This window comes from Gossypium hirsutum, chromosome A13 (assembly GCF_007990345.1).
Source record: "Gossypium hirsutum isolate 1008001.06 chromosome A13, Gossypium_hirsutum_v2.1, whole genome shotgun sequence".
Lineage (NCBI taxonomy): Eukaryota > Viridiplantae > Streptophyta > Magnoliopsida > Malvales > Malvaceae > Gossypium > Gossypium hirsutum.
Window position 1 is genome coordinate 11,807,801 of NC_053436.1, and position 72,089 is coordinate 11,879,889.

Sequence of the window (72,089 nt, forward strand, 5' to 3'; positions counted from 1 at the left end):
CCACCAAAATTTTTTAGCGGTAATTTTTAGCGCCAAATATATAATGATGTAAAACTATGATTTCTTTATTAAAAAGTTTCTTATAAAATATACCATTAATCATTAAACGTGATAATTATTTATTTTCATCACGTTTAATATATATTTTGTGACACTAATTTAAGTGCCACTTAATAAATTCATCATTACTTAATAAAATACATGATGAATAAATAACATTATTTATTTATATAAAATATTATTATATTTATTTATATAAAATATTATGATGTTACTCATAATGTTGTATAAAGTTAAAGTTTTAGTGATTTAAGAATGTGTCATTATATTTGCTTTATAGTAGTGACAAACCAAAAGTGTTATTTAAAAATTATTTACGAACCAAACATCAAGTAAAAATTTTCTATTATGATTCTTAAAATTGTCAACAAAATATAAAATAAAAAATAAAAAGTGACAAATCAACATGTTTATTATGTTAAACTTTTTTTCCTAAAAAAATATATGTCACCTTTTATGTATTACAAATATGATAAATCAAAATGTCATTACCAAAACCTATTAATAATAGTGATAAAAAAATAAACAATTTGGAAATAAATAATAATTTTTCACAAATAAGAATTCCAATTGGTGACGATGGGAAATCGTCTAAATTTTTTAGAAATGTCACAAAAACATTTCCTACCAAATCTTTTTTAGGTAAATTTGTCGCCAAACATATAGTGACATAAACTATGGAGATATGCCTCGCATTTTGGACAAAACAGTGTGTGAAGTCGCAACGAGAAAGTGTTCTTCATCCCGACAAGTAGTCATCATCACGACGAGAAGAAATCCCTCGTCCCGACAACGCGATCCTTTTTGTCCCGATGTCATGATGCCACGTGACAACGTGCAGTTCAAATTTTTTGGCTTTTCTTTTCCCAGATAAACTCTATTTCTAGTTTCCCACTCTGATTAATCAAGGGTTATTGTAGTCATATATGCTACGAATTCCAGCCTATAAATAGGCCTTAGTTGCTCTATGTTTTACACAACATAAATATTTAGATTGGGAGAATTTTGTTCTTTGTTCTAAAGGATTTTTCTTGTGGGGCTTTGGGTTTTCCTTAATTCTCTCCATCATTTATACTTTCCTTTATTATAGTGAAATCTCCTTTTGCTCCTAGTTTTTTTATCCTCTTTTGAGAAATTTTTCCATGTTAAATTTTGCATGTTCAATATTTTCAATTTTATTTTATTTACTTGTTCATGGTTAGTCTTGTTAACTTAGGTAGAGAATATTAGAGACCAAAGGAGGATGTCATGGATTACATTCAACATTTTAGAGTGAAAGTTTTAAATGTGCAAGAAAATCATGATGAAAAGCAATTAGTTAAAATATACATCCAAGGTATGTTTGATGAATTCCAACTTTCCTTGCAAAATTACTCACTACCTTCTTTTTCTAGCTTGGTAAAGGCTACGAGAAGAACTTGTAATACTATCATGGGAAATAAGTGACGAACATCAGTTTCATCATAAAGAAGGTGGCTTATTTGCTTCAAATTGAGAAAATTTATTTAAGAAACCTAAACTTAGTTTCCAACATCATTCTCACGCTCTACGGAAAAAGTACTTGAACTTTTGAATGGGTGAATGAAGGTAGTGTTTGTCTAACTAGTGTTGCATTCCAACCTACTAATGGAGAAAAATCTAGCTCTGTGTATTGTAATTTCCATAGGATTTTTGGACATCCTACACATGATTTTAATACTTAAAGAAAAAATTACCACAGAAAAATAATAAGCAACTAAGTGATGTTTAAAAGGTGTGTATTTCAATTTAACAGACCTTATTTATGGTTTTACATGTGTTTGAAATTTTTTTATTGATATCTAAGTACATACTTACAAGCTTGAAATGTCAACTTGATGTTCTGAATTTTCATGCTTGGCCAATTCAACTAATTATTCTACATAAGTATGTTTAATGGGAAGTCGACTATTGTGGTCAAAGTGCCACTTTCATTACTTTTCCAAATACAAATTCATTTAGTGGAGAAGTTGATCGTTTTGGTCAAGGTCAAGGCACCATTTTTGTTACTTTCTCGATTACAACTTCTTTTAGTAGAGAAGTCGATCATTTTGATACATGCATCACTCCCATCACTCTCTTAAAATAAAAGTGGAGAAGTTAACCATTATGGTTAAAACATCACTTCTATTACTCTCCCAAAATACAAGTTATCTTGGTAAAGAAGTTGATCATTGTGGTTAAAGTGCCAGTTTTGTCACTCTCTTGCGTGCAATTACATCTAATGGAGGAGAAGACTATAACGGTCAAAGCATCACTTCCGCCATTCTCAAAAAATATAAATTCTTCTATAAAAAAAAGCCATTCATTGTGGTTATGCGTCACTTTTTTTACACTCCTAGATACATTTTCTTAATGGATAAGTTGATCATTGTGGTCAAAATACCACTTCCATCACTCACCTAAAATACAAATACTCTTAGTAAAAAGTCGACCATTATGACCAAAGCACTACTTTTTTCACTTATATATATATATATATTCTACCAACAAAATAGTTAACATTATTCTTAAAAAATGCTTTCTATGGTAGATACGAAATTTTGCAAAACAACTAAAAGCTAAGTATACCTTCCAGTTTCACAATTTTAAAGACATTAAATTCTAAGTTATTACATAATTGAAAAGTAATTGTAGCACGGTAAATGCTTTAGTTCTTTAGATAGCAGCTAATGATCAATTTTAAAGTATATTTTCTCCTTATTATGACAACCTTAGGAGATATGATCACTATACCTCGCATGAATATGTTACTTCATGAGATTGTTCCCATAAACATTCATTCTACCTTGTGTGATTATTCCTCACTAGATGCTAAAATTCATATGCCTATCCAATAGATATACTTGATACTCTAAAAAATCATATGCCTAATATTAAGGCGTGATTAATATAATATATAATTATTTATGTAAAAAAATTCAAACTGGAAGTTTTTGATATAATAAATTGTAAGTATATATATTTATAATACATTTTATTGTTAATCAATTCTAGACTATTTTATATATGTTAGCAACAGTTTTGTGAAGTATGTCTCGCATTTCAAAGAAAACAATAAGTGACGTCTTAACAAGATAAAGCTCGGCATCGTAACGAGAAGCCACTGTCACAATGAGAATAAAGTTTTTATCTCGATGACGTGACACTTACTTATCACGACAACATGAATGCCACATCACGACATGGCGACATGTTCCTCAAGTTTCTCAGTTTTCTTCTCTCAGTGAAACTCTATTTTGGTTCCCCCACTTAAACTCTAATTAACCTATAGATATTCTAGTTATAAAAGCTATGAATTTCAACCTATAAATTGGCCTTAGTTACCTTAGGTTTAATATATAAAAATATAAAACAATTAAAAGAGAATTTTGTGTTTTGGTTTGAAAGGGTTTTTCTTTTAGGGTTTTAGGTTTTCTTTATTGTGACTCTCTTTATCTTGAACTTTTCTCTTATTAGAGAAATCTCCTTTTGCTCATGTTTTTTTATCCTCTTCGGAGTAGTTTTTCCATGTAAAATTTGTGTGTTCGATATTTTCAATTTCATCATTATTATTCTTGTCCGTTTCTTACACAGGTTTATCCGTGGTTCAATTTTTACATTCAACCCATCCTTGAGAAGCTCGATGGAATCACAAATTTTAATCTGTGGCAAGTTCATATAACAACAATACTGATCAAGAATAGACTAAAAAAAATCATTACAAGGAAGAAACTCGTGGATGCAAACTAGCCAGAATGGGAAGTGCTTGATGAAAAAGCTTTATCTGCAATTCAACTATGCCTTACAAACAATGTGTTACAGAAGGTATTGATAGAGAAAACAATATTTGTGTTATGGAGAAAACTGGAAGCGTTATACATAATGAAATCTCTAGCCAACAGGTTAGTGTTAAAATAACGTCTCTACACATTCAGGATGGCTGAAGGTGATTCCACTAAGGCTAACATAAGTGAGTTTGTTACACTTCTCAATGACCTAAAAAATCTTGATGCAAATGTCAACGACAAGGATCAGACTATGTTGTTGTTGTGTCATTTACCTCTTTCTTACAAAACTTTCAGTAAGACCCTGATTTATGGGAGAGATAATCTCTTGTTTAATGACGTGAAGGGAAATCTACTAAGCAAAGACAAAATCGATAAAGAGATAGCCCAAATAAAAGGTCAAATGGGCAAGCCTCAATTCTAGTTTCAGTAAGACCCTGATTTATGGGAGAGATAATCTCTTGTTTAATGACGTGAAGGGAAATCTACTAAGCAAAGACAAAATCGATAAAGAGATAGCCCAAATAAAAGGTCAAATGGGCAAGCCTCAATTCTAGTTGCAAGGGGCAGATGATAACTCTTGAAAAGAGTTATATTGCCTCTAAACTTGATTAATTATTTGTATTTAAGTGGTTATATTTACATTTTTAGGATATTTTTGCAACATTTCATCATGAAGCTTGGATTGTACTTTCAATGTTTCTATATGTTACTTTTGTTGGTGGAAGAAAATGAATTGTTTGTGTTTGTAGTAGGTGTAAAAAAGAAGAAAAGAAATGAATGAGTGAAGTTTTCTCATGGCCAAAGGTTGGACAGATTTCCAGTATAAATGCCATGGCAATTCCAGGAAGATGCTGACACAGCACTCAGTCCTTGTCACTCTCAGCTAGTTGGACGTGTACCGAAAAAATTCGCCTAAAAAAGAGGGAGAAAAATGTGTGTTGAGATGGGGGACCTACCTATAAAAGAGAAAAGAGAGGAGAATTCTACAGACAGAGGATTTATATAAGAATTGAGGAGCGGTTCTTCTTCTCCAAAAAAAACTCGTGTAAAAAACCTAGAGAAAAGAAGAGAGGGTAACAACTAAAGCACAGAATAAAGACGCAAGAAAGGGGACGAAGCATTCAACCCTAGGTCTTCCACTATATTGCAGCACTAGAGTTGGGAGCTGATTTAGCGAAAGCTTTCTGAAATTCTTCCTTTATTATCTTGATTATTTTTTGGGGATTTTTAACTGTTAAATGATGTTGTTGAATGATACCTTTATTTTGGATGTTGATTTTCAACCTATAAGCTAATTTCATCAGGTTAGAATTACTTGATGAATCTTTATTTCCATTAATGATCAGGCAATATTTTGACTAGATCTACTGTTTCATTCGATTTACATTATTTTGAATGCATGTCTCTAGAAAAAGATGGATGTATGGTATGTTCACAAACTTGATTTAATTCTAAAAAGGTTAGATTAGTTGGATTGTGATCGAATGATAAATGAGTGCTCGAAAGAATATTTGTAGCACTCTAGACATAGAATTGTGCTATGTATAGAGTAAGAAAAAAAATATTGGGTATCATCCTTGAAGCTTGTAGACATAAAAAGCCTTAGGATTGGTAGCTTGCAGTCTGGCTCTTAAAAGAAGCAAATTACTGTAGTTAGATTCTAAGCAGTAGACTGGTTAAAACTTTACCATGGCATTATTGTGTTATAAGGGTGTAATTTGAGTAATTCCAACCTTCACATTCAACAGTGTTTTCCTCTCAACTTTGTCTCATTACGTTGCCACAACATTTTAAGTTAGTTATCTTATTTTAATATTGCATAAGTGGTTATCCTTTACACATTTTGTTATTCTATTTTCTTTTGCCATAGCTTGATTCATATAATTCATAGTGATAACATAACCAAATAAATCATAACTGATCCCTGTGGAGACGATCTTACCTACTACTTTATTACTTGATTCGACGTGTATACTTGCACATTCGCATATTATTTCATAGGCAACAAGTTTTTGGTGCCATTGTCGGGATCGTCAATTTGGTGAACTTCGGTTTGTTATTATTAATTTAATTTTTTTAGTTTTAGCTTATTGAGTTGTTTTTTTTTTCTTTTTCAAGTTTGTTGCTAGTTTATGAGTAGAGATATTCCCAAGAACTAAGAATATTATTTTTATCCTGAAATTGAGAGAACCTTGATTAGAAGAAAAGTATTGCGAGAGATGGAAAGGATTGTAAATGATCTAGATAGAGAAGATCCATTACATCTGAATGGTAAGGATGCTGATATTCCTCGTGTGATAGGTGATAGAGATAGACCCATTAGAGAACATGTAGTGCCTATTTTGGATTACCTACTGAAGATCTACAGCTGCACTTAAGACGCTTTTTTGAGGTCTATAATTCATTCAGGCAACAGGGTGTTCCTAAATATGCCCTGAAACTCAAGTTATTTCCTTATTCATTGCGAGCTCGTGCCAGAGCATGGTTAAATGCTTTGCCATCAAGAGCAGTAGCATCTTGGAATGAACTTTGTCAAAGGTTTTTATTGTGATACAACTCTCCAAACATGAATGCCAAGTTAAGAAGTGAAATTACATCTTTTCAGCAATCCAAGGATAAGACGTTATATAAAGCTTGAGAGAGATTCAAAGAATTACTTAGAAAATGGCTGATACATGGTTTCCAAAATTGGACACAGACGAAAATGAATTACAACGGATTAAATGTACATACAAAGATGGTAGTTCATGCATCTACCAATGGCACTTTGCTAGATAAATCATACAATGAGGCATATGAAATTCTGGAAAAGATAGCTAACAATGATTATGAATATCCGACTACAAGAATGGGTTCACACAGAAAAGTTGTTGGAGCAATGGAGCTTGACATGATCACCTTATCAATAGACCAGGTATCATCTCTAGCCAATGTGATTAAAACATTAAAGAGACCAACTGCAATGCAGGAAATGAAAGTAGCCAACCTAACATGCATTTATTATAGGGAAGATCATGTTTTTTATGAATGCCCATCGAACCCAGCCTCAGTATATTACATGGAAAATTTCAATCAGAATAGTAATCCATATTCTAGTACATATAGTCTAGGGTGGAAACAACATCCCAACTTCAGTTGGAGTAATCAAGGATTGGGAAATTCCAGTAATGTTGCTCAATAGAATGTCATAAGTGCACCACTTAGATATAATCAAACCATGCCACAGCAAAATGTTAAACAAAGTTCAGCATCATCTTATTTATCGATGGAAGCCGTATTAAAGGAATATATGGCCAAGAAAGATGTTGTAATATAAAGTCAAGCTGCATCACTAAGAGCTTTTGGAAATCAAGTAGGCGTGATTACCAGTGCATTAAGTTCAAGACCCTAAGGAGCATTACCAAGTGATACTGAAAATTCAAGATCTCAATGGGAGGAGCATTGCAAGGCCATTACACTCAGAAGTGGTACTCAACTACCTGGAGTTATTAATGATCTTGTTGTTGAAGAGGATAGCTCGGATTTTACACATGTAACGAATTCAAAACCATTCATGGAACAGTCTGCAACTGAGAAGGTCAAACAAAACAATGTTGAAGTATAATCAACTCGTGTTGCCAATAAGAATGCCACGGTAAAACATCCGTAACAAGTTGAAGGAAGACCATCGCCACCTTTTCCTCAGCGATTTCAGAAGTCTAAGCAAGATTTTCAATTCAAAAAAATTTTGGATGTCTTGGAAAATCTTCATATCAACATATCGTTAGTGGAAGCATTGAAGAAAATGCCAAATTACGTTAAGTTCATGAAGGATATTTTGTCAAAGAAGCGATAATTAAGGGAATTTGAAACTGTTGCTCTCATTGAAGGGCGCACAGCAATGTTGATGAACAAATTACCTCCAAAGTTGAAGGACCCAAAGAGTTTTACTATCCCTTATTCAATTGAAAACCATTATGTTGGCAAGGCATTATGTGATCTAGATGCAAGTATAAATTTAATACATATGTCTGTTTTCAGGAAGTTAGAAATTGGGAAGGCAAGACCCACCACTGTCATGCTGCAGCTAGTAGATAACTCCTGTGTGCTGGTAAGAGTTGATAAATTTGTTTTTCCAGTAAATTTTATTATTCTATAGTGTGAAGTTGATAAAGAGGTACCAATTATTCTTGGTAGACCTTTTCTAGCAATAGGTAGAACTCTTATTAATGTGCAGAAAGGTGACTTAACAATTAGGGTCAATGATCAACAAATAACCTTTAATGTTTTTTATGCCATGAAGTGTGCAGATAAAAATAAAGAACTTCATGCAATTGGATTTCTTGACTTAGTAGTAGAGGGAGAATTTGCAAAGTTATGTCACAGCAATTCTGATGATGATGGAGACCTATTTGAACTAGCTAAAGAAGAACTGATTAGTGAACTTGGTGAACTTATGGAGACCAAGCAATTTAAGTGTCGAAAATAGAGGAGTTTCGAACCTTTAAATTTATCAAATCATTCTTTCAAACCTCCTAGACCTTCCATAGAAGATCCTCCTACTTTGGAGTTAAAGCATTTATCATTACACTTAAAGTATGCCTACTTGGGAGACAATAACACCTTTTTAGTAGTCATATCTGCAGAATTGAAACCTTATCAAGAGAAGAAATTATTAGAAGTTTTGAAGAAATTTAAGAATTGATATAAAGGGAACTAGTCTTGCTATTTGCATGCATAAAATTCTACTAGAGGATTGCCAAAGAAAGTATATTGAGCAACAGAGAAGATTGAACCCTATTATGAAGAAAGTCATTAAAAAAGAGATTATTAAATGGATTGATGCTGGAATAATATACCCTATTTCAGATAGTTCATGGGTGAGCCCTGTTCAATGTGTACCAAAGAAGGAGGTGTCACTATAGTTAGCAATGACAACAACAAACTCATCCCAACTCGTACTATCACAGAATGGAGAATATGCATGGACTATCATAAGCTTAACAAAGCAACTCGAAAGGACCATTTCTCTTTTTCGTTCATCGATCAAATGTTAGATAGACTAGCAAAGAAAGCCTTTTGTTACTTCTTGAATGAAAACCAGATTGTCATAGCTTCTACTGATCAAGAAATGACCACTTTCACATGTCCATACAGAACCTTTGCTTTCAGAAGAATTTCATTTGGGTTGTGCAATTCCCTAGCAACATTTAAGCATTGTATGATGGCAATATTTTCAGATATGGTGAAGAAATTCTTATAAGTTTTCATGGATGACTTCTCGATGTTTGGCAATACTTTTGAAGGTTTGAAGAACCTGAAGCTAGTTCTTTGTCATTGTAAAGAAACAAACCTTGTCCTGTATTGGGAGAAATGTCATTTCATGGTATGTGAAGGCATTATTCTGGGTCATAAAATTTCACTACAAGGGATTATCGTAGACAAAGCAAAGATTGTGGTTATTGAGAAATTACTATCACCTACCACGGTTAAAGGAATTTAAAGTTTCCTTAGCCATGCAGGATTTTATTAACGCTTTCAAGTTTGATGAGTCTTATTTACGAGCATTTGAAAAATTAGACAAGCAACTAGTGCAAGCACCAATTTTCATAACACCAAACTGGACACTACCTTTTGTACTCATGTGAGATGCCAGTGATTTTGCTATAGGAGCAGTGCTTGGGCAAAGAACGGATAAAGTATTTCATGCCATTTATTATGCAAGCAGAACCATGACAGATGCGCAGCTGAATTACACGACTACTGAGAAGGAGCTATTGGTTGTGGTATTTGCATTTGACAAATTCAGATCTTATTTAGTTGGTACCAAAGTTACAGTTTAGCTATTTGATCAAAATGGCCCAAAAAAATAAATAATTATATAAATGACCCAAGTTCAAAAACAATCACCCAAATAACTTGAAATGAATAGTAAATTAGGGTGGGGGGACTTAAATGGCCGGCACCACCTAGAGTATTGTGCCAATTATCACCTAATAATTTTTTCAAGTGTTAAAAAAATATTTTTTGAGGTTGGGGGACCAAAATGGTCGGCAGCCTCATACTTTTTTTCCACATGTATCATACTGGTATATTTTACACGAGTATTTGAAAAAAAAATTGGGTTAGGGGACCTTGATGGCCGACACCAAATTTACAGATTAAAAAATACTTTTTTGGGTGCTGACCAACTGATGGCCGGCACCCACTTTTTTAGAAAAAAATATTTTGGGGTTGGCAGTACTAGATGGCCGACTTCAGCTTTCCCGAAAACTGAATTTTTTTTCGTATGTTGGGACACTGATGGTCGGCATCTGTAACATCCTGATTTTCGGATTTATTCGCGGTTTTCAATATTTTGTAAAGATTTTAAAATTTTGTATTTGGATGTGAAATTAATATTTTGAGTAGGTAAATGGGCTTATAGAAGGCCCATGTGTTGGCCAAAACCCGGTTGAATTTTTGAATTTTTGGACTTAGGAGTTAGGGGTTCTGGCTAGATGGCCCTTGTATAGAGTTATAGGTAAATTGCATCACAAAAAGAGCCTTAGTAAAGTGGCAAGGGTGACGCCACTAGGCTCCTAAAAAGGTGGCGTGTGGAGCATTGGGAAAGGCATGGGATCGATTCCCTGTGTTGACAAATAGATGCATTTATTTTTAAGTGCAGGAGGGGTAGTGTTGGAGTCCAGGTGGAGTCTGCTAAAGGAGAGTTTGAATCTATCCAAACGCTTGGATTAAGGAGTGATAAGGGGAGAGATTTAAGAGATTTGGAGAGAGGCTAAGAGTTGGCCGAATTAGGGGAATTAGAAAGGGGATTTCGGCAGAGGGGTATTAGGTGAGTATTTCGGCACTTAGGGTATTGAGTGGTGCCGTTTTCTTCTGCTTAAACACCTTAGGGTTGTTCTTTTCTCTCTTTTTCCTCTCTATCCGAAACCACCATTCTCTCTATTCTTCTTTCTTTATTTTTCTTCTTCAAAACCGTTCATCAAACCTATTGTTCATCAACACTTGTGCCGAAACCACAAAAGCTGAAACCTCGAAAAATACATTAGTTGTGCCGATTTCTTCCAAGCCAAATCCTTCGATATTTTTGTGCCTAATAAATGACAATCATATTTTCTAAACCCTAGATACCTGTCGGCAATTCTACATCAAGGTTATAGCCCCACATTGTCATCTCCTTCATCACCCAAAAGCCGAAAAACCATAGATTTGGGGGCTTATAGCCGAAACTTCAAAACTCTGGGAGTCGAGTTCTACCATCGTTTGAAAGATAAATCTGCACCAGATTGCGTGGAGATTAAAAAGGAGTAAGGGGTAAGTGTTCATCATCTCAGATCTGGTCCTATTTTACAAAGTTAGGAAAAGCTGAAGTCCCTAAAATCTAGAGAGGCTGTCGATTTGGGCATGTGGCTCTAAGGGTTTTTAACTGACGTTTTCTATCAATGATTAGTGTCTTCTTAAGTGTTGGATTGAAGGTGTGGGTTGTTGGAGCAATCGGATTCGGAGCTAGCTATCGATTTTGGCAAAAAGGTAAGGTTTCAAAGGCTTTTAGGGACATGGCTCGGTCTTGGATGAGTAAGTTTTGGGGTTTAGTGATTGAGGGATTGTAAATAAGAACTGTGCTAATCAATTGTAGGACATCGGAAGAGATCTCAGTAGCAGTCGTCCCGAATTAAGTGTGTACCGAACACCCTTTCTTAGTTTAATTCGGCAAAAGCCGAAATGCCGAAATTTCTGACATTTCATGGGCTTGTGAGTATGTGAATGCTCTCAAGACGTAGAGTAAATGTTAGATCTAGCACCGCAAGGTGGTAAGTAAGTTTGTGCAACGTCTTAACGTACTTCGAAAAAAGAGGGCCTCGATGGGCCAAAACTGGGCCCAATGGGCTTACGGACCAATATGGGTAAGAGATGGGCAAATTAGCCTGTTAGTTAGATGGTGGAACCAAACTGCATAAAACTGTTGAAAATTGCTGAAGTAGCTTGTGTAGTTGCTAAGTTACGAGAATTACCCCTAAGGAGTAAAATTACCGATATACCCCTAGGGTTTAAATTGGCTAAACTGCATGATTGATTAATACTGTATTTTACATGATATGCTTTTATTAATATCTGCTGCATGGGATTGGGGTATTGATGGAGGAAGTATTGAAAGTGGTTCATCCACGTACTGGAGGCTTTGCCTCAACTTACTGATATTTGAGCAGCGTTGCTGCAACTGTGGAGTGTAGGGCTGGATGGGTTGAGATATTCCCCACATGGAGTGTAGGACTGGTACGGGGGCAGTGTAGCGGTTGGTGGGTTGAATAGTCTCCCCAGATGGGTTTGCATGCATTACTACTATTGTTACATATGTTACTGAACTAGGCCTATGGGCCACACTGTTATGTAAAAAGGGGGCTAAGGCCTTGCTACTGTATTCTGAAAAGGGCTTTGGTCCACTATGTACTGTTATCTGAATAGGGCTTAGGCCCAATGGGCTCGAGCTGATTTGGGCTTTGGATGGGTTTCTGTATACACTGAGTTTTCCCAAACTCACCCCTTTTTCTTCCATCATTGCAGGTGAGCCCTAGTTGGTGGACTTGGAGCTGGGAGGGATTCGAAGTGGCCACACGTTTTCTGCAAATTCGTTTTCTTCTGGTGAACTAGATTTTCCCATATTTTCGTTTATGGTTTTGGGTTTTTAAATGTAATAAGGCCGCTTAATTATTTTTATGGTTTGGTTTGTTTCTTTATTATTTAATTCTATTATGATAAAACTGAACTATGATAACTAACGAGATGGATTAGCTCTAGGACGCGTTTTCAAAAACATTAAGTGATTTCAAAATAACACGAATACAAGTAAGACTTCCACTAAGCAAACGTTTTCAACCTTAATCATTTTCTTAAGATGGACATAACCAAACGGTTTTCTCAAAATTATACGAGATGTTAGAGTGTGGCAATGGTGGTGTGCATGTCTAGGATTGGATCTTAAGGGAGCTTGGTACTTAAGCAGTCCGACGGACTCACCTCCTCTTCTTCCTGGTTTCCTACCTGGTGCACAGCTTCCATTCACTTTAACCTACTTTTAAAAGTGTCTTTTACAACACCAAGTTTTCCAAACTAAGTAATACGGAATGTTTTGAACGCTTCGATGTGGCGCATCAGATCCGGTCATAACGTCTAGGCCGGGTTTGGGGTGTTACAGCATCCTTGTAGAATGTTCGTGTTTTCTTATATTATTATTTGTGTAATATTATTTGTTGGAATTATATATTTTTGACTTAATATTTGTATTATGCCAGACTTAATATTTTATACTATGCCAACTTGATAATTACGATAAAAATATAAGAAAACACGAACATTCTAGAAAAACGCTGGCCATCTAGTACCCCAAACCCCAAAAAAAAATTTCTAAAAAAGTGAGTGCCAGCTATCAGTTGGCCAGCACCCAAAAAATTTATTTTTTAATATGTAAACTTGGTGTCGGCCATCAAGGTCCCCTAGCCCAAATTTTTTTTTCAAATACTTACGTAAAACATACCAGTATGATACATGTGGAAAAAAAGTATGAGGGTGCCAGCCATTTAGGTCCCCCAGCCTCAAAAAAATATTTTTTTAACACCTAAGAAAATTATCAGGTGATGATTGGCATAATACTCTAGGTGGTACCGGCCATTTAAGTCCTCTTACCCTAATTTACTGTTCGTTTCAAGTTATTTGGGTGATTGTTTTTGAACTTGGGTCATCTATATAATTATTTATTTTTTGGGTCCATTTTGATCAAATAGTCTTATAGTTTATACGGGTCATTCTGTGATTAAGTATTTGGTGACCAAGAAAGATGCCAAGCAAAAGGTTAATTCAGTGGATCTTACTTCTACAGGAATTTGATCTTGAAATTCGAGTTAAGAAGGGAACTGAGAATCAAGTGGATACTCACTTGTCAATGCTTGAAGCAGGTAATGAAGATGCTAATATCCAACTCATTAAGGAAGATTTCGTAGATGAGCAACTACTGGTTGCCACGGCATTACCTTGGTATGCCAATATCATTAATTTCTTAGTAAGTGGGTTACTGCCACCCGAGCTCAACAGTCAGAGATGAATGAAATTTCTACATAATGCAAGCAATATTATTGGAAAGAGCCATTTTTATTCAAATATTGTGCAGATCAAATAATTCAACTGTGTGTTCTAGATGACGAGATTCAGAGTATTTTACACCACTATCATTCTACACCGTATAGAGGACACTTTAGGGGAACGCAAACTGTGACAAAAGTTATCCAATCTGGCTTTTATTGGTCAAGCATGTTTCAAGATGCTCATGAATTTTTCCAAGCTTGTGATCGTTGTCAAAGAACCAGGAACCTCTCAAGGAGGCATGAAATGCCGCTGCAAAATATTTTAAAGGTTGAGTTATTTGATGTGTGGGGAATCAATTTTATGTGTTCATTTCCACCTTGTTAGGGAAACATGTACATACTTGTCGCTATAGATTATGTTTCCAAGTAGGTAGAAGTTGCCGCTCTCCTTACGAATGATGCCAAATCGATACTGAAGTTCTTGTATAAGAATATTTTTACTAGGTTTGGTACACCTTGGGCACTTATTAGTGATGAAGGCTCCCATTTTCATTACAAATTAGTTGCTACTGCCTTGACAAGATATAGGGTAAAGCATAGGATTGCCCTGGCATACCACCCTCAAACAAATGGACAAGTTGAAGTCTTTAATAGAGAAATTCAGCAGATTTTGGAGAAAGTGGTGGATCCAACTCACAAAGATTGGTCATCAAAATTGGATGAAGCTTTATGGGCATATCGTACTGCGTTCAAGACACCATTGGGAATGTCACCGTTCAAGCTAGTATATGGAAAACTTTGTCATTTGCCTATTGAACTTGAACACAAGGCATTTTGGGCAATTAAGAAACTGAACATGGATTGGATTAATGCTGTCAATAATCGACTATTGGTACTGAATGAGATGGAGAAGTTCATAGCTCAGGCTTATGAGAATACCAAACTATATAAAGAAAGGACAAAGAAATGGCATGATAGGAAGATTTTGCCTCGACAATTTGACCCTAGACAACAGGTGTTGTTGTTCAATTCCAGGCTGAAATTGTTTCCTGGCAAATTGAAGTCTCGTTGGCCTGGCCTACTTGAGATATTACATGCCTACCCTCATGGAGCAGTAGAAGTCAAAGATGGCAAGACTGGCCTTAATTTCAAATTTAATAGCCAACATTTCAAGCATTATTGGGTGTCCCTATAACTCAGGATAAACATTCCATTACTTTTCAAAATACTTAAATTCCCACCTCTGCATGAGTTTCTTTGTTTTATTTTTTTTATTTGTTTCTTTTTTCTTTATTTGATTGGGATAATTAATCAATTTTTTTTTCTATTTTCCTTTATAGGTATACTAAGGATTGGGCTTGGTAGTTTAGTGGTTCGCCCATTAGCAACACTTGCTAGTTTTACCTTATTTACCCCTAATAAAATTTTATCTTCCCCGCCTAAACTTTCTTTTACCGTGTCAGGCCATAATTTTAGCCTTCTTGTCCCCACATCACGACCTGATTTTTCTCTTTATTTTACCCTAATAGTTTTCTGTTCTTTCACAATTACTATCAGTTTCATTCTTCTTCAACAATTTCTTTGTTTCTTCTATAACTACAAAGCTCTTACCTTTTTTTTCTTTTTATAGTTACTCTAAATTGTTTTGAATGGCTCACCATGTTCCTCCTCCACAAGCTAATGAACCCCCATGAGCCTTTTTTCAACCAAACAGCAAAAGAAAAATATACCTATAATATCTCCAAAAGATCGTTCTATCTTGAAACTGAAGCTGATGCAACCAAACCTACCACCATCCACACTGCCACTATGGAGAAAGACCAAACATGGACCAAGGTAGGGGAAGAGAAAACCCGATCTGTGAATATTGAGTCTAACCATGAAGAGAAAGAAACCAACAAAATTTATGCACCAACTGAACCTACTACTACACTTATCCCATCTCCATTGACTACGCCAGTATCAAAACAAGATAGTGAGATTAATAAGTTGATTGATGATCTCACCAAATCAAATGATGAGAAGAATGAGGTGCTAATCAATTACTTGAAACGAAAGTAGCGTTACAAGCATGCTGCCCGCAAACCACTCCCCTAAACTGAAGTAACAACACTTTCTTTCCAAGCTTTCATTTTTAATTTCATTTTATCATGCATTCATAACTATTATCTTTACATTTCTTTCTATATATGTCTTTGCATTCTCTTTTGATTTTTGTCTGTTCATGCATTGAGGACAATTCATCCCTTAGATTTGGGGGTCTATTGTGCATTAGATAGTTGTTTTAGTATTTGTTCTTTTTTTCATTCATTTTTCCATAACACATAAATGCTAGAAAACTATTAGACTGTGATGAGTATATTTTTGCTAATGATGTTCGATGAGGAATTTAATTCTTTAGCATACCTAGAAATTTGTGACAGTGAACTAAGTGAGTTTAGCTTAGAACGGTTGCTTGAGAATTGACCTCTAAAAGTAAAATGCCTTAATTCCAATTACAATTAATCTATAGTAGGTTTCTTTTAATAATTTTAGAAATTCTTGAGGCTAAGTTCAGGATATTGGTAACTTTTAATAATAATAATAAATATATAAATAAATTTTATAAGTTACTCCAATGCTTGAAATTTCCATGTAGGTAAGCAACATTTTATTTTCTTCATTATGTTGTTGATTAGAAAAGTAAGTTTAAGTACGAGTAATTCAATAAAAGAAGTTTAGGGACACTCCAATGTAGTGCTAGGCTGAGTAGCTAAGGAGGTAGTTGTCTGCTCCATCCATCTTATAAATTAATAGCCTTAACTTCATGAGTGGATTTCATTCAAATTGTGACATGATAAAATACCTACAATTTAGTGTATGCTCCATTGAAATTTCCAAGTAAAGAAACTATGTCACAAGATGAATTCCCTAGTAAAAATATTTGTAACTAATTTATGAAAAGTCAATTTGACTAAAAACAATAAGAAGAAACTGAGTTAGATGAAAGATAAATTAAGTACATTAAGAAGTACTTGCTATAGTCAAAATTGTTTAAGCAATTAGGAAGTTTTATTTTTAGGGCAATTTTTCTGCACTTACTTTGCTAAATAATATGTAACTTGAACCAATTCTTAGAGGCTGAAGATAGTTGAGAATGTAGGTAAAAGAAATATGCTTCATACGATCTAGCAATACAAAAGGTAATTATGTGTTATGGAAATTCCTACATTCATGCATACATACATTCATACATATTTTGCTTGAGGACAAGCAATAACTCAAGTTGGGGGTGTGATAACTCTTGAAAAGATTTATATTGTACGTCTCTAAACTTGATTAATTATCTGTACTTAAGTGAATATATTTGCAATTTTTATGATATTTTTAGAACATTGCATCATAAAGCTTGGACTGTACTTTCAATTTTACTATATGTTACTTTTTTGGTGGAAGGAAAGGACTTGTTTATGTTTATAGCAGGTGTAGGAAGGCAGAAGAGAAATGGAGTGAAGTTTTGTCATGGAAAAAGGTTGGACAAATTGCTAGCATAAATGCTATGGCAATTCCAGGAAGATGCTGATGCAGCACTCAGTCCTCGTCACTCTCAGCCAACTAGACGTGTACCAGATAAATCCACCTGAAAAAGAGGGAGAAAAGTATGTGCTGGGAGGGGGCACCTACCCTATAAAAGAGGAAAGAGAGGAAAATTCTGTAGACAGAGGATTTGCAAGAGAATTGAGGAGCAGTTCTTCTTCTTCAAAAAAACTCGTGTGAAAAATCTAGAGAAAAGAAGAGAGGGTAGTAGCTAAAGCACAGAATAGAGACGCAAGGAAGGGGACGAAGCATTCAACCCTAGGTCTTACATCATATTGCAGCACTAGAGTTGGGAGCTGATTTGGCGAAAGCTTTTTGAAGTTCTTCCTTCATTATCTTGTTTACTTTTTAGAGATTTTTAACTGTTAAATGATACCTTTATTTTGGATATTGATTTTCAACCCATGAGCTAATCTCATCAGGTTGGAATTACTTGATGAATCTTTATTTCCATTAATGATCAAGCAATATGTTGACTAGATCTACTATTTCATTTAATTTGCATTATTTTGAATGCATGTCTGCAGTCTCTAGAAATAGATGGATGTATGGTATGTTCACAAACTTGATTTAATTCTGAAAAGGCTAGATTAGTTGGATTATGATCGAATGATACAAGTGAGTACTCGAAAGAATATTCATAGCACTCTAGACGTATAGTTGCATTCTGTAAAAAGTAAGAAAAAATAGTGGGTATTATCCTTGAAGCTTGTAGACATAAAAAGCCTTAAGATTGGTACCTTGAAGTCTGACTCTTAAAAGAAGCAGATTACTGTAGTTAAATTCTAAAAAGCAGACTAATTAAAACTTTTCCATGGCATTATTGTTTTATAAAGGTGTAATTTGAGTAATTCCAACCTTCATATTCAACAGTGTTTTCCTCTCAACTTTGCCTCATTACATTACCACATCATTTTAAGTTAGTTGTCTTATTTTAATATTGTATACGTGATTATCCTTTACATAATTTTTTATTCTGTTTTCTTTTGCCATAGCCCGATTCATATAATTCATAGTGATATTTTAACCAAATTAATCATAACTGATCCCTATGGAGACGATCTTACTACTTTATTACTTGATTCGACATGTATACTTGCACATTCGCATATTATTTCACATGCGACAGCAAACAACAATCTAGAAAGTTAGATCGAAGTAGGTCTAGGGCAAGATCATATCCAAGAACCGCGGCAAACAATGTGGATATTGTAAGAATATAGGCCACATTAAATAAGAATGTTACAAACTTTAAAATAAAAACAAGAAGGATGCCAAAAACAACAAGAAAGGAAAGTAGAAATTCGATGTTGTTGATACTAGTGTACTTGAGGATAGATGTGATGATTTCTTCTTGGTGTTTATGAGTGAAATATCCAAACTTACATCTGAATGGATCATTGATACAGGGTGCTCTTACCGCATGTGTTCCGACAGGGATTGGTTCTCTGCGTACAGTTCAGTTGAGGTGGAGTTGTACTGATGAGGAAAAATTGACCATGTAAGATAATTAGGATCAAAACAATATAAATTAGGATGCACAAAGAAATTATACGGACACTGTCAAATGTCAGGTATGTGCTTGATCTAAAGAAAAATCTTATCTCTTTGGGAATTTTAGACTTGAATGGTTGCAGGACTGTTATCGAGTCAAATGGCTTAAAGGTTTCTCATAGACTCTCATTTTGATAAAAGGACAGAAGAAGGTTAGCCTATTCGTTCTGCAGGGGTTGAAGGTGACTGGTGCGATTGTAATTATCGAAGAAAAGCCGATATTATTGCCATATCGCTACAAGAACCACCTTGACGTTGCAACGATGCGATGTCATTCTTTCTTCATAGATTCTGATTCAACCAAACTTTGGCACATGTGACTTGATCATATGAGGGAGAAAGGTATGACAACATTGTGTAAAAGAAGTCTTCTTAAAGACATTAGAGTTGGAAAGTTACGTTTCTGTGAACACTGCATTTACGAGAAGCATACACGAGTAAGTTTTGATTCAACAGTGCACAGAACCAAAGGGACTCTCAACTATATTCATTTTGATTTATGGGGTCCGACTCCTAACATCTCAAAAGGAGGTAATAAATATTTTCTAACTTTTATTGATGACCACTCTAAAAAAGTTTAATTTTATTTTTTAAAATAGAAAAATGAAGCCTTCGATCTTCAAATAGTGGAAAATGCTGTTATAAAAACAAACCAGGAAGTCCGTGAAGTGGTTGAGAACGGATAATGGTCTTGAGTTCTATTTATCAGAATTTAACAGTTACTACAAACAATAAGGGATAGAAAGACATCGTACCATTGTTGGTACTCCACAGCAGAATGGAGTTTCTGAAAGGATGAACAAAACCTTGCTTGAAAAGGCCCGATGTATGCTTTCTAGTATAGGTTTAGGAAAGGAGTTTTGGGCTGAAGCCATCAATTTAGCAAGCCATTTGGTGAACTGATCTCTCCATCGAGCATTGAATAGAAAATTTCCAATGAAGATATGGTCAGGTTATCCTCCCAATTATTCTAACCTTAAAATTTTTGGTTGTCCTACTTATGCAAAAGTTAGCTAGGGAAAGCTTGAACCAAAGGTCGTGAAGTGCATATTTCTGGATTCTCTACCGGTACGAAAAGTTTCCAATTGTGGTACCTAGAAACCATCAAGATAATTGTCAGTAGAGATGTTATGTTCGATGAATCTACTATGATTCATTCAGAAAAAAGGTCGCCTACATTTAAAGACACAATAAACCAGAGTGCCTTAAGCAGGATAGAGTCAAAGGAAGAAATAGTGGGTGACATTGCGACGAGAGGAAGCACAACGTCACAACGTCACGAAAAACATGGCGACGTCCTAAAGAGGAAACACAGGATGTCGTGACGTCATGAAAAAATTCTAGTTCTCATGGTCAAAATGTTGTTTTGGATCAATTTGAGAATGCATCCGACTCACAGGTACCCTCACCATCTCAATTAACAAATTATAAGTTGGCTCATAATAGAAAAAGGTGTAAAATTCGACCACCATAGAAATATTATGAAGGAAACCTAGTGACTTATTATAGAGAACATTGATTCAACCAATCCTTCATGTTTTTCCATGGCAGTTCAAGTCTTTAATTCTAGAAAATGGCTTGTTTCTATTAAAAAAAGGATGGAATTACTCCAAAAGAACGAGATTGGCAGCTAATTAAATCACTTATCAGAAAGAAAATAGTTAGTTGTAGATGGGTGTTCAAGAAGAATGAGGGTTCAGGTTCAAGCAACACTAGGTATAAATCAAGGTTGGTTGTAAAGGGCTACAGTCAAGTGGAGGGAGCTTATTTTCATGATGTTTTCTCTCCAATCATCAAAAATACGTCCATTCAGGCACTTTTGGTTCTTATTACATCAAAAAATCTTAAGTCAGAATACTTAGATGTAAAAACTAATTTGCTTCATGGTGATTTTGGGGAAGACATCTACATGTATCAATCGAAAAGCTTCAGAACTGAAGGTAAAAAAGATCATGTTTACCTTCAACTAAAACCATTATATGGTTTGAAGCAGCCTCCTCAGCAATGATACAAAAATTTTGACTCTATCATATTAAGTATTGGTTTCGCACGAAGTAAGTATGAAAGTTGTATGTATTTATAATGTTTAGATAATGATTCGTTCATATATTTGCTATTTTATGTTGATGGTATGTTGATAGTAACTAAGGATCCGTTAGAAATTGAACACCTTAAAACCATGTTTAACTCTAAATTTGAGATAAAGGATCGATGTGCATCAAAGAAAATTTTGGGAATGAAAATTTCAAGGGGAAGACGTTCTGGAAAATTATTCTTGCCGCAATAGAGGTACACCAAGAAAATCCTTAAGCGATTTAAGATGCAAGACTCAAAATTGGTAAGTATTCTCTTAACTACACGTTTCAAACTTTCAATTTCAGATTCCCCTCAAACCAAAGATAAAGAAAGGTACATGTCAAAGGTACCTTACTCAAGCGCAGTCAAAACTCTAATGCATGCAATGGTATGCACTTATCTCGATATTTCTCACGTTGTTAGTGTTGTTAGTAGATACATAACCAAACTCGACAAATTACACTGGCATGCAGTTACGTAGATCTTTAGATATTTATAGGGTACTTCAAATATGTGCTTAAAGTTCGGAAGAAACCAAAAGGTTTTAGTCGGTTATGTTTATTCAGATTATCTAAGAGAATTAGATTAAATGAGGCCTCTCATATGATATCTATTTGCTTTCAGAGATTGTGCCATTAGTTGGAAAGTAACATTTCAAGCCACAGTGGCCTTATCGACTACTAAAGCAGAATACATGGCAATCACTGAAGCTGTGAAGGAAGCAATTTCGTTAAGAGGCCTATTTAGAGAACTGGTTAATGAGAAAGGGGCAATTGTCATATATTGTGATAGTTAAAGTGTCATACATATTACCAAATATAAGATGCACCATGAAAGGACAAAGCACATAGACATTCATTATCACTTTGTTCAAGAGGTGATCATTCTAGGAGATGCTTAGATTCACAAAATTGGCACAGAACACAATCCGGCTGGAATGTTGACAAAAAGTCTTTCAGATTCAAAGTTAGAACACTTCTTGGACTTGGTAAGTATCCAATAAAAATCCAATTAGCCCCATTATAGGGCTTCGCAAAGGAGTTAAGTGAAATACGAGTCAATGTGGAGATTTGTGGAGTATGCCTCACATTTTAGAAAGTTAGTAAGTGACATTCCGACGAGATAAAACTCGACGTTGCAACAAGAAGTCGATGTCACAATGAGAAGAAAGCCTTTGTCCTGACAACGCGACACCTCCTCATCACGATGACATGAATGTCACATCACGATGTAGTGATGTGTTCCTCAAGTTTTTTAGTTTTCTTCTCTCAATTAAACTCTATTTTGGTTTCCTGCTTAAACCCTGATTAACCTAGGGATATTCTAGTCATAAAAGCTATGAATTTCAGCCTATAGATAGGCCTTAGTTACCCTAGGTTTAATACGTGGAAAATAACACAATTAAGAGAGAATTTTGTGTTTTAGTTTGAAGAGGTTTTTTCTTTCGAGGTTTTGAGTTTTCTTTGTTGTGACTCTCTTCATATTGTACTTTTCTCTTATTAATGAAATCTCCTGTTGTCCATGGTTTTTTATCCTCTTCGGAGGATTTTTTCCACATAAAATTTGTTTGTTCGATCTTTTCAATTTCTTCATTATTATTCTTTTACGTTGCTTACGCAGGTTTATTCCCAACAAGTTTCAGTCCATGTTGAGATTTGAAATTTGTAATGTGTTTAGTATTTGTTAAATATACATTAACATCATTAACTTTGGAGTAATAACTTGGTTAATAATAAGATTTTTTATTTTAATAGATTCTTCCCGTTAGCTTCACGTCTCACTAGTGTAGTATCTCACTAGCATCAATCCCACTAGTATTTTATCTCACTAGTTTTGCATACCATTAACTTCAATTCTAGCAGGCTTTTTACCTCACTAGCTTCAATCCTCATAGTTTGATTATAGTTAAATTCAATTCAAACACTTCAAACTTTATAAATTTCATACCTGTTGTTAACCAGTAACATTAACAAGTGAAAGAAGTAATGATTTAGATGGTGGTTCACCTTTGAGTAAGGTGGATTGCCACTTGTTGTAAGTTTGTATTTTGATGGAGAGGTCTAAACAAAAAAAGATAAGAAATGGAAAGGAGTCTCATGAAAGCTTGGTTGAAGAGAGAGAGAAAGGAAGAGCCTCCCCACATCCCTTTGTCCTTTTTAGTGCATATAAAGGGATGGAACCCTAGTAATAATACTCTATTATTAGTGTAGGGTTATGTGGATGTAACAGAAACAAACATGTGTGATGAGGACAAACATGTGTAACACATTTAGTTAGATATGTGAAAATTATTATTGTTATTTATTCATTATTTTAAAAAAATTATTTTCTTCTTCTTGTTCTTCTTTTTATTTATTTATTTATTATTATTGTCCTGGATATAGCTTGCTTGAATTATGCTTGCACACATATCACTACTTATATAACTTGAGCAATTATCAATAAATACCTTGCAAGGGGTAATAGATTATTTATTATTATTTTGGTCTAATGCATGAGAATCACTTTTCTCAAAGCTAATTCTCATGCAAGGAGTGAAATGTAGATACTTGTTTTTAGTTACTAATTGTCTAATCAATAGTAGTTCCAAGAAATATTGTTCATTGCATGAGCACTTTTGAGAATAACTTCTTTTAAAAATGACTTCATTAGGAATAACTCCACGTTGGGAATGACTTTTGGGGAATATCGTTGAAAGGTTGGCAAGATTCCTAAGTTATGCCACTTTTGGGATGTCTTGAAAAGCATGACTTGGAGGCTCAGATACGAAATTTGTTAAGAATTTCTTCTTGACCTTTCTTTGGGAATGGTGCTTCCTCCTTATTTCTTTAATGAACAAACGCTGTATTGACACTTAAAAACCTTTCTTGTTAAAATACTTCAAGTGGGTACAACTTTTATTAACCATCATTATACTCTTAATCTATATAACTTACCTTACATTTTCTCACATTCATGTAACCATTTTCAATCCCACAACCCACCATTTTTGCATGTTCATGCCCACTTTCTTTTCATAACTTCCTTTTTCAAGGCTTATAAATAAAGTTTGAGCTTCTCATTTGAGGACTTTTTTCTTTTTGGATCTTTTGGCAAACTTCGTTCTCTAAAATCCTCTTTGCAACTTTCTTTCTACAATCACATAACTCTCATCTTTCTTAACCCCTTATTGCGTCAATCACCACCACTTGCCATCGCACTTGTTTTCCAAAGTTTGCTCCTATCTTCCTCTCCATCATCTCTACACGACACCTCATTTTGCTAGATTGTAACATATCCTCACCTTACCAAAACAATCATTTTACTTGTCCTCCAAAAATGTGCCTATAAATGCTTTGCTCAAGAGCCGAGCTGTTCTGCCAGCCACTCCATAGTATCTGAACACAGGTTGAGGGACGCCAGTTCAATATGCGGCGTATCTTATAGCCAACGGGTTACAACAGGATGTTCTACTTGTACTCGCCCGCACAGTAAGTGGTGAATATGATGACACTAGTTTCTTAAAGTTCACTAATCATTTCATTTTTTATACATAATATTATATTAAATTCACCTGGAATATAGAAAACTAGATTCTTTAAAAGCTAACTATACCCATATATCACCACTTTTTCGAGCACCAGTGGAGGCCAGCAGGCTTGTCAACTGGGATTTCGCAAAGCCTGTATGGGTAATCTTTAGTTGGATCAACTATGAAACTGCCGGCTGATTTCCAGGTTGGCCGCCCACTTGTTACTGTTAAAATGGCGTACTACATAAATCTAAAACACTGAAGTTCGCATTCATCAATTAAAATTAAATGACAGGAACTACAGTAGAGCAATAGACAAGATGAGTGGAAAGTACTATATCTGTATATTTCTAATATAAAAGTCAATGACGACCTGATCATTTACAATGCAGGCAGTTATCAGCAATGTACAACAGTTATTTACAAAGCTCGGTGATGGAAAATAGAAAGAGAATATCCTATTGCAAAAGTGCTAACTATTCATTGTATTCATGACCTGCTGTATACGTATAACAGGTTACACTACGCATTGTTGCTGACATCGACGATAAGGTCAACTGCACAGAATTCATCCTACCAAACTTGAGCCACATTCACAGTTGTCAGCGCTGTAGAAATGCAGAAATTTTAGAGGCAATACTTTCTCCTGCAACCAAGAAACACCAAACTTAAAATGAATATAAGGTTAAAGGTCTCTAATTTTCATTGATACAAAATGGAAATGGTGAGCACAAGTCTGAAAACCTGAACCATCTCTCCAAACAGAGAAGGAAAATGAAACCCTGTTGAACAGCTCTCCAACATTTCAGGACTTTTCATCCATGCTCTACGACCATCACTGACTTTAATTTTATATCTAAACATCTGAAAGTACAGTAAAACCCATGTTAATCAACATAGACTTATGCTGCATGATTTGAATAACATAAGCATAATCAGTTCTACTAATTTGAAAGAAACGAACTCCATATAGATCCCTCATACATACAGCAGCTTGATGTTTTAAGATCACAAAATGCATACCTGAGACAGAGAGATATCAGGCTTTTCAGCTTATCATCCTCAACCTCAATTCCAGTACCTTGGCACTCAGGGCAGAGTATAGAAGAAATCAGGAACCCCATAGGTTTAGTCTCCAAATCCTTCCCCATCTCATTGCATTTGGCTCCATTTTTCCTCCTATATCTTCTTCTTACTATTGGATTAACTTTATGGCTTTCAATCGTCTCAAGCTCACAAAGAAGGATCCAATTTATAAGGCATGAAGTGTGATATAAATGGAATGCCTACAAAATTTTTAGAAAGACAGTAGATGTAAATAAAATTTGGAACCCCAAAAATACACATGTTAATTAGTGCTTCAAGCTGAGACTATAAAATAAGCCATATTGACCAATATGATCCATATTTAAAGGTGATTCAGAACCAAGTTTACTAATGAAGCATACCCCATTAACATTTCTACTACTGCAAACAAGTTTTCCAGTTTTTAAGTTCAAGAGCGCTGCCACATCTTTCTCAGGAAGCATTTTCTGCTGACAGATATCACACATTCTTTCAGCAGCTATACGCTGTTGCCGCCTTACTTGATATAAATCTTGTGAGCAGAAGCTGATCATCATATCGATCTAATGCAAGTCTTGAAGAAGCGCTATTTGAAGCTGATGAGTCTTCCCCAGATGAATCGTACTGATTACTCAAAGATTCACTTACGTCCTCTGGATCAGAAAACGACTTCTTCCTTTTCCGGCCAGCAGCCACAACATTACCCAATTCCATGGGGGAACCAGATGTTAAAAGTGATTTGACATCATCAAGCAAACTCTTTCTTCCTAGATCACAGTTATAAACAAAAGTAACAACAGCAAATTCATACTTTGGAACCTTCACCTTATCATCATTTCTTGGAGCTTCTTTCCCCATCCATTCGCACCATATTCTGCTCAACCTATTTGAGACTCCATTCTCACAGAATCTTGCTGCTATTTTCCCAAAACCAATCAAACTTACTTTCAAGTCAGAGACCTCATCCTTGATTAGCACCCCTGGAATCACCAGATCTGAATCCTCTGCTCTACCATGTACATTCTTTTCATAGGAACTAACTTCACTGCCAACATATTCCACAATAACAAGGTTGTTGTCATTGCTTTCAAATTCTAACAACCTATTTTCATTAAAATTTACAAGAGCCAATTGTTTCTCTTTTTCGTTAGACTTACCAAAGAACAAAACACCATCATTGAAAGGCCGTGGATTAGTTCCTAGTAATGTAACCTTAGCAGCAGCTAATCTCTTTGTGTGAAGGTTCCCCTTCAGATGATCAACACCGAATCACTATAACATGGTGCAAGGCACAGAGTGCAGAAGAAAATGAACCGCTTCCGTTCCTCACGAAGCTCTATATACGTATGCCCTTGTGACCGTACATTATTAAGAGTGGTTCTTGCTAACTGTTCCTTTAAACTACAAGCAATTGTCCGTGGAAATCCTAAGTCCCTCCTTTCTTCCATTTGAATTACAATATGATAAAACTCAAACCACAGTAAATCGACAATTCCACCAAAACTAAATTCAAATTCAAGGCTTTCTTTTTAATTTCTTTTTATGGGCATGTAAAAGCTCTAATAGAATCCAATTGCATAACAACCTGACTTGAAGGTTAAGAATCATTGAAAGCCATAAATTTCAAATTTGTAAGCTTCTTCAACTTCTTCTACACTTGAAAAGGCTGAAGCATTCAGCAATTCCACATGAAAACTTAACAAAAGAAGGGGGTACTTCAGAGAACCTTAAAAATTCGATCCGCCGATTCCTTCAGCAAACAAACTTGTAAATTCTCATAGAATTTCATGGCAGACCCTAATATCTGTAAATCAGTCCTTCGAACTTCTATGTTCCAAGCAAAGAAATAGTTAAAATGTCAAATCAACAAATTTCCCAAAAACAAAAAGTAACACTAAAAATAAAAAAGAAAAAGAAAATTTAACAGCCTCCAACTAAATATATTCGTGGAGAACTCTGTATCAAATTCTTAGCAAACCGGCGGGTTCGAACAGCGGCAAAGTAAACATGGAAAGCCACGGAGTGAATAGAATGTGAGCTGCTAGAGCGAGAATCCTCCATGTCATATCCATTTTTTTTCAGAGCAGCAAAGCTAAGGAAAAAACAATTAAAGAAGAGAAAGATTGAATTAAAAAGAATAAAGATTACGAAAGAAAGCGAGAGAAAATCAGAGGGAGATAACAGAGTTTTGAGAGGATTATTGTTTGAGAAAACAGAAATTCAATTGTGCTTGCGATGAAGCAAGATTCGAGTGAACGGAAAGCAAGATCCGTCGAAGGGTAGGATGAATACGTGTAAGATTTATGGCTTGCGATGTAGAGCAAGCGATTCTGGTTGTAAGATTATTGAAATGGAATGATGCCAGGAACCACGGGAGAGGGAATTTAATTTTCGGATGCTTGACATCACACCCTTTTTTTAACCCCTGACCAGAGGTCCATCAGTTATTTACGTAATGTAAGGTTTTCTATTTAGATAATATATCCAATGGTATGCCTTCTACATGTCATCCGCATCACCTATAAAATTAATATATTTTAATAAATTAATAATAAATTTAAAAAGTAATATTTTAATCTAAAAATGGGTGGCTAAAATGTCATGTTGCACCCCTTTTTCATGTTCACTTTTACTCTCTCCTTTTTTACTTTGGAGTGATTGTTGTATAATTTTGAATTTCATACCTCTATTTTATAGAAATTTGAAGTTAGTCCATTTATTTTAATTTATCATAATTTGATCATTATATGTTTTCGAAGTTAAAAATTTAGTCAAATTATTTAATATTGTTAAACTCGATCATCAAATTACTTATTTCAATATTAATTGTTTATCAAATTCATGTGAAAAAATTAATAAAATCATCAATTCAACAATTTATTAATTTTCCACGTATAAATTGTTGAATTGATGATTTTATTAATTTTTTTCACATGAATTTGATAAACATTTAATCTTGAAATAAGTAATTTGATGATCGAGTTTAACAATATTAAATAACTTTTAAATTTTGAAAACATACAAAGATCAAATTAAGGTTTTTTACCTCAATAATCTAAAAAATAATAATAATTAAATATCAAAATGAGTCACCCTACAAATTAATTATCAAAATGGGTCATTTGCTATAATATTTTTCGGTGCCACCTAACTAGTTGATGGCACCACATGGGTTTTAAAAAAAATATTTTTTTATTAGTGCCGCTTAACATATTAACAACATCAAACTACAATATAGTTAGTTATTATATTTATCATATTATAAAATAATTATTTTATTTCAACTGGTAAGGTGCGTGGTTTTTAACTTGGTGGCATGACCATATAATTAAAAATCACACACTCTACCACCTAAGTTAAAATAGCTATTTTGTAACATAATAAATATAATCACTAACTATATTTTATTTCAGTGTTGCCAATGTGTTTGGTGGCAATAATAAAAAACTATTTTTTTTAAAAAAAACCTCGTGGTGTCGCCAACCAGTCAGACGGCGTTAAAAAATATTGTAGCAAATGACCCATTTCGATAATTAAATTGTAGGTGACCCATTTTAGTATTTAATTATTTTTTGGAATATTAGGATAAAAAAGCCATCAAATTATAATAAATTAAACTAAATGGACTAACTTCTAATTTCCATAAAATAAAGGTGTGAAATTCAAAATTATATCACAATCACCCCAAATAAAAAAAAAGTCAAAGTCATGGTGAAAAAGGCTGCCCGACAATTTGGCGTCACCCCTTTAGATTAAAATATTATTTTTTTATTTTTATTAAAATATTATTTTTTATCGGTAATGCTGCTTGATGCATTAGCAACACCTAATTTTACTATAAAAACATATTATTTTTGTAAATAATCTACAACATACCCCATTTTCATAATTCTTTTTGTATTATCTAGGGAAAAAACCTAATAATATAGCGTTAGTGATTTGAAATTGTATTATATAGAAAGAATGTGTCATTTTAAATTTAGTTTTTAATGTTTACATTTGGCATAATGATGACCTTTTTTGTCCTACAACTTTAAAAAAAAATCATTTTAGCCCACCATTTAAATTTTTGCCTCTTTGAGCCCTTAAACTTGTATTTTTTGTCAAATTACCCATAATAGATAGAAAAGCTAAGTTTATTAACTTTGATGACGTGACATACATGTGGATTGCCATGTAGATGACACATTAACATTTAATTAATTTTTAAATTTTAAAATTAATATATTTTTTAATAAATTTAATGATTTTTAATTTTTAAAAATAGTTTTTATAATTTTTTTGGATTTTTTAAAAATTTTAAAAAATAAATAAATGCTGACATGTCATTCACATAGCAATCCACGTGTATGCAACATCGACAAAGTTAAATGTTAATTTTTCCATTCATTTTAGAGTGATTTGATAAAAAGGCAAGTTTAAAGTTTAAAAAAGGCAAAAAAAATTAAATAGAGATTTAAAATAATTTTTTTTAAAGTTAAAAGGCCAAATAATTCATTATGCTTTTTTTCAATTTAACTTTTATTCTTTTTAATGTTAAATTTAACTATCGACCTTTAAAAAATGTCATTATTTTTTTTAATGGGAATATTGAATAAAATATTAAATTTGTTAAATTTTAATGAGTGGTGAGTGAGGTAATCATTTGTGAAATTTCTTTTTATGGATCACTGAAAGTTACCTATTGAGATTTGGGCTCATGCTTTTTCTTTACTCAATTTAATATAATTTAATTAGGTTGTTTTTCTCTCTTTAAAGTAAAGAAATGAAATGAATCAAATAACATCAAATCCTACTACTACTTAATTATCTATGTAAAATCTGTCGATTGAGTCTTAACTTGATTAGTATGAGTATTATTATTAATATGGGAAAATATAGGTTTGAGCGTATTGAAGCTCATTATTCTTCTATTTATGGGATAAGAAGGGACTATGTGTAGTTCTAAACATTATGTTAAAAAAACATGTACGATCAAGAACTTATAATGAGATTATTCGAAAAAAAAATCTTTATCAAACTTAACTTTTTATTTATATAATAAGATGTTTCAAAATATTATAAAATTCATCATTACTTTGTATGTTAAAAAGATTAACAATTGACAGTTAAATTATAAGTAAAGTGATAAAAAAAGTTGATATCAAATTTTTGTTTGATATTCATAATGAGTTAATGCTTGAAAAATATTATTCTATCCCCTAATAAAAAAAAGATAAAATATAAATAAAAAATTTCGTTAAATTATATGCCATTACCAGCCGTTAAACTACTCAAATAATAATAGCATTGTTGAGGGCAAGAGCGAAGATGAGATAAAAATATAAATTGATTGGTGTCAAAACCATAAATTTATATTAAAAGAGCGTTAAGTGAGTAAGTAATTTTTCTAGGGGAATTGAAAACGTAATTCAACCATTCAATGTTGAGTTTTTGAACTGTTTATGTTCAATTTTTGCCTTGAAAGACCTTTTTTGGTCAGTAGTGGAGGATGGTTTGGCATATGTACACGTGTGACTATGTGAATACATGCAAAGAAATATAGGTGACTGTGAAAATGTGAAAGTAGCATTGAAAATGAGTTATGTGTTTACGAATGGTCTAAAGACCCCTTGTTATATGGTTATGAAATAGTGAAATTTCATTCGCGCTGTTGAATTATGAAAGAAATGTAAAATTGCGTTTAAATTTGTTTCTAAGCTCATATAAGTTTGGTAGAAAAATTAAGATACGATTGACATTCTAATTAGGGCCACATGCATATAATTTTATTAGAGTTTTGTACTGGTGTTACATGTGATTCGAAGTTGTGTGATATGTGTTTTTTTTTTGAAGTTATATTATGATACATTTGGTTAAACATCTATTATTAATCATTAAAATTCTATTATCTTCGGACATTTCACTTTACGGTTATTGATGTTTGTGGAGTCTTATAACATCCGTGTTCTATTTTATTAAGATTACAATGGGCATAAGCCTGAAAATTGTTAAATACTATAAAATGAATGAAAATGTAAAACATGAAAGCAATGAACAAATTCTGAAATGAAAAATGAAGCTTAAAGGTCCCAAGGTAGAAGAGATTGAGAGTAAAAGTATATAGTAAAAATGAATTAAATAAGAACCATGAAAAGAGTTATAAGGGATGCATGTTATAAGAAATGGAAGTATAACATATGAAAATTTGAATCAAACATGAATTATGAAATAAACAAAAACATATAGGGGTTAAAAAGACTTATTTGAATGACATTTCAAGTATATGATTAAAGGTAAAAAAGGTGATAGAAGGATGAATTTCATAAAGGGAATTTGATTTGGATCCTTTTGAGTTTAATGATAAAAGTAAATTAACTCCTCACAAGCGGTTGAATATTTTCCTTGATTATTTACTAAATATTTATGCTACTTGCGATTTTGAAAAGTCACAATCATTTGGAGTCTCCATCACCTCTGAAAGGTTGACAAGTATGCAATAGAATTGGATTCTAGTCTCCTATAGCATGGTTTATATTCAAGGATAAGTTGAATAATTTGGTTTTAATTTGATGATTAATAAATGTTTAAGGGTGAAAAAAATCCCTTTAAACTCTTAAAACAAAAAAAAAGTAATTAAGTTAATTTTTTTTTCACTGACTTGACTTGGATACGTGAACTTTTAAAATGTATTAAAAAGGTCTTCAATTTTTTTTTAAAAAAGCAATTAAGCTCTTACATTTTTTTGCACTCAATTAGGTACTTGAACCACCCTTAATTTTTTCAATTACAGCCATCACGTGTCACAACCACAACATGATATGCGGCAAAAAAATAAAAAATAATAAAATAATAAAATTTATAAAAATGACTAAATTTTAATAAAAATATAAATATATGCTTAAAATTAGAAAAAAAATTAGAAAAATCGTAAAAAAAATTATAAAAAATTGTAAAATTTTATAAAGTCATGAAAATTATAAAAAATATAAAGAAATATAAAATTCATAAAAAATAAAAAAAATTATCGTATTAAAAGAAGCATTTTATAATTTTTCTATAACTTTTATTGATTTTTATTTTTTATCATTTTTCGCCATATGTCACCCTGTAATAGCTTTAATTGAAAAAAACTAGAGGTCATTAACTTTAACAGCCAACAGTTAAAAGTTAATGGTTAAAAGGTCTTTTTGATGCATTTTATAATTTTTTTTAATTTTTAATATTTTAATATTTTTATTAAAATTTAATAATTTTTATAAATTTTATTGATTTTATTTTTTATAATTTTTTGCCACATGTCACACCGTGGTTGTGACACGGGGTAGCTTTAATTGAAAATAATTATGAGCAATTAACTTTAATGATCAACTATTAAAGTTAACGGTCAAAGAGTATTTTTGATGTATTTTAAAGTTCAAGTATCTAATTGTGTACCAAAAAAATCAATGGCTTAATTACTTTTTTTTGAAAAAATTTAAAGAGTTTAACACCCTTAAATCATTAATAAATTACAATTGTTTTCGTAAAAGTGTTGCATATGTTTTCGTATTTGAAAGAGTCTATAAGTCATTCAAATATATTTAAAATGATTTGAAAACTATTGGCATGATTAGGAGTGTGCATAATTCGGGTAAAACCGAAAAAATTCGGTTAACCGACCGAATTCGGTTAATCGGTCGGTTAACCGAATTTTTTCGGTCGGGGGTCGGTTAATTTTTTTATGATTTTTCGGTTAACGGTTAATTCGGTTCGAAACCGGTCGGTTAACCGAAAAAATTAATAAATAAAATTATCCAACTCAACCCAAACTCAATTACCCAACCCAATAAAACTAAAACTAAAGTTTACCCAATTACCCAATCCAATAAAACTAAAACTAAAAGACAACCCAATTTACTAAAGTCTAAAACCCAATTTACTTTAATAATTTATAAATTTTTTAAATTTTAAAAATAAAAAATAAAAAAATTCGGGTATTTTTCGGTAATTCGGTTAATTCGGTTAATTCGGGTAATTCGGGTAATTCGGGTAATTCAGGTAATTTTTAACCAAAAATAAAAAATACATAATTTTCGGTTAATTCGGTTAACCGACCTTATTAACCGAAAAAATTTCGGTTCGGTTAAAATTTTTGGAAGGTCGGTTAATTCGGTTATAGTAATTTCGGGTCGGTTAACCGGTCGGTTAACCGAATGAACACCCCTAGGCATGATATGGAGATAATATGGCAAAGTTTTATAGAAGTACGAATTTATGAATGGTTATAATACCTTCTAAGTGACAACTCCTTAAACGAAATTTATTTTTACTATATATCGCCCAAGCGGTAGCTCGAACCGCCTGGGTGGCACCTTAACAAAATTATTAATAACTCCAGTACCACCAGACGGGCGGTTGGTAACTCGACATCCTATTTTTTTTTTTACTTAATTTCTTATATATTCTTTAAGAATTTGAGTAACTTTTAACAAATTAAATAACATTCTTATATTTGCAAATTTCTTCATTCTTTTGTTTTAATTGGCACAAGATTTTTGTATTTTGTTTTGAAAGCATAAAACTCGTTCTGAATAGAATTTAAAAATTTTCTATAATTTTATAAAAATATTTTAAAGTTTAACTTTTTTGAATAAATTAACGGTATTTTCCAAATTAATGCTCTGGTAGCACCTTCCATTCGTACAGTATATAGGGACGGTTTATCTCCTAATCATAGCTAATGGCTATTCCTTTTGTTCCCAAACATTAATTTGTATGCAACAGGCATATAAACATGCATAAAAAGGTTAAGGGACAGTTTTTCTAGGATTAAATACTAAAAATGCATGTACTGTTTTTATTTGAGGATCCTCTCTTTGAAAGAGAGGAACGAAGTAGCTTAGCTTAGCTAAGCTCAACCAGATGCTTATATTTTGTACATCAGTTCCAAGTTGTTTTTTTCCTACTAATACTATGGCCAAGGAAACCAGAGAAGAAATCAAACTTGTTATCTATGATAAAAAAGTTATAATCAATGTGAACGCATTATACAAAGAATGTATGAGAATGGAAGAACTCAAGTTTCCAGTTCCACAATAAGAGCACCCAAGGATGCACCCAATGACAAACAACTGTAAAAAGTTCTCACCAGACAGGTGAGCTGCACTAAAGACGGCGGCACTAATCACAACTGCTTGCTTCCAATTCATTGTCGAGGCAAGAGATGCCAACATGAAGCCTCTGTATACCATTTCTTCTAAGATAGGTGTGATGATGCAGTATACGGTAATACAAGCACCTTTGGAGATGTCACTTCTTACAAGCATTTCCTTCAGTATCAGATTATTTACATCCTATACTTCAAATCAAAAGAACAAAAAGGAAAAATGTAAGTTACTTTCCATTTCTTTTACAGCCACCCTTCTTTCTGTTAACACATCTTAGAGACAATATGATGTATTGGAAACTACATCAAAAATGAACTAGAAAGCATGCAAAGGTAGAACGTGACGATGGCATATAAAAGCAAACAAGACATTGCAAAACCATTTTAACATGACGATAAGGTGACCCATACCATGATAAAAGCCATCTGATAAAGGAGGATAGTAAAAGCAATGAAGATGAAGAAACTAACCTTTATCCCATATAATCCATCAACAACAATTGATGTAAGGAAAACTAACAAAATAAGTACTCCGAAACCCAGTGCTGATGCTAATAACCAATTCCCTTCTAACGGGTTAACTTTGAAAATGTCCAAAAGCCTATTGTTTGGCTTAATGGTGCTCTTCAGGAGAAAGAAAGTAGCAAGCAGTTCCAAAGTATCAATTACAAGCAACGATAGTGCCTGCAGAAAATTTAGAAAAAAGATGGAAGATCAAATCAAAGAGTTGGTATAAGGCTATAAGCCAGCAAGTAAGATATCTAGCACAAATGATTTCCTGCTCACTTCATTAAAGGCACAATTAACACTGGAAAATGCAAGTTTTGAGTGGACCTTCATCTGATGAACCATCAAAAAATGAACCTATCCAAGACCTTAAATTCATTCACACTTCGCAGCCATTTGGGTTTTCAAAAAAAGGTTACAGGTCCCTAGCCTTATCTCATCTCTGGAGGCTGGAGCACCCAACATTTATCTAATTCTAAACAAAGCCAAAAACAAGGGACTCAAAAAAACAGACCAAGCTCGGATTACAATCTTTAACATTATGAAATAAAAAAAAAAGGATAAATCAAAACCTCAGTCTGGGGATCAAGGACAGGTTGATGCAAGAGATAAGAAACAATGGAAAGGCCACCAAAACCCAAAGGAATGTGCAAATTGAACATATACAAAGCCATGGTGCTCCATAAACTCTCCGTCTTCCATGGGATGTCTGATGTCAACACTGAAAACCCCTGTTCATCCCCATAATGCAAAACCCGTTTTTCCATAATTTGATCAGAAATTAATCTAAAAGGATAAATTTAGTTCATAAAAATGCAGACATTGAAGTAAAAGTGGTTACTTGAGTGGACTTATCTGTATCTTTGTTGTGGGTGCAGCAGTGACACTTGAGAAGAGTAGAACTGAATTTAGTACTGAAGAAGGAGCAGCGAAGCAAAGGGTTGGAAGATATAGCAAGCGATTTGCTGAAATGGCCGCCAAATTTAGGTTTGGGGTTAAGGATAGGCGAAGCAAGAATCATTTTTGGTATTCCCCCTCTAAAATTCTCTTTTTTAACTACCTGGTTTCTCAACTCAAAGAAACCTGATTACTAGAATTATGTGGTTTATATTGTATTCTTCAATTTCACGGGGGTATTATTGTATTGTTAACTTTATTTTCTCATTAAATAAGAATATTAATGGTTAATTTAATGAAGTATGCTGAAAAAAATTGAGAAATTATGCTGATTTTGTATAAAGGTGTGATAGATGCTGTTTTTTTTTTCTCCTGAAAATGTGTTTTATGGGACATGTTTTCAAGAGATAAAAAAACACGTCCTATAGGATACATTTTTACTTTGATAAAGAATTTTTTTTTCTTGTGGTTGGAAATTAAAAGTTTGTAGATTTATTTTTGTTCATATTTGAGATAGACATGGTTATAGTTTTAAGGAATGTTTGATTTTATAATGGTGTCGTGAAGCTTAGTGACCTACAAATTTCATCTGTCATGTGAGTATGGAGTCATCACCCGATAAGCCAGATTGCGTTGCAACTCAAGGTCCAAGTTGTCAGTGATTATACGATCTAGGGTTGAAGTGTAGCTAGAGCTTCAAGTTTATAAAGGTTACGCTGTCAAAGAATGGAGCATAAATGGAGTCATAGTCAACAGTGATTACGCAAGCACAACAACGAGATCTTCTCATCAGAAGAGGATGCTTTATAAAACTCAAACATAAGTATGAGGAAGAAAAACACAGTAGAGTTTCAGTATAATTAAACTACAATGTAGTTTTTAAGAATGGTTGCATAATATTTGATTTATTAGGACAAGAAGTTGTAACAATTTCAATGAAAAATAGAAGTTTTATGTTAGACCGGAATTTGGCTAACCAAGTGGCCTATACTAGTACGGTTGATGATGCGAACCTTTGGCACAAAAGACTGGAACATGCAAACTATGAGTCTATTAGCCGAATGTATGAAGCAGGTTTAGTGAAAGAAACAATAAGTGTAGAGAAGCAAAGTGCTATCTGCGAAGTCTGCCAACTTAGAAAGTAGGCGAGGTTACCATTCCCAAGGAGCAAAGCTTGGCGAGCTCAAGAAAAGCTACAGTTTGCGCACTTTGACATGTGCGGACACATGAAAACACCCTCATTGAATGGGTGTAGATATTTTGTCTTGTTCATTGACGACTATACCAAGTATTACTAGGTACATTTTTTGAAACAGAAATCTAATGTAGCTGAAGTGTTTTGGAAGTTTAAAGTATAGGTTGAAAACCAAATTGATTGCAAACTGAAAAAAGTCAAGTCTAATAATAGAACCGAGTACACTTCAGATAAATTCCAAAGCTACTATGAAGAAGCAAGAATCCATCACCAACTTACAAACATCTATACTCAGCGGTAGAATAGAGTGTGCGAAAGAAAGAACAAGAGGTGTCTATTGTTTGAAAGCAAGTTGCCAAAAGAATTTTGGGCTGAGGTAGTGAACACATCAATCTATTTGCTGAACAGATTACCAGCCAAGGCTGTAGAAGGAAAGACTCCATTCGAAGCTTGGTTTGGAAACAAACTTTATGTTTCTTACTTTAAAGTTTTTGGATGCATCTATTTTGTTCATGTTCCACAAGTGAAAAAGAGCACATTAAAAAAGAGGTCACAGTCAAGTATCTTCCTTGGATAGAACAACAATAGGAAGGGTTATAGAATTTATGATCCTTCTTCGAAGAAAATTTTGGCGAGCAAGGATGTTGTGTTTGATGAAAGTAAAATATGGAATTAGGATACTACTAAGGTTGAGCAAAGATTGGGCGAATTGGTCTCGAAAAACCATTATGATGATGGCGAGCTAAGGTCATAGTCTAGTGATGAGCTAATTAAAGCATACTTCGACAACACTCCAGTAAGGGGCACGCGTTCCATTGATGAGATCTATCAGAGAGCTGACGTAGCACTACTTAAACCTGCGAGCTTTGAAAAGGCTGAAACTATAGAAAGGTGGAAAGAAACCATGCGAGAGGAAATGAGCATGATTCATAAAAACTAAACTTGGGAGCTCGTTGACAAACCATCACACAAAAAGGTCGTTGGTGTAACAGCCCGATTTTAGGCCTAGTAGGAATAGTGGTTTCGAGACAACAAATTTGACGTAAGAAAATTTATTTTTATTATATTTTTAAGGTCTAAAATTTCACAGAATGATTTCATGAAAATATCGTCCGAAAATTTCGACATTTGGGCACTCAATTTAGTCAAAAGGACTAAATTGTAAAAAGAGCAAAACTTGAGTTCTAGAAGCTATAGGTGTCAAATTATTATGAAATTTTAAATTGGAGGTCCTTAAATGATAATTAGACCATTGGTTAATCTTTTGGACAAAAATGGACATGAAGTGGGTGGCACAGAATTTTTTTTTAAGTTAGGGGCATTTTAGTCATTTGGTAATTAAAAGAATAAAAAGGGAAAATAAGCCAAAATTTCTTGTCATCTTCAATCCTTGGCCAAAACTTGCATGGACACCATGGATACGATTTTATTAAAGCTTTCCAAGCTCCATAGTAAGTCCGTTCTTGCCCCGTTTTTAATGATTTTTACATTTTTGAAATCATTGCATCATGATCTACCTATTTCTACCACTTATTTGAGATATGATGAAAGTCTAGAGTTTGACCCATGTTAGAATTTTTTTTTATTTTGATGATTAATGGTAGATTATGGATGTTTATGGTTAGAGAAACAACTTTTACTAAGTGATTTTCGGTAAAAAAATTAAAAAGGACTAAATTGTAAAAGTTATAAAATAAGTAGTAAATGTGTGTTTTAATGAAAAATTTGGGTTTCTATAGTTATAAAAATGGTTCGGCTAGGCTTAAAGTACAAAAAATTTGAATGAAAATCATTTTACGAGCCTAGGGGCAAAAGTGTAAATATGACAAAGTTTAAGGGCAAAAACGTAATTTTTCCATAGTATGATTTTTGGGTCACAATGAATAATGCGACTAATAAGTAAGCTAAATATGATGTTATAGATCAAAGAAAACGAGGTTCGAACCTAGAATAGAGGAAAAATAAGTAATTGACGGCTAGGTCCCTCTTTGCCATTTTTGGTGTTGAGGTAAGTTCGTATGTAAATAATGTTATGTTATGTTTGTATTTTAAATATTATAAATGCTTTGATAATGTATGAAATAAATGATTTATTCTATGGTTGTATTTGACGAAGTTCGGATAAGTGAGGAAAATCCCTTTTGAACCTTAAGAATAATTTAGGATACAATGTGACATGTCTCTAGGAACTATGTGTTTATGAGCTCATGAGATTATGTGATGTATATAATGTGATCCAGGTGCTAGTCTTGTACGTCCTACCAGTGGCTGGGTAGCCTAGCATGTGTTTCGGGTACCTGTCAGCTAGTGTGAGCAGCCTGTGTAGTTATGTCTTAACTGTCAGCTTGTGTGAGCAGGCCCGTGATTAGCTCGAGAGCGAGCAATGTGTGATATGTGATATGAGGTAGCATGTGGCTACGTATGAAGCATTATGTAAAAACTTTCCGTGTATCCGATAGTATTCCAAGTGTTCAATGGGTAAATCAGTGAGTTATTTAACAAGTAAGTCAATGATGAGGAAATATGAGAATGTGCTACAAGTTAGTACAGGTATGTACTTATAACTCATGAGTAAGGGACTCAGTATACTATGAATATGTGGTAAGAATGCATACGAACAAGTTATGCTTATGGGCCTAATTGAGTTGTGATATAGTTCGATATATATATATAAGCTGTGATTCAATGGATATGAGAAAAAGGAAAGACAAGCATAATCGTCGATTTAAGTCATTATGAAAACATAGAGAGAAGTGAGATATAAATATGTGAAATATTGTTAATCTATATGTTGAAATTATGATTACTCGTAAATGATGTGCATGTTGTCAAGTGAGTTGAAATATCTTGTTAATAATGTGATATGCTATAATGGGGAGATTATGCTTGCTAGTCTAATGCCAATACGTATAATTGATGTTTGTAAGATAAAAGAGTAAGCATTATGAATGAATAAGTGATAGTCATGAGATTTAATGCAAAATGTAATAATAATACCCTTATGGAAGGATAAAGTAAATGAATGTTAATAGTTTTTATTTATTTGCATATGAAATTACTAAGCTTTGAGCTTACTCCCCTTCCTTTCCAATCTCTTATAGGTTAATTTAGCAAGCTCAGGTTGGAGGCTGCCGAAGATGCCATCTCACTATCAAGCTATCATGTGGGTAAAAATGAATACCAACCTCTTAAGTTTATGGCATGTATAGGGACTTTGTCTTTTAATTAATTATATCATTGCTAATGTGGCCAAATGTGTTGGCCTAAAGTGATTTATGGTCCAATTTGTATATAACCATGAATGATGGCTTATATTGATTATATGATTATGTATGTGCCTATGTCTTTGAGATGTGGTTAGTGATTGTGTGTATGTGTTAGTATGATGATAACTAAGGTCTAAATGAGTAAAATGGAAGCAAACCTATAATTCTTGCATGTGAATTAGTATGTTTGGACTTGACAAAGTTTGGGGTCTTGTGTATGTATAAGTTGATATAATATTACCATGATCAAGACTTGTTGATGATGTCTAAGTGCTCAATTATGCCATGTTAAGTGCCTTTGAAGTCATGTATCTTATTGTGCATATAAGGGTGGCAATTGGCTTGGAAAATAACCTCAAAGTTGTCCACACGGGTAGACACACAGACATGTGTCTAGGCCATGTGTGACACACGGTCTGCCCCATGAGCGTGTAATCAGGCCATGTGTCCCCTGCACCTTAATTAGGTAAAATAGAATGCTCAGCAGTAAACACACAGGGAGAGACACGGCCTGTGTCTCATGCCGTGTGGAGGACACGGCCTTAGGACATGGGCGTATGCCCTGGCCATGTGAAGTCTGCACCTGATTTTGGAATTTAATTCGCCACATGGCCTAAGCACATGGGCATATGACTGGGATGTGTGACCTTATTATGTTGATGACATCGTAAACAGAGAGTTACATGGGCTGAGGACACGGGTGTGTCCCAAGCCACACGGACGTGTGTGACCACACGGCCTACCCACACGAACAAGTGACCCTCTAAAACAAGAAATTTTCTAAGTGTCACAAAAGTTCAGAAAGTTCTCGATTTAGTCCCGAACCACACCCAATGTATGTTTTGGGCCTCGAGGGCTTATATAAGGGACGATATGTATGTGAATGAAAAGTTTTAAATTTGGATGCAAATTCATGTCTCGGTCTTGAATGATTGTGCTAGTTTATGTCTGGTAACGCCTCGTACCTTATTCCAGCATCGAATACGGGTAAGGGGTGTTACAATTGGCGTTAAGTGGGTGTTCAAAACCAAATTAAATGTTGATGGTTCGCTTAACAAGATGAAGGCGAGGTTGGTTGTGAAAGGTTTCAGTCAATAGTATGACATTAATTATTGGGAGACATTTGCACCAGTAGCAAGGCTAGACACGATCAGATTATTATTGGCCTTAGCAACATAGATGGGTTGGAAAATTCATCAGCTGGATGTTAAATCAACCTTTCTAAATGGCTATTTGTAGGAAGAAATCTATATGGAGCAACCTTCTGGGTTTACAATTAAAGGACAAGAGGAGAAGGTATATAAGCTTAAGAAAGCCTTATACGGTTTGAAACAGGTCAGCGAGTTTGGTACACGAGGATAGATGAGCATTTCATAAGCTTAGGATTTGAAAGGAGTCCTAGCGAGCCTACCCTATATATGAAGAAAACTGGCGAACTCACTTCGCTAATTATTTCGCTATATATAGATGATCTACTTGTGATTGGAAGTAGCGAAGTCTTAGTAAATGAGTTTAAACAACAAAGTGAACATGTTTAAAATGTCAGATCTTGGGGAAATGAGATATTTCCTTGGGATGGAAGTTCGACAAGTTTAAGAAGGAATTTTCATAAGTCAACAAGGCTTCGCATTGAATATTTTGAAGAGGTTCTGCATGGTGTAGTGTAAACCAATTAGCATGCCTATTGCACTTGGAGAAAAACTCTGCAGTAGTGAAAACTTTTAAAAAGTTTAAGAAGAACAATCGAAGCCTTGTGGGTTGTTTGTTGTACTTAACAACAACACGGCCAGATATTATGTTCACAGTTAGCTTGTTGTCAAGATTTATGCACTGTTGTGATACTTTTCATTTCAAAACGGCAAAGAGGGTGTTGAGATACGTCAAAGGAACAACTGATTTTGGTGTTTGGTTTACAACGGCAAACACCACAATGGCGAACTCCTTAAAACTTATTGGGTACACTGATAGTAATTGGGTTGGATCAGTGGATGATATGTAAAGTACCTTTGAATATTTCTTTTCATTTGGATCTAGAGTATTTTCTTAGAGTTTGAAAAAGCAATCAACAGTTGCTCAATCCACAACTGAGACTGAGTATGTAGCTACAGCAACAGTTAATTAAGCAATTTGGTTGAGAATTTTTTTATATTTGAATCATGTGTAGGTTGAAGCAACTCAATTTTTTTGCGACAACCAGTTTGCCATAGCAATTGCGAAAAACCCAATCTTTCATGGAAAGAGAAAGCATTTTAAAATCAAGTATTACTTTGGGAGAGAAGTCGAATAGAACAAAGAAGTGACTCTGGTCCATTGCAGTACCGAGGATCAACTTGTAGACATCCTGACCAAACCATTTAGAAAGTCGAGGTTTGAAGAGTTGAGGGATAAAATTAGTGTTTGCAGCATGAAGGCCAATAAGGAGTGTTGCAAGATGACTGTTCATGTAAAGTTGGTGAACACTTCAACTTTGGTGAACTAAAAAATATGAACAGGATTTAAATATATTGCTTGCAAGTCAAGTTAAACAAAATATATTTTTCTTTCTAGAAGATTTAGTATTTATTATTATAATATATTTAGCATTTATATTTGACATTTATTAGTATAAAAATCTTTGTTATTTCTTTCCATATTTATGAGTTTTTTTTGTTATAAATACCCTTATTATAGACCTGCTCATGGGTCGGGCCATCTGGTCCAACCAAAAAGTGGGAGGGTTTGGGCAAAAATATAGGCCCGAAAAATAGGCCTGGGAAAAAAATAAGGCCAGTTTTAAAAACAGGTCGGGCCTTAGGTAAGACATTTTTTTCCATAGCTCAGCTCAAATTCACTAAATGACAAAAAAATCTACTATTTTTTCTTATTTTAATGATATTTTCTTGTTGTTTTCTTCCTATTTTGCTACCATTTCACTATTATGTTGCTACTATTTTGTTGTTATTGTTTGAATATTGTATAACACTTCTTTTATTGTTAATTTTGTTATTATTTTATAGACATTTTCTTGTTAAGTTGCATCTATCTTAATATTATTGAAGTATAAATATTTTTTAAAATTTATTTTCAATTTATTCAAAAATATTTATTTTAATGTTTTTAGGATTTTTGATGTATTATATATATTTACAAATTATGTAAAAAAATAATATAATATAAAAAAATTAATATGGGCAAGCTGAGTCAGGCCTGGGTTTTAGTATTTTTATCCGGGCCGGGCTTAGACAAATTTTTTAGGTCTATTTTTCTGGCCTAAACCTAGCAAATGGGTCTAAATTTTTGCTTGGACTTGGCCTGACGCATGATCACCTCTACTTGTTACATTGTTTAAAATAAATGAATGAAAATAATAAAAACTTTAGCAGACAATTTTGTTGCAAAAATTTTCATTCCTTCTATGTAATTCTTTCCTTCTTAGTATCAAAATTCCAACAACTACGTCTCCCTCAAAGCAAGAGAGAAATAAATCTTTAAACCCGAAAATTCCAACACGCAAGAAAAAGGAAAAAAAAAACAATTTAGAGGAGATTGAGATGTGGGTGACTAGGGGATGAGGCGAGGTTTAAAGGAAAAAAAATTATTTTGGGAATCCAGGGTTGTGTGGTTCAGAAGCAATCAAGTTGGTGTTGGTTGAAATTGCCCCGCGTTTTCTCTCTGGGCATTTCAACCACCAAACTTGATTGCTTCTGAGCCCTTGCAACCCGGGATAAACTTGATTGATGAAAATGTAGAATGGCACATGTAGAAATCGCACGCCAAAGTTAATATTAATTATTGAAGTGTAGAAAAGCTAATTAAAACACTAACTTATGCAGTGAAAACACTAACTTATTCATTAATTTTTTTTGTAAAGTGTAAATTAATATTAATTATTGAAGTAAGATATAATACAATACCCAAGCCAAAGTTTTAATCTTTTTTCGAACTTTCTGAGCAATTCTTTGTTTTATGAAAATATTGTACTTAACAAATGGACGGAGAAAAACTTAAATTAAAAAGTAACATAAATAATTGTAAATTTTAAACTCACAATATGATTGTGTACAAATCAAACCAATTTAATAAATTTATTTTGTATATTGTAAATAAGTGTACATTTGGGATGTAAAACAAAGTATATAAAAAATTACAAAATAACATAATCATCGATGTCTCGAATGTGTGCCACAACCGGGTGGGCATCGAGCACGCCTAGGGTTCTGTCACAATACTTGGTTTGATGGCTCCTCGTCGACTTCAGCTTCATCTTGATGTGCACGTCGGCATTGATCTCTGACTTCATCTCCTTCCTTTGTGGTTGATTGCGACTGTGTCCTAGCTACCCATCATAGTCCCTTCTATTTGAGTCAGCGGTTGCAAGGATGACCTACATCGGTAGAACAACGATGTTGGGGGTGTTTATGACACTATTGACGGTCCACTATATGGTGATGCATGGCTTAATTACAGATAAAAGGTAGGAATTGTCAGTGTACTGAATGCATTAGTGTTGTTGGCAGGATTGGCATGTAATATGGCATGGTGGGTGGTAGTCATGCAAAATATATCCCTAGAGAAGGTGTTGATGCAGGGAATGATTGTACGTGTTGTGATGCTTGTGTAAAATAAATTGGTGCTGAATGTGTTGATGCAAGGAATGGTTGCACGTGTTGTGTAAAATAAACTAAGCTAAAGGTGATGATGCGGGGAATAAGTGTGCGTGTCGTGATGTTTATGACAAAAAAATTAGGCTATATGAAAAAAATAAATGAACCATATTGACCAGGAGGTTGCAGGACAATCAAGTCCTTCTGTACAAATGGAGTAGATGTTGATCCCGCCACGGTATCTTCTCCCGACCTAGGATTGATGCGCCCTTGCCTTGGCCTCCTATGACAACATTGCCTCCTTTTCGAAGCCTATAATATATACGACTTGTCATTATGACTGGACCAATCTATGTAATCCAAAGATGTCACCAACTTCGGTTGTGAGAAATGGTTTACGCGTTGGCAAGTAATCGTACCTATGCTGCCACATCTTAATATACTTCTTGTGGAATGTTAGTCAATCCTCCTCGAGTCTCCCCCGCAAGTAGATCTTGTGTAGGTCATCATGCTTCTAGGGTGGCAGCGGAATACATTGCGTACACCTTAGCTGTCGCATCATTAGGTCAAATTTGTGTATCTCAACCGTTGCAAAAATGACTAATGGCACTTTGACATGTCAGAAGTTGCGATTTTCCAAAAATTCGACCTGGATGCATTCTTGAATCCTCAGATCCATATATGGCATCCATACAAACTGTAGTACGAATTTAAATTTTTTTGCACGTGCCTAATATTTAATTTCAACTATTATAATACATATTATATAACTTTGAAATTCATAAACTAACCTCCTATTCGATTTCTTGATCTAAAGCTAGTCGAATATCTTCGAGTTTGGTCAGTATACCGTTGTGTCTCGTAGGGTTGTTTCACCTATTTAAATAATATGTTATTTCAAAATTATAACAGTGAAAAATAAAAGCGGTAATGATATTATCAAATAAATTTTACCATATGACGAGTGAGAATTCATAAGGGAATTCCACTTGATGGCGTAAAAATGATAGTTGATACCATGCCCATGATTGAAGAATGAGCATGCAACCGCTGATTTGAACTTTATCTGGTATCAATGCTCGACACATTTCTCGATACAATGTCTCCAGCACCGCCAATCCCCAACTAAGTCATCCTGATTCGTTCAAGTCAGCTAGTAATAATAGCCACCTTAAATGTACTAGATTACAAGATTTATCTGGCATTAAAAAACCCTCGATCAAGCAAATTGTTCCTTTTCAACGTCACTCGCAAAAGCCTCGACAGTTTGGAAGTTGTCCTCCAATTATCTTATATTGATCCGACTACCCCTAAACTTGTTCGGCACCTTCCTTAGTAGTTGCTCACATGTTGCACTCCAATCGACACTAATAATTGGCCTGTAACGACATCCCCATCGATTGGTAGACTGAGTTGTAAACTAATGTCCTCGAGTGTAATTATACACTCGCCACAAGGAAGATGAAATGTGTGTGTCTTCAGTTTCCATCTTTTGACCAAAGCACTGATAAGTAGGGGATCCAATTTAGTCCCTCGAGCATGTGAGCCACGTATAAAAATCTTGCATCTCACAAGGTCCATGAATGACATCCGGTGTATCTTCGATTAAATTGTTTATGTACGTATCTAAAATTTGATCTTCAGGCTGAGTATATAAACATAAAAAGTTAATAATCTAAACATCATAATAATTAACTATTTATAATTAAATAATTGAATAAAATTTCTTACTATTTGTAATTGAACGTCAGAGATATGCTTGTCATTCAAACGAATAAGTTGATTTTCCATTTAAAAGTTATAACGAAAAGAATAAAATCAAAGAGAATAAATTTTTTTAAAAAAAATTTAAAAATAATTGAGGATTGAAAATTCAAAATTGGAAATTGAGGATTGAGGATTGAGGATTGGGAATTTAGGACATAAGAATGAGTATTGAATATTTGATTGAAAAGAATGAAGTTTGGAGGGTTTTTATGTAAAGGTGAGCATTGGTAAGGCCTCCCGGCCTGGCCCGAAGGCCCACTCGAAATGTGGGAGGGTTTGGACAAAAATATAGGCTCGAAAAATGGGTTTGGACAAAAAAATAAGGCTTGTTTAAAAAATGGGCCGAGCCTCGGGTAAGGCATATTTGGCCCGGGCCCGACTCGACCTGAGTTCACTAAAAGACAAAAAAATCTAATTTTTTAATATTATTTTCTTGTTATTTTCTCCTTATTTTGTTACCATTTTACTATTATGTTGCTACTATTTTGTTGTTATTGTTTGGATATTATATAAAACTTATTTTATTATTAATTTTTTTTATTATTTTAAAGACATTTATTAATTTTGTTATTATTTTAGAGACATTTGCTTGTTAAGTTGCATCCATCTTAGTGTTATTTAAGTATACATATTTTTTCAAATTTATTTTCAATTTATTGGGAAATATTTATTTTGATGTTTTTAGTTTTTTTGATGTATTAAATGTATTTTAAAATTATATAAAAATAATATAAAAATTAATATGGGCGGGACGGGTCGGGCCTGGGTTTTAGCATTTTTATCTGGGTCGGGCTTGGGCAAAATGTTAGGCCCATTTTTCGGGTCGGGCCAGGCTCAAGCCTAACAAATGGGCTGAATTTTTAGTAAGGCCCAGCCCAAACCCGGCCTAGTCCGGCCCATGCTTACCTCTAGTTTTATGTAGGAAATTTTATGACCGTTGTAGTCTTTGTAACTATTTTAAAAGTTACTATTGAAAGGAAAGCGTGTCCTATAGGGCATGTTTTCATTGATGTGGCAGGAAAAAGGGTGCATTTTTATTCTCTCTCTTGAAAACGAACTTTGTAGGATGCGTTTTTCGGAGAGAGAATAAAAACAACGTAAATCAATAAATATGTTTGATTTCAACGTACTTTTTCAAAAAAAATTCAGCATATTTACTTAAATTAACGGAATATCAATGGTTAAGTTGTTAAAGAAAAACAATTAATTTATTAAATAAAGATTAAAATATGTTATTAGCCCTTGTACTCATGTAGAATCTGAAATTTAGTTCTTGTTTCAATTTAAAAATTATAGTCAATTTATTATTGTTGATAGTTTCTTTTAAAATTTGTCAACTTAACATGTGTATTTTCTATTAATTATGACATGTCACGTAACAACAACTTAATCAACATGCTAATTTGATAAAATTTGAAAGAAAATAATTACGATTTCGATGATTAGATTAGAAATTTTAAATAAAAAAATTAAAAGACTTAATTTCTAATTTTAAATACACGAACTAAATTTTAAATTGTTTATCAAAGAGCAACAACTAACAACATATTTTAACCTTAAATAAATTTTTTTATTTAAAAGATTCACTTATTCTAATTGAAATCATTATAAATAATTATCTCTATAAAAAATTTTATATTCATAATTAAGTTAAAATGTTTATACTTTTATTTTTAAAAGTTTTAGTGTCTTAACTTTTCAAATTAAAAAAAATTAGATCCATTTACACTATTACTTTTTAATTAAATTTATTGATATAATATTTTAAAATATGGCAATATAACTAAAAGATTTCACTAACTAACAAACTTAAATTTAATAAAATAAATTTATCAGCATTAACCTAAAATTTCAAATCTAAAATAAAATTACAAATTTCCATATTTTAACCTCATAAGTTTTCAGACAGAAGTAGGAACTACTAAGATATACCAAGAAGATTTTGATTGGAGTGGGAAACAAGGTAGCAACATGGAGACCGGGGCTGCGGTGGTGGAGCTACAAAGAAATTCAACAAATTTTGCAAACATAGTAGAAGAGATCTTGAAGCTGGAAAAGAAGATTTTCCCCAAGCACGAATCACTTGCTAGGTCCTTCGATCAAGAGCTGAGAAAGAACAACACTGGATTGCTTTACATGATGGATCTTCATGGGGAGGTTGTCGGCTATGTCATGTATTCTTGGCCTTCTTCACTTTCTGCTTGCATAACAAAGCTTGCAGGTTTCTATTCCTTCTTCTCCCCTCGTCATTCGAGTATTGACTTGGCCGATAACTTGTTCGATTAAAGTACCAAGTCAATTTTATGTTTTCTTCTTTTTTGTTTATTTACTCTTGTTTTATTTGTCTCTCAATACCCTGAACAGTGAAAGAGAGTCGTAGAAGGCAAGGCCATGCGGAAGCATTACTAAAAGCAGCAATTCAAAAATGCAGGACCAGAAACATCCATCGGATATCTCTTCACGTTGATCCTTTGAGAATTCCTGCCATGGGTCTTTACAAGAAGCTTGGTTTTCAAGGTGATAGCTTGATCAAGTGCTACTACTCAGCTGATAGAGATGCCAATAGGATGTACTTGGATTTTGATTCAAACTAAGTGGAACAGTGCTTCAAAACATTTTCCTTTCTTCTTCAAGTAATCTATATTGGATTGAATTCAATGAATGTGCATCCTTGAATTGAATTGAAGAACAACCATTTTGGACTTGCTTGTTTGGGTAAATTAAGGTAAACCTGTACTGTACTTATCTTGTATCATTGTCTACTTGTCTTGAAAGTTGGAACAAAATGCTTCCTTATGCTACTTTACACTGAATGTAAACCAAAAAAGAAAAGAAAAAACATAATTAAAGATAAAATTTTAGATCAAACTTGTTTTTCAACAAAAACTCATTTCTAAAAAGGCCTTTTGGATTTTGAGGCTTTCTTTAGTCCTTTTGAGTGAAAATTAGTTTGGAGCAATGCATTTAGACAACTCTACAAGAGCAATTGGATGAAGGGATAAACTTGTGCAATTCCTTGATCCTTTGACCTCTAAGGAAGTAAAATACGAGGGTTTTGGTAAGCATATTCATATATACGGTTCATTATCATATTATACTAATTAAAAATCCATATATAATATGTTGATATGAATAGCTTTTACATAATTCTTTTTTTTTTTTAATGTTTCAGTATATGCAATTTTAGATAAAATTATATGTACATTTACTTAAGAATGTTATATTCTTAACAGATTAACCGACATAGCAATCTCTAGATATGCAAGATTGATGAAGCAAATGCATGCATAATATATATAATTGAGGATGCTTTTTTGGTTGGTAATCTTGTAGGAGAGTATCATGTAAAGATGTGAGATTCCAAAGCAAATGTTAGAGCCATTCAGTAGGGTATCCTTGTGAGAATTATTTCTGTTTTATCTTTTGTGCTGGTAGAGATGAGCTTTTAGTTGTGTACTAGCACAGATCTAGTTCTTTTAGGTTGGTTCTTTGTGGCAGATGGAGGTGATTATAATTGGGAAGGAGTTGCAGGGTTTTGCCCTCCCATAATCCTTAACCTTATGGAGAAGCTGTCACTTACTGAAAAGGAACAAGAAGAATTTGTCATCATCGGAGAAGGCAACTTTAGATTCTGGTGGTGTAGAAAGGTCTCTACTGGTGGTACCTTGTAACCAACTGATACGAGCTCGTTTCGTATGAAATAACGAGTCGTAATATTTCCCGATCGAAATTAGGTAGTGTCGGCCTTGAAATAAATTCAAGTCTTGGTGTTTAAAATTAAATGGCTTTGGGAAACAAGGGAGTTTGATGGAGTGTTGTTTGCTGGATATTTCAATGAAAACAAGTCGAACCCTTATTAGCAAATAAGGACCCCGGGGCTTAAGGTTTCAAAGAAAGAAAGGATTTGGGATAAAACCGAGACCCTCTATTTAGCAAAATAGGAACCTACGGTATGAAGAACGCCACACCAATGGTGATAAGTTCGAAACAAAGTCAGATTGACGCCACTTGTTGAAGATAAGTCAATTTGAGCTTTGGAGAATAAAGAGAGTGAATTGCCTCACTAAAATGATATTTCATTCAGAAATTTGTCAAAAGTGAGTTTTCTCCTCTCTAAATTCGTACGAGTTTCGATCTGACTTATCTAGCGTGCTAGTGGCGTCTATCGTTCTCTTTTGAACTTATCACCTTGCTTTGGTGTGGCGTTCAACCCTTCTACAATTCCGTAATCCCACCTTGAACCGAATAGAAATCGGGGTGACACTTTTTAGTGTTGAATCGTTTCTGGTGTTTAAGCTCATTTATCCATTCCACCGACTATCCTAGATTTTACCCAACTATAATATCTTTTTACAAAACCAAGCCTTCATTTATCAACTTCCATTTTTCTTATTTTTATCCTTAAATCGAGCCTACTACCCTTATAAATTTACCATCACCTTAGCCAACCTTTTAAAACCATTTGAAAGCTTCCGCATCTTTAGCCTTATTTCATCCTATTTTCGATAACTCAACTATTCCTCGTCGACGATCGGGCAATTACGTGAAACGACTCAATTAATCCGGGCCGGATCACATCATATATATTTGGTTATGAAAGGCTACCAGATTTTGCTTTGTCAGTGTGTGTGGCAAACTGGACGACCTAAACGATGAAGATGTCACATTGCATTCCAAACAACAAGTAGAATTTAGCATGGTTGTAGTGGTTGGTGACACTGGGTTTCCCAAGAAAGAGGAAGCTGAGGACTGTGTTGTATCCAAAGGTGCTGAAATAACAGGATTACCTTTTGAGAGAAAATCCTGTTATTTCTTTCTCTCCACACCAGGTAAATCAATGCATTCCAAGGAATCTTATAATAATTGGTTACTAGTGCTTTGCCCTTTAGATGATTTGTTGCCCATTTCAATTCTTGCACTAAACCTGTCACCCATCTTCTTACTCGACGTTGCTCCAGAATCTAACGTCTCTTTTTCCTGTTTGCATAAGGGACAACCCTTCTCCACTACCATGCCCATGTAGTTGGTCTGTCCTTGGTGGGGAACGTATTTAGAAGGGCCAACCAATACATGAAAGCATCTTTAAACCGGACTGGATGAACCAATTACACTAGAAATTGGCCAATTACTATTTTAGAAAGAGAGATTAAATCGGTTGAATTGCAAATCGGAAATCAGTTGAACCAGTAAAAAATTAATTGTAGAACTTTTATGTTTTTGAGCCGAAGTTCTTGGTCCAAACTAGGGGAAAAAATCCAACCTAAAACCCACTAACCAACCTACCCAAACCCCCCAAAAAAAACATCATTGTTTTTTAAATGTATTTATAAGAAAAATTAATTTTTTTCTAAAAATTTCCAATTCTTTTTTAAATAATAGATGAATTGAATCGACCAGTTGAATCAATGGAGCCAAATGATCGGTTCGTCAAAAGCATGCATGAAAGCATGCTTAAATATATTGAATTTAAATACCGTGTAGTAATTTTATGGCCAAGCCTCATGACCATAGTGTTTACCGCCTTAAGTGTGGAGTCAATATGCTGTTTGGGTTTTACCATCCTTTAGTAATTAAATATATATTGCTTTTTTACATATATAATATAAAAAATTAAAAAAATTCAAAAATAGAATACCAATTGGATTAATTACGAAATTGGTATGGTTGGAGTGGTGAAGGGTGTCAAATTAGCGGCACCACCCCTCTTTTCTGACACATATAAGTGACCGTTAAACAAAAAATAATAATAATTTTATATTAAGTGAAGATGAGATTTTATACTATTTAAATATAGGTCGGTGGTTGTGCCCATATAATAGGTGGCACCAATGTTGCCAATCCCATAAGCAGCACCTTTAAGCAAATTTCTTAGCTTTAGTTGGAGCATCAACCACGGTAGTATTACTGTCAGCTCTTTTCCCACAATAAATTGTAATTATTAGCAAAATCGTATAGAAAAAATTATCCTTTTAATTTACCATTATCGCTAATGAACAACAAAGCAATTCGATTAGAATTTAGAAACAAAACGTAAAAATCATCAAAATAATAGTACATAACATAAATCAACAATCATTAGAACCAAACACAGAACATTTTTCTTCAATTTTTCAAATTACCCAATTTATGCTCTTTCTTTACTTAAAAAATTGGGTAATTTGAGGTTGTAAGTTCAGCAGTTCTAATGATGGTTCTGTTATGTTTGTATGCTATTATTTATGATTTTTAATTTTTTTTAAGTTTCTTGGAAAATTCGATAATTTCAGATTCTTCTTAAGTTCTTTGGTTCTAATGATTGTTCATTTTTGTTATGTACTATTGTTTGATGATTTTTACGTTTTCTTTCTAAATTCTAATCTAATTGCTTTGCTGTTCATTAGGCGATACAGGTAAACTAAAAGGATAATTTTTTTTTACAATTTTACTTATAATTACAATTTATTGCAAAAAGAGAGCTGAGAGCGATACTACCACAGTAGATGCTCCAATTAAAATTGAGAAATTTGCTCAAAGGTGCCGCATATGAGATTGGCACCATTGGTGCCACCTATTATATGGGCACAACCACCAACCCGTATTTAAATCGTATAAAATCCCATCTTCACTTAATATAAAATTATTATTATTATTATTTTTTAATAACTACTGACATGTGTCAAAAAAGAAGGGTGGTACAGTCAATTTGACACCCTCCACCACCCCACTATACCAGTTTTATAATTTTTTTTTGGTATAAGGTAAAGTCCTAAAGAAACTTATAAAACTAACATTCTCTTAAGCTAAAATTAAAACTATTCCTTGGGAGATGACCTAAGACTCTATTAACAGATGAGACATTACTACTGACTTCATTATATTGCTTTGCCCAGCTAATTGATGCTTTAAATAACTTCCATTGAACTCCATGAAAGTCCTTGAAAGACGAGCAGATTTCTGTTCTTCCATAGCCTCCATAAAATAATTCCGAAGAGCATGGGCCAAGGAATTTCTTGTCTTGCTAACTGGCTGTGAGATCCTAGATTAGTCTGAATCCAGTCGAACAAGCTACCAGAGAAAAACTGGGCCCATCTTATAGTAAGGACTATTAATTTCCAAATGTCCTTGGCCGCTGAGCAGTCCTTAAGGGTATGCAGGATGTCTTCTGTCACATAATGGCATACTAGGCAAGCTTCATTCTAACTAATCCTTCTTCTAACTCGTTCAAAGTTTGTAAACAGAAGTTGTTTATAGACCAGCCATAAAAAAAATCGAACCCGCTGTGGCCCTTGAAATTTCCATATGTTTTTCTAGTTATTGCTTTGTTCATTCCATGTATTTCCTTTTAGTAGATGGTATACACTCTTTATTGTAAATTTCCCATTGGATGTGGGTTTCCAGCAGATTTTGTCAGGCCCAGCAAAGGGATGGGGAGGAAGGATGTTTATAATCTTCTGAATTATATCCTCTGTTAACCAATTCCTTAACGTACTGATGTCCCAAGTGCCCTCTTCTGTTACCATGTCTTTGACTCGGCATTTCGTGGTAATTCCATCTACTGATGAAGCGTGTTCTTTAAGTGGGCCTAATTTTAAAATCCATTGATCCTTCTAGCATCTGACATTCTCCCCTGTGCCAATGGACCAACATAGATTTTCTTTTAGCAATGGCCAGGCATTTGTAATTCCTCTTCAAACAGCTGAACAATTCCCACGTGTGGTGCAATCTGGGGCCGTCTCTATCATTCGATATTTCGATCTTAAGATTTGCACCTACAAGGAATCCATTTTAGAGATAAGATTAAAACCTAGCTTTAGAAGAAAAGAGGTATTCTGATCTTTCAAATGGCGAACGCCCAACCCTCCATACTTGTGTGGTTTGCAGATAGATTTCCAATCAATTAGGGCTAATTTTCGATTTCCTGTATTGACGCCCCATATGAATTGTCGCACCAATCGTTCAATTTCTTCAGAAAATCCTTTTGGGATTTGTATGGACTGCATGAAGTAATTTGGGATGGTTAGGAGGATAGATTTAGCCAATGTGAGTCTTTCTGCAATCGATAATTGCTTGACATCCCAGCTCTGTAGTTTCGCTCTAACTTTTTCAACAACAAACTCTAGTGTGCCTTTGGTAATCCGGCTATGTAGGAGTGGGATCCCTAAATAGATACCTAGGTTTTAGAATTTTTGAAAACCCATGAATCGGCTTATTTGGTTACTCATAATCTCGTCCACCCCTATTGAGAAAAAAATATTAGTTTTGCGTATGTTGATTCGATGGCCTGAATATGTGCAGAATCTTTCCAAGATATCTTTTAGTAACATACTGTGCTTCTTGTCAGCTTTTGCGAAGATCACTAGGTTATCAGCAAAAAAAAGGTGTGACAAGGCAGGTATTGACCTAGAGAGTCTTATTGGGCTCCATTCTTCTGTATTAACAGCTATTTGAAAACTATGGCCTAACCATTCCATACAGAGCACAAAAAGATAAGGTGATAAGGGACATCCTTGTCTAATTCCTCTTGCTGGTCAAAATTTTTTTGTAGGAACCCCATTCCATAAGATCTGCATGGTGGATGTCGAAATAGCTAACATAATAACTTTCCGTAAAAAGTCTAGAATTCTTGCAGCTTGAATAGACTTGTCAATGAAATCCCATTGAACTCTGTCATAAGTTTTCTCCAAATCAATTTTAACTGTCATCCATTTCGTACTTTTTCCTCGCATGGAGTGAATCACTTCTTGGGCAATAATGACATTGTCAGAGATTATTCTTCCTGCAATGAATCCCGCTTGTTCTTGTGAAATGATTTTTGGGAAAACTATCTTAAATCTGTTGGCAATGACTTTCATGACTAGCTTATAAAGGACTGAGTAGAGACTGATGGGTTTGATTTGAGAGATCTCTTCAGGTTGGGCAATTTTTGGGAAAAGCACTATAAGCGTATTGTTTAGTTCAAGCTTAATGGTTCTTCCTCTAAATATACCTTTAACCCATTCACAGACTGAGTCTCCAATATTGCCCCACTGAGTCTGAAAAAAATGGGCATGATATCCATCACTTCCTGGTGCTTTTAAGGGGGCCATATCAAATAGTGTTATTTTAATTTCTTCATTTGATGCATCTTTCCCTAGAAAATCAATGTCTACTTGATCTAAATAGGGAAAGTGATTGGGCGGAAAAACGCTCTTCCCATCAGGTTCTTTTCTATAGAATTTTTGAAAAAAATTTGTTGCTTCTGCTTGGACTTCATTGGGTTCAAAAAGCCATTCCCCGTTTACTTTGTGTAGGGCATCAATACGATTAATCTTCCATTTGTTGAGTGTTCGACCATGAAAGAATTTTGTATTTCTGTCTCTCATTTTGAGCCAGTCGCATCTTGATTTTTGCTTCCATAATAACTCTTCTTGATTAAGGATTCCTTCCAGCTCTTCTCTTAATTCCATTTCTTTTTGTATTAGAAAGGTTGAGGCATGTTGTATCTTGCTTAAGTTTTTTGTTATTTCCCGTTTCCGAGTTCCAATGTGCCCAAAGGTGTTTTTATTCCACTCTTTTAGCCCTGTGGTAAGATGTGCTAGAGTAGATGTCATGTCCCCACTATATTCCCATAAATTGGAAATAGCGCTGGAAAAATTTTGATGGTGAACCCATCCAGCTAGGAACTGAAAGGGTCTTCCTTTTGCTACTACAAGGTTAGGGCATAAATTTACTAGAAGAGGTCGATGATCAGATTTAATCCTCAATAAGTGTGTGACTAGGCATTTTGGGAAGGAACGGATCCAGGCTATGTTACTAATTACACGATCTAGTCTTTCAAATACCTCTCCTCTTTGCCATATGAAGCTAGGTCCTCGGAAGTCTAAATCATGTAAATCGTTATTATGAACGAAATTTTCGAATTGAGAACAACGTTTCCCATCAGATAACCCTCATTTCTTCTCATATTTCGACAAGATAGAGTTAAAATCGCCGACTACGAACCAGGGAATAATGATTGAAGGGATAGTCTCCTCTAAAGATTCCCACAGAAGCGTCCTCTTTATTTTATTTGAACTTCTGTAAATGAAGGCAATAAGAATTTTTTGGATGGGAACTCTGTACAAGGCTCGTGCAAGAATGAAGTGGGGGTGATTTCAGAGAATTTCTAGGTTAACAGAGGAATTCCAGCCAAGCCATATTCCCCCTGAGAATCCTCTAGCTTCAATACGGTGTGAATACTGAAATCCTATTTTTGCAATTACTTCATCAGCTTTGCGACCACTAACTCGTGGTTCTAGTAGACTAACAATGTCCAGCTTGTGTTCCCTATTATATTATCTAAACGTACGAATAAATTTTTCATTTGCGCACCCTTGGCAATTCCACGAAAAAATTAAGATTCTAGTACTCATTAGTAAAAAAAAAATGAGTGTTGTATCAAAGCTTATTTAATTACTGTTTTGTTTCTATGTTGTCTCCTGCTTTCTTTCCTATCCCTACAGGGGCTTCATTTACTAGCCCTTGTTGGACTTGGTTTTGTAGTAATTCAACCATGCTACTTATAGATTCAGATAATAGATTTTTTAAAGGATAAGCCTTAAAAGGATTACCTTTATCTTTGTTGACTTTGAGATTTTTCCCTTTCCGAGCATTCCCTATTTTCGTAATACCACGTGCTGCTGGTATTGCAATTTAGGAAGCTCCTGATTTGCCTCTGTTCTTCTGAGAAAGTCCCTTATTTATAGGTTGATTGTCCTCTTTAAAAAAACGACAGAATGTTTAGAGGCATCAAGAATACCTGCTGTTAGGACCTTCATAATTTCTTTTGTCGTTTGAAAATCTGGAGGAGCGGGGTGTTCTTCAATAGTTTCTCTATTTGATGTCTTAGTTATCCCTTCCAGTAGACTTGGTTCGGTGATGCTTGGCTGAGTCTCATGAGCCTCTGCACCCGTTCTTGGTGAAAGTAAAATTGGAGTATGTGCACTGCCAGCTTTATTTTGTGGTATGCCGACTATTCCTGCTCTTTCTTCCAATGGTTGTTGGTAGCCTGGTCTCTATGGATCTTTGATTAAGGATTTTTGATTACTATCAGGCAGAATTCGTTGTTGTAGGTCGGTTTTGTTGATCGTTTAACCCAACGTAGTGTTGGTCTAAGATGGTTCCCCGATTAATTTCCCTCAATTTAGCCCATCGATATGCTGTGCATTTTGGTCTATATGCATTGGGCCATCCTCTCTCCCTGGGCCCAGTTTGAGCAGGCCTGACTGATCCCGTTCGACGTACATTGTGCCTCCCTCTTCACGGGCTTTAGGGGACCCATCACAGCTAGGTTTTCCAAGACCTGAAATCTTGATGTTCTTTCTCCGTCGACTGCAGCGTTTTCGACTCCTTTCTGTCTTGTTCTTCCGGTTCGTCTTGACTTCTTTTCAACCAACATCCAGGGTCCATACGTCCCTTGGGTAGTGTTTCCTCTTTTGTTATCCCCTTTGTCAATTCCCTGGTTTGTTTTGTCAGGTATGTCCCCTTCACAAATTCCTTCCATCCCCATCTCACTTTTAGGGCAAATTTCCTTTGTGTGCCCATAATGCCCGCATTGGAAGCAGACCGTTGGAAGGTGCTTATACTCAATTCGTTGAGTTGCTCCATTGACAAGAACCTGCGAAATCAAGGGCTTGTCCAAGTTAACGAACACAACCATTCTTGCGAATCTCCCTCTTACACCATTGTCAGTATTAAAATCTAATTTTGAGACTTTCCCGATCGTGGCCCCAATTTCCCGTAAGACTTGCCGTTTATACATGTGCCTAGGAAGACCAGAGAGTCGGATCCATGCCATAACTGTTCTAGGATATGGATGAAACGGGTTAAAGTCAATAGTCCATGGTTGGACAGTTAAGTACTACCCAAAGACTACCCACAGCCCTTGACACAAAACTCTCTCATAATCATCCAGATTCTTGAATTACGCCAGAAAGTAGCCGTTCTCCACATCCATAAGATTGAAAGGCTAAGAGGGTTTCCATAGTGCAGTTACCTTGTTTTGTAATGCATTATAACCTATATTCCTCCTCAACAGTTTTATAACTACCGTGAGTTGCATGTGATTAACGAGGATTTGGGTAATACGATCAGAAAAATTGATTGAAGGGACTCCATTGAGTATCGAGCGTTCCACATCATCTATTGATAACTCAAAATCTTTATCTTCTTCTGCTTCTGTAGCATTGGTTGGTATCTCAATCTGGTAGAATCCTAAGCCCATCAGATGATCTTTCCAAGAGAGAGATTTCCTTGTTTCTTTTATTGTTTCCATGTCGGCATCTCGACTCTCCTCAGAATCCCGTAGTCGAACCTTCTTTGTTGCTGTAGTCGCTGATACGCCTTCATCGTCCCTTTCGTGCTTCGAAGGTTCTTCCATATTTTTTTATCAAAAGATTTTGTCTCTAAAAAATATAAAAATTTTATTAAAATAAATTACAATGATATTAATACCATACAAGAGTTTTAACTTTGAAGCTAATCGAGTCTAATCTATATATACCAGTTTTATAATTAATCCAATTAGTATTTTATTTTTGAAATTTTTAATTTTTTTATATGTAAAAAAAGTCAATGTATATTGAATTTGAGCCAAGGCAACCTATTTCTTGCCACTTCTGCATTCCTTCCTGCTCTTCACGGCATGCGTGGAGACAGGTGTTAGCTTGTGGCAGCTCCAGATCAGTCGTAAAAATGCTTAATCCCTTAAAAAAGTTACACACTCTCAGGATCATCTAAAGGCTGAAGCTTTGCGATTCTTAAAGAAACCCAAAAGACTGAAAAAATAATGGCGGATTGTTTCTTTCCCAACGTATTGCCGGACTTCGTACCCGAAACAACACAACACGAACAACAAGAAATTGGAGATACTCTGATCAAACTTCTATCCATGCCTTACTCTTCTCTATCTCAACATTTCAAACGCACCGCTTTGGACCTCAAAGAAACCGTTGCCTCTCCCTCTCTATCTCTCTTTCTTCCTAATTTTCGCTGGTTTTTTTTTTTTTTTGCTTCAACCTCACCACATATTTGCGTTATTGACCCAGGTAACGCTGGAAACGTGGGGGATAACTTCGCAAAAAGTCTCCGACTTTACTCTCTATTGTGGCACTCTCGGTACTGCTTTCTTGCTCTTCAAATCCTATGTACTTACCAACAACACCAACGACCTCTCCCTCTGCTTAGCCATTGTTGATGCTTGCAACTCCGCTTCCTTATCTTCTCGGTACATCTATCACTTCTTCCTTCGCTTTTTTACTTAAATTGGATCATATCCAGTTTACCCATACAATCAATTTCGTTATTTGCTAGAGTACTTAAATTGGGCCATATCCAGTTTATATGTATATATATATAATGTAAAAATAGGGATGCAACCTTTTTATGTGGTCGAGCGGGTGTTTGTGCTCTTGGTGCTGTGGCCGCAAAGTATGCTGGAAATCAAGAGTCGCTTAATCACTACTTAACCCCGTTTAGAGAGGTACTCTGCTGATGGTTTTTCAACTTTATGGCTGCTTTTTTTTTTCCTAATAAAAATAGACTGTAATTTCTATGATTAAATGATTCAGATTAAGCTCTCAAGGGATCTTCCTGATGAATTATTGTATGGAAGAGCTGGGTTTCTATGGGCTTGTTTGTTCTTGAACAAGCATCTTGGTGAAGGGACTATCACTTCGACAACTACAGTAAGTATATGTTCGTGATATATCATCTCTAAATGAGGTTGGATTAAACGTAAATTTTTTGGGTGTTTTATTGTGCAGCGTGCAGTTGTTGATGAAATTATCAAGAATGGCAGGGCCTTGGGGAAGAAAGGAGGAGGAAGTCCTTTGATGTTTGAATGGTATGGAGAAAAGTATTGGGGTGCTGCGCATGGATTGGCAGGTATTATCTATGTGTTAATGGACACGGAGTTGAAACCGGATGAGGCTGAGGATGTAAAAAGCACTCTTAGATACATGATTAGGAATCGATTTCCAGGTGGGAACTACCCTGCAAGTGAACAAGATAGGAAGTCGGATGTTCTTGTCCATTGGTGTCATGGAGCCCCTGGGATCGCCCTCACTCTTGTCAAAGCTGCTGAGGTAAGATTAAAATTTATCAAGTTCTAAGTTCTTGTGTAAACTATATTTAAAAGAATTTACATTTTTTTTTGTCCTTCTCCAAGGGAGATTTTATTGAAATCACTAAGTTCTCCTAGTTTATTGGGTAATGGCATTGAGTGGACACTTGTTTATCAATTATTCGTGTGTTTGATAGTGAGATTATTCCTGCAATGAGGTTTATGTATTTGCAAAAGCATGTACTAAATTAGTTTTTTATTTATATTGTAGCCGCTAGAGAAAGAACTAAGGCATACCCCTAGAATTGCTAGAATTGTTTGAATAACTTCCATCATTAAATATTAAGCATTAATGGATTCACTCTGACTTGGTATTTGCTTGAATGGAATTTATTAATGCTACATTTGATTATTAGTGTAATAACATAAGAAAAAAAATAAGCGAAAGTCCTCCTTTTTGCCACAAACAAGTCATGCGAGTGGCTATCAATTGTAATTAGTTTATAGGTAACCAATCACATGTCGAATAAAATAATACTCCAACCAAACTTAGCATAAGTTCAATACAAAGTAATTCTTTCTTGAAGGTTTTGCTACTAAAAGAAATAAAATTAGCAACCAGCAACAATCTGTGTACTGTCAGAATTAGAATTCATTAGAATCTCTGTGTTCTTTAGGTCTTTGGAGATGACGAATTTCTGGAAGCAGCTGTGGATGCAGCAAAGGTGGTGTGGAACCGTGGGTTGCTGAAGCGGGTAGGAATTTGCCATGGCATTAGTGGGAATGCTTATGTTTTCCTTTCACTTTACCGAAAAACAGGCAACGTAAAGTTCTTGTATAGGGCAAAAGCATTTGCTTGCTTTTTGCTTGATCAGGCTCACAAGCTTATATCCAATGGAGAGATGCACGGGGGCGATAGGCCCTATTCCTTGTTTGAAGGGATTGGGGGTATGGCATATCTTTTCCTAGACATGATTGAGCCCTTGGGTTCCAGATTCCCTGCATATGAGCTCTAATTTCTAGGCTAATGCAATAGGTATTGCCTGTCTGCTTTCCTGGAAGACATGCCTTTGGATAACACTTGTAATGAATTGTTTGCAATTCTGAAATGGTTGAAGCATGCAGCTATAAGTTTCGGATTATTTGCTCTCTTTTATATGTGCACCAATTTGTAGTCAATGATATGAACCTGATACTAATGTACTATTTCTCCACCCCAATACTTTGATTAACTCAAAATAAGAATATGTGGCAGTTCTTATCTTCCTCCCAAAGTTGGTGCCTTCTTTTTTCTTTAAAGCTTTTTTTTTACAAGTGTATTTTCTCTAGTTTTGTAAGGGTATTTTTACAAATATGGTATAAAAAAAATTATTATATACGAAAATAGGTTGTCAGATAGATTATTTACGAAAATAGGTTACTTTTTTTTAGTCGTGCCTTTTTTTTAGTCGTGCCTACCTGACAGGCGCGACATATTATTTTATTAATAATTTTATTAATATTTTATTATTATTATTATTATATTTTAAAAAAATTTCGGGTTAAAAACGGGTCGCCACATGTGGCCCCTAGGCGCCACATGTGGCCCCTGATGCAGGGGCGCCACACCCTGCAAACCTCATTGACCGTGCAGTGAAGAATGTGAAGTAGTGAAGAAAGAAAGAAGAAAAAAATTTAGTAATTTTTTATAATTATTTTAAAATTAGATTGTTAGTAATTTAGAATTATTTGATAAATTTTTGTGTTTGTAATTGTTTTAAAATTAATTTATTAATAATTTAAGATTATATATTCTAAATTATTTTGTTTAGTTTAATAATGTTAAATTTATTTTGTTAAATATTTTGCTATAAATAATTTGTAACTATAAAGAAAATAATTTAGAATTTTTTAGAAGTCAAGAGACTAGAAAATTGAAAGTAAAAGAGATTGAGAATAAAAATTAGAAAAGACGGACGAAATTAAATGGAAAAAGATGATATTGGTGAAAGTAGTATTAGTGTAAATGTTGGTGCAATAAAATTAATTTCTAAAATGGTATTTTTTAGTAGTGTATTATTGTATTGTGATTTTTTTGATAATGTATTTAAAAAAAATATTTTTATAGCTATTTTATTAGTAATTTATGATTAGTTTATATAGTGGTTTTATTGGTTTTTTTACCTATTTGGTATAAAAAATTTATTATATACGAAAATAGGTTTTAATAAAATACGGGTTGAGCCTCCTGAGAAGGCACCACATGTCGCACCTACCTGACAAGCTCAACATGTCGCGCCTGTCAGGTAGGGGCAACATGTGGTGCCTCCTCGTTAGGCGCAACCCATTTCCCCTATATATACCTCCTCCCCAGGGAAGCATGAGCAAAAAAACTAGTAAAAAAATTAGTAGAAGTAAAAAGAGAGAAGAAGAAGGGAAGAAAGGAAAAAAAAGAAGAAAACCAAGGTATTTTAATTTATTTATTTTTAAATAGAATGTAGAAATTTGTTAGAAATTTTATTATTTAATGTTATTTTGTTAGATAAATGTTTGTTAGGTTCTGAATGAAAAATTTTGCATCAAAAATTTTGAAAATTGTAAGAATTTTGAACTTTTTTTAACAGATCTAGTATTGAAGATGGAGAACAAATTTTTCGTATGCGTTTATTTCGATGGAGAAATTTTGACAACAAGCGTCAGATGTATATTTGAATGCTGCAAACAAGTTGCAATGAGATTTAATAGAAATATCTCGTTTGATGATATGAAGGAAAAAATTAGTGAAAAAATTTATAGACGTTGTGGGAGAAGGATCTCGAAAATTTTCTACAAGTTTCCAGTTTCGATGGAACCCATAAAATTCACCGAAATGGAACTTGTAGACGATGAAGATGTAGAGACAATGGTCACTCTTTACTGCCATAGCAACCAAAATGCACCGATTCACTTATTTGCTGAGTTAGCTATTGTGGAGTCAACAGAAGATCCAACTCCATTAGGTGAAGAAGATGGACCTCAAGAGCCGTGTATGGTGGTTCCGATATCATACGTTGGTAGTCAATCAACTACACATGGGATCGACATTGATCTTAATGCTACACCCGAGACTGATGTGGATGGTGATGATGTATACCGAAGTAGTGATCCTTCTGATTATGAAGTCGATATTGATACTGATCCCGACGTGGATGATGTCCCAGATGATATTGACGATGAAGGCGTGAACGAGGATGAAAACATTAATGCGTCTTTAGTCGGGAACCAGATCCGTCGTATTGTGATACACAATAGTCTTGGGGCACACATGTCTCGGATAGACCCCGATGCGGCGCATGCAGCCGAGTTCCCGGAGTACCCTTAGATACTACCTGCTCACCAGATGGCCATATATTCTGATCCTGAGGAGTTGTTCGTGGGCCAGAGATTCAAAAGTAAGGAAGAGTGTGTATTTTCCATTAAGCGGTATAGTATGAATATATCAGTAGACTATAAAGTCGTTGAGTCTAAACCGACATTATATATTGGAGAGTGTTGGAAGTCGACAAAAGGCTGCAATTGGCGAATACGAGCTGCATTTATCCAGAAGTCTCAGATGTGGGAGATACGAAAATTTGTTGGGCCTCACACATGTACTTCAACATGAATGACAGAAGATCATCAAAAACTTGATTCGAAAACTTGATTCGAAAACTATTTGTACATGCATCATGCCAATGGTTGAAGACATGCCGACCATTAAAGTTTCGGTATTAATTGCCGAAATGCAAGCATGATTCCAGTATCGAGTATCATACCAAAAGGCATGGATAGCTAAACAGATGGCAATAGAGCAATTGTACGGAAATTTCAATGCATCGTACAATGAGTTGCAGGGATGGATTGCGACAATGAGGGAGTACGTACCAGGGATTATCATTGAGTTGCAGACACGACCTTATTATGGCCCGGATGAGCAACAACAACCGGGTAAAAGAATTTTCCAACGGATGTTTTGGATATTTGATCCATGTGTGCGTGCATTTTCCCACTGTAAGCCATTTGTGCAAGTGGATGGGACATGGCTATACGGTAAATATACACAAATCTTACTTATTGCGATTGGTCAAAACGGGAACAGGAATGTGCTACCGATTGCGTTTTCCATCGTAGGTAAAGAAAACATGGAGTCGTGGGGATTCTTTCTTACAAATCTGCGGAGGTATATAATTAGTAATGATAATAGTTGCATCATCTCTGATAGAGGGAAAGGATTAATTGCCGCCATTAGGAGTTCTGGTGTGCCATGGAGATCCGTTTACTGCATACGGCACATTGCGGCTAACTTTCATCGAGATTATAAGAATGTAGATTGGAAGAGACAAGTTGTGAAAATGGGTAAAGAACAACCTTATCATTTCAATATATAACATACATTTTTTTTGTGGCGAGACTGTAACTTAACTTATATCGTCTTAATACATACATAGCTTACGAGCTAGAACCACACATTTTTCGGCAGAGGATGACTTGGCTTGAGAGTGACATGGAATGTCAGACGAACACATCTTTCTGACAATGGTTGGGTAGCATGAAGCCATGGCAATAGGCTTAAAGTTTTGACGAGGGCTTTCGTTACGGTCAAATGACGACAAACTTGGTGGAAGGGATTAACGCTGTGTTGTTGAAAATGCGACATCTTCCGATTTCATCTGTCTTCTCAGCTACATTCTATAGGTTGGCTACCTTGATGCCAAGAATGGGTCAGCAACAAGTCAACCAAATGGAGGCAGGACACGTGTTTGTCGAACATGTTAGGGATGCAATTGTTGCAAACTGTCGGATGGCGAGGTCGATGGACGTAGAAGTATATTCACGACGTAATGAAACACTTTGCGTTACAGAGACCATCGGTCGTCGACCTGGTATTCCACCTAGGTCATACGGGGTTGATCTCCGAAATAGACGGTGCGATTGTAGGAGGTTCCAAACACTTCATTATCCTTGTGCACATGTTATGGCAGCTTGTGCTAAGGTCTCGCTCAATGTAGATCAATTTATCAATAAGGTGTACACACTTGAACGCACGTTGCGTGTATAGGAGAATGAGTTTCCCGCGTTTCCTGACCTATCTACTTGGGAGGTTCCTCAGACGACCTTTGAGTTTATCCCAGACAAAGGCTTGCGTAGGAACCCGAGAGGTCGTCCGCAATCATCAAGAATTCGTAACGAAATGGACATTAGAGAGAAATCCGACGGGAAGCTGTGTGGAGTATGCAGATTAGTTGGTCACAATCGAAGTAATTGCCCATTCCGAAATTACCAAACTGGACAATCATCGCGATCAGATAGAAATTAAGATGTTGTTCATTACATGTTGCTTATTGCATGTTGAAAGAAAAAGTATTGTCTTTTTAATTTTTAAGTACTTCGAAACTACCAAACTGGATAATCATTCTCTTTTGTTATTCGTATTATGTATTTTAACTAAGCAATTTCAAAATTCGCACTCAAATCCGATAATAAAATGCCAAATAAAAAAAAATTGATAAATATAATGCAAAAAAATAATTTACATAAAAATAAAGTAATTTACATAAAAAAAAGTAATTTACAATACAAAACCCCTTAAAATTGATGGTTTGATGGTGTGGTTCTAGGGGTATATCTTTGTGGAGCTCGACGTTCACGTTGTGGGCGACTACGGTGATCAACGTTCTCTTCATCCATATGTATGGGTGTAGAGAACGACTCAAATGCCACTGATGAACTCGAGCCGGGGGAGTAGAGAACGACGCTGGATATGGACCGGGGGGAGAAGAGAATGGCGACGGATACGGCTCTGGAGGAGCAGAGTACGATTGTGGATATGAGCTGCTCCCGGGGTGTAGCTCCGGCTCTGGCTCTGGCTCCGGCTCCGACTTTGGCTCTAGGTCTACCTCCGGAGTTGGTGCATGATGCGGATCTGGAAGATGTTGCCCAATCCGTGTCGTATGAGGGGGGACTACCATCGATCGTCCACCAAATAAAAATGGTTTCCCCTTCTCATAGTACCACTATAGGTACTGTGGCAAGGGCTGCAGATCCAAACAACGATCCATCTGAGGTACCCTACTAAACCGGTTGTTCCACATCGTAATTTATTCTGAATGCTCATCTCCCAATCAGTTCCATGCCTCCCCCTCCTATTCATGCCACGTAGCTATACATCCAATCTTACTGGCTGTGTCGGGATATATTGTATACAACCGAACTGCCGGAGTACTCGATCGCCATGATATCACTACACCGTATGAAAATGGATAAGGGGTGCGCTAATGCACCATAGGTGTGAGTGGATGTGGGCATACGATGGAATAACAGCTGTAACTTCAGGAACAGAATATGGCATCCAAATGAACTGCACAGTTCATAACATTTTTATATTAACGCGGGTTAAGTGAGATAAAATAATAAAATAAAAATAATATTAAAAAAACTTACTCCCTCTTCAAAATGATTCTCGATCATCAGACGGTATATCGGAACCGTGTATGACCTCCCGATACCCGGATTCGTGCTCCATCTATGAAAATAAATTGTTAGAACAATATAATTCGAAAAAGAGACAATTAATTGCTGTAATGCGTAAAGATTCATCACCTGTTAACGAGTAGAAATATATATGATTGATGACTAATGGATGCCAAGAATGGCATCCGATAAAGCACCCACGACTGCAACAGCATGAGGCATCCTCCTATGTCAACTGCAGAGGGATCTGTCGTCCGACAAAGTTCGCGGTATAAAATGGCTAACACTACGGACCCCCAACTATATGAACGCGTGTTATGCAAATTAGATAGCAGCGGTAAGTACATCAAGTGGACTTCACTACCGTGTGTATCCGGCATGAGTACACCTTCTATATGGTGCATAATATAAGCTCGCGCTGCCTGCATAACCTTCAATTCAGTGGCAGTACTAGGCAAATATTCAAAATTGGCCTTTAGCCATGAAAACTTCAAGGTTTGAAATTTTCCCTCACTTGGCGAGCGTCAAAGTAAGTCATAGCAAAGGCGAGCAGGCCTGGAGATCAAACTTACGCCCGTGACAGCGTTCCCATCAATGGGGAGCCCCAGCTGTAGTGCAACGTCCTCTAGAGTGATTGTGCACTCCCCGTACGGCAAATGAAATGTGTGGGTCTCCGGACGCCATCGCTCGACTAAGGTAGAAATCAAGTCATATCGTAGATTAAAAGTCCGGATCAATGCTGCTGATCCGAACCCGGCTAACTCTAAGAACGGTATTAGGCATTCATCCGGTTGAAACCCTACACTATGAATACGGCCCTTCAATGCGCAGTACTCGACCTGACATTATTATATTAATGAAATAGTTAATACAATATAATTTCATTCAACAAATAATGTAATGTGAATATCAAATAAAAATTTTATTACCATCTCATTAATGCTACTTGATATGTGATTAGTACTATCAATCCATGAATCCATTTGTCACAAATCTGCAATTAAAATTACATAAACAACAAATTTAATAAAAATTTTAATCAATCAATAAAAATTATCAAATAAATAAATAAATAAATTTATATAACCTAATCATTTTTTTAAAATACATTATAAAAAAATCACAATACACTAATACACTACTAAAAAATAATTTTATTGCACAACCATTTTAAAAATTAATTTTATAATTCCCCATCATTTACATACAATAAAAAATAAACATAAATTATCTAAAGATTAAAAAACATATGAATTAAAAATGATTAAAATTGAAACATACCTAAGTAGTTTCTTTCACACAACCTATAAAATTATATAACAACAAATTTAATCAAAATTTTAATCAATCAATAAAAATTATCAAATAAATAAATAATAATATAAATTTACATTATATAAAAATTACATTAAAAAATCATAAAACACTAAACTATAAACACTAACAACTTATAATTATTAATTACTAACACAAAATAACTATAAAATTATTTTCTTAAAAAATATATTTCTAAAAAATCATAATACAGTAAAATCACTAAAATACATTATCAAAAAAATCACAATACACTAATACACTACTAAAAAATAATTTTATTGCACAACCATTTTAAAAATTAATTTTATAATTCCCCATCATTTACAAAAACCATTCAATTCCGTCCGTCTTTTCTATTTTTTTTCTCAATCTCTTTTACTTTCGATTTTCTAGTATCTAAACTTCTAAAAAATTCTAAATTATTTTCTTTATAGTTACAAATTATTTATAACAAAATATTTAACAAAATAAATTTAACATTATTAAACTAAATAGAATAATTTAAAATATAATCTTAAATTACTAATAAATTAATTTTAAAATAATTACTAACACAAAAATTTATCAAATAATTCTAAATTACAAATAATTTAATTTTAAAATAATTATAAAAATTTACTAACCTTCTTCTTCTTCTTCTCTTTTTTTTTCTCTCTTTGTTTCGTTGCTCCTGCTCCCGAACGTAACCAACTTTGGGGGGACCTTATATGGTCCCCCATTATTGTTTTTCTACAATTAAATTTCATCCCCCCCAATTTGAGATGACAAGTCACTGGGGAGGGTCATGAAATGACTACATGCCTGCAGGGTGTGGCGCCCCTACATCAGGCGCCACATGTGGTGCCTACGGGTCACGGGCGACCCGTTTTTAACCCGAAATTTTTTTAAAATATAATAATAATAATAATAATAAAATATTAGAAAAAAATTATTAATAAAATAATATGTCGCGGCTGACAGGTAGGCGCGGCTAAAAAAGAACTCATTTTCGTAAATAATCTATCTAACAACCTATTTTCGTATATAATAATTTTTTTATACCATATTTGTAAAAAACCCTTTGATTAATGAAGCTGGCAGCATACTTTTAAGCTTCCAATTTGCCACTCAAGCCTTTTTGATTTGGTTGTTAAACGATAATGCTAATCTTGGTGTAAGAGAGTGAATGCTAGTACATTTGATGAACTGAAATCAAGAGACTCTCCAACTTCCAATGCATTCGAATTTGACCATTTTGAGGTAATATTATTCTTTATTTAAATGGCACAAGGTCCTTTAATTTAGCGGTAAAGAAGGAAGGAGACGAAGCAGAAGCTAAGCCATGGATTTGCTCTATTTGCAGTGTTTGATAAGGAAGGAGATAATGAGATGATTCGTCTCCTCAGGAAGTTGTTCTTGGACGAAATGGTTACCTTGTGCCAAAAATGTGACATCCAAATTGGGCGCAAACTCCTTTACTTCGCCAGTCCTGATATAGTCTTCCAGCCCTGTGAATTTCATAATATAGTCCTGCTCTACCATGATCACAAGTCCTGGAACTCTGATTTTCCCATCATCCAGCCTACAGGACTGCATCATAGCCCTGCACGTAAGAGATATTTATACGTATAAAATACATATTTGAAAAAAATACACTAGCTATAGCATAGGATTAGTTTGACTTATTAGAATATAATCAATCATGCTTCACCTGTATGGAACTTGCAGTGCAGTACGGAATCCGCTTTTCTCGTATAAAGAACCATACTCTGGAAGATCCTCCTCGCTCAACCATGGTGGGAGAGGTGCAGACGAGTCAACCAAATCCAAGATCTCTTGATCATCAACAGCAACCTGGGGTAAACTTCCAGAGAACATAGTATAAACCTTGCGCATGACAATCTTTGTGTTGAAGCGGCCAAAATCTGCTTCAGCTCTTCCTGGCACCTGTAGGGAATTTATAGCGCAACATGATGGAAACGAGAGATGGCATGGAAAAAGATAGTAGTAGATGAAATGAAATTACTTACCATCCATCTTAGCATATAAAAGCTAGGTGGAATGAGAGGAAGTTGAGCCTGGAGTGGAGAGAGACCTGTAGCAGGAAAGGAACGCCTAGTAAGACGATGGTGGACACTCTATGAGGGTGAAGTTTGCCCACCATGGCTGCTATACGAAGGCCACGAAATCCTTGGCAACAAGATGTGCCTGGTTTCAATAGTATAAAAAGATTAAACATATGTGCTGAGCTTAGTTCGTAAACACATCAAAGTCACTAATGGTACCTTATTGATACCCGAGAGTCGAGAAGGGCAACGACATCATCAACAAAGTCATTAAAGGTTGCCTTCTCTGGTTCTGATGGATGCTATGAGAGTCCATAGCCCCTACAATCAATGGAAATAGCTCGGTAGCCAGCATTATCCACAGCAATCATCTGGTGCCTCCAAGAATACCAAATTTCCGGGAATCCATGCAAGAATACCACCACCTTAGGACCTGCACGCCTACACCCCCCATCATCGTTAAAAACTATCTAGCCACTAGTATTATTAGTTAGTCAAATTACGTAGAAAAATTTCTAACTAGTTCCAATCTGGGTCACATGAAGCTTCAGTTCTTTAGCTTGGACGTGGTTGTGCTGAACCTTTTCCATTGTTTAGAGGTGGATGAAGCTGAGTGAGAGATCAAGGGCGCTGAATCAAAGCTACTTAAAGCGCAGTAGGATATGTCTGTATTATAATCCTTATTAATAATGTGTGAAATGGTGGGTGATGATGATTCTATATGAGTACTATGTTTCTTCAATAATGGTACTGTAATGTTAAATCAATTTACGTCGTGTATTGTTTATGGAAGTTTTTTTATCATTTCACTCCGTCGTGGAGAATTGGTAACGTGGATGATGTCCAATTATAATTAAAAGGTAAAATTTCTTCTTTAGCCCTTTATAAAAAAATTATTTTAACCTTCCAGTTAATCTTTGTCTCTTTTAGCATTTAATCTTATTTGTCAAATCATCTCAAATGAATAAAAAAGTTAACTTTGTTGGCATGGCATACATATGATTATAGTCATGTCATTAATTAATTAATTTTTTTAAAATTTTAAAAATTATAAAAATACTTTTTAATTTTTTAAAATTTTTTAAAAAATAATTAATTCCTAATGGTGGCATATATGTGGACTGCCACATAAGTGGATTTCAAGTCAACAAAGTTAAACAAATATTAACT

At 34.6% G+C, this 72,089-nt stretch overlaps 3 protein-coding genes and 2 pseudogenes across 3 annotated transcripts; 2 read left to right on the forward strand and 3 right to left on the reverse strand.

Moving 5' to 3' along the window:
- Nucleotides 1-24,944: 24,944 nt before the first annotated feature.
- LOC107894148 (uncharacterized) lies at nucleotides 24,945-28,135 on the reverse strand (annotated as a pseudogene).
- A 6,508-nt stretch (nucleotides 28,136-34,643) lies between these two features.
- LOC107894149 (uncharacterized) lies at nucleotides 34,644-36,435 on the reverse strand. Its single transcript, XM_016819371.2, has 4 exons — nucleotides 36,164-36,435; nucleotides 35,895-36,053; nucleotides 35,287-35,499; nucleotides 34,644-35,002 (listed from the first exon to the last, which is right to left on the reverse strand). The coding sequence occupies exons 1-4, from the start codon at nucleotides 36,341-36,343 to the stop codon at nucleotides 34,661-34,663; spliced, it is 894 nt and encodes a 297-aa protein (XP_016674860.1). The 5' UTR covers nucleotides 36,344-36,435; the 3' UTR covers nucleotides 34,644-34,660.
- A 12,566-nt stretch (nucleotides 36,436-49,001) lies between these two features.
- LOC107894151 (putative [ribosomal protein S18]-alanine N-acetyltransferase) lies at nucleotides 49,002-49,886 on the forward strand. The gene is made up of 2 exons (XM_016819373.2): nucleotides 49,002-49,251; nucleotides 49,395-49,886. The coding sequence occupies exons 1-2, from the start codon at nucleotides 49,002-49,004 to the stop codon at nucleotides 49,622-49,624; spliced, it is 480 nt and encodes a 159-aa protein (XP_016674862.1). The 3' UTR covers nucleotides 49,625-49,886.
- Nucleotides 49,887-58,315: 8,429 nt separating this feature from the next.
- Nucleotides 58,316-62,231, forward strand: LOC107894150 (lanC-like protein GCL2). Its single transcript, XM_016819372.2, has 6 exons — nucleotides 58,316-59,976; nucleotides 60,074-60,252; nucleotides 60,396-60,507; nucleotides 60,596-60,712; nucleotides 60,791-61,111; nucleotides 61,767-62,231. Exons 1-6 carry the CDS (start codon nucleotides 59,815-59,817, stop codon nucleotides 62,103-62,105), a joined length of 1,230 nt encoding a protein of 409 aa, XP_016674861.1. The 5' UTR covers nucleotides 58,316-59,814; the 3' UTR covers nucleotides 62,106-62,231.
- Nucleotides 62,232-70,086: 7,855 nt separating this feature from the next.
- LOC107894680 (bifunctional epoxide hydrolase 2-like) lies at nucleotides 70,087-71,579 on the reverse strand (annotated as a pseudogene).
- Between the last annotated feature and the right edge of the window lie 510 nt (nucleotides 71,580-72,089).

Bases quoted from the DNA above. Each gene is read 5' to 3' on its own strand.
- LOC107894149 (XM_016819371.2), bottom strand. From the start codon at position 36,343: ATGATTCTTGCTTCGCCTATCCTTAACCCCAAACCTAAATTTGGCGGC. The intron at 36,054-36,163 runs GTAACCACTTTT...GGGGATGAACAG, and splicing joins ATACAGATAAGTCCACTCAA to GGGTTTTCAGTGTTGACATC. The intron at 35,500-35,894 runs GTTTTGATTTAT...AATTTTCTGCAG, and splicing joins TCCTTGATCCCCAGACTGAG to GCACTATCGTTGCTTGTAAT.
- LOC107894151 (XM_016819373.2), top strand. From the start codon at position 49,002: ATGGAGACCGGGGCTGCGGTGGTGGAGCTACAAAGAAATTCAACAAAT. The intron at 49,252-49,394 runs GTTTCTATTCCT...TACCCTGAACAG, and splicing joins TTGCATAACAAAGCTTGCAG to TGAAAGAGAGTCGTAGAAGG.
- LOC107894150 (XM_016819372.2), top strand. From the start codon at position 59,815: ATGGCGGATTGTTTCTTTCCCAACGTATTGCCGGACTTCGTACCCGAA. The intron at 60,253-60,395 runs GTACATCTATCA...ATGTAAAAATAG, and splicing joins TCCGCTTCCTTATCTTCTCG to GGATGCAACCTTTTTATGTG. The intron at 61,112-61,766 runs GTAAGATTAAAA...TGTGTTCTTTAG, and splicing joins CTCTTGTCAAAGCTGCTGAG to GTCTTTGGAGATGACGAATT.